The sequence below is a fragment of the Malaclemys terrapin genome, chromosome 23 (assembly GCF_027887155.1).
Source record: "Malaclemys terrapin pileata isolate rMalTer1 chromosome 23, rMalTer1.hap1, whole genome shotgun sequence".
NCBI lineage: Eukaryota > Metazoa > Chordata > Testudines > Emydidae > Malaclemys > Malaclemys terrapin.
Genome location: NC_071527.1, coordinates 17,224,645 through 17,293,352, shown reverse-complemented (window position 1 = coordinate 17,293,352; position 68,708 = coordinate 17,224,645). Strand labels below are relative to the sequence as shown.

The following is a 68,708-nucleotide window of genomic DNA, read 5'->3' as shown; positions in this document are numbered from 1 at the left end:
TGGTGGCCTGAGCGGAGTCTTTAAGAGGCCACCAGTGGCTCATCCACCGGCCTGTCCTTCTCTCTCGCCTTCTAGAGGGCGTCAGTGAGGCCCGAGCATCAGCAGTGTGGAGGGTCCAGATTCCCAACTTCCCCAAAGGCTGGCAGGATCCGCCCGTGCGAGAGCAGGGGAGGATCTGTGTGGGAAGCACGAAGGGTGGAGAAATTCAGGGCAACTCGGCAGCCGCCCCTTTGACCTTTTGCTCCTCGGTTGCTCAGCCAACCCTCCACCCCCCCGTTTGCCTTGCCGCAGCCAATTAAGCCAGGCCGGTGGGGCAAGACTAGATAATAACAACCTCCACACCGAGGCCATATCGATACGTACAGTGGCGTCGCTGTGTGGGTGGAGCTGTGTCGGTGCAGCACATCTGGTGCCGACGCTCTGTGCCGACAGGAGAGAGCATAAACCCATCTCTACAAGCGGCAGAAACGCCCCCTGCCGACAGAGCGCTGTTCCCACAAGTGGGGGTGGAATAGGCTGTAGTGTAGACATAGCTTCGGATTCCAGAGGGCGAAGGGGGTATAAAAGATAAAGGCCCTTCTGCTTCAGGGCTTGAGCCAATCACCGACTGACTGATCGGCCCAGCAAAGGATGTCCTCCTGGGGCAGGTTAGTCCATTGGCTACTGGCAGGATTACAAAGAGCCGAGCTCCGATTCTGGGTAAGTCACCTCGCTTTCCTGGGGGAAGTAACCCCCTCCGTGGACGCTGACACCCGCAGTCAAGCAGCTCTCACTAGCGAAGCCCAGAGGCTCACACTGCCTCTCCCAAGGAGGTCAGCTCTGTTCCAAACTTATCCAGACCCAGTGCTCCCCCACATCTTTCCTTGCTGGACCCCCCCCCTTCTACCCCAGTTTCCCCACCCCCCCGTCCCTCACCCCCCCCTTTTTTTTTTCAACTCCAGCTGTTTATTTTCTTTTGAGTTCCTTTTGGTAACACACAATATGCCTCATGCGCTGCAGGCCCTGCTGGTTTTCTCTCTTGCTTGCTGGCTTTTAACCCTTTCCTCTCTTTCTTTCCAAGTGTGAGCAATTTTTAGAAGTTTTCTGCTACTTTTTAAAAATCCCAAAACTTACAAAAACTCCATTTCTCATTTCTCTTCTCACTTTTTTCCCCCCTTCTTTCGTTTGGTTTCTCTTTTGGTTTCTTTTCTTCTCCTCCGTTGGTCTCTCGATCCCCCTCTTCCCGTCCTCCCTTCCGTGGCTGTTGCTTTTTCTTCTCTCCCTCCATTATTCCCCCCCTTCTTTGGTTCCTTCACCCTCCAATCCCCTGCCTTCTTTTCTTGTCCTCGTCTCTGTGTCACCTTCCCTGCCCCTCCCAACCCCCCTTCCCTTTCTGTCTCTTCTTGGTTAATTTTCCTTGTATATTTTCTTTTTGATTTCCTTTGTTTCAATTTTCGTGTAGGGTAGTAGTTCCGTAAGTGGCAGTCCAGTCCTTTCAACATCCGGCACCAGTACCCCAAGGCGAGGACGCCGCCAGCTCCCACAGACCCCTTCTACACCCCGGCCACACGTGTCCTATTCCCCTGTGGTCCGTAAGGTCATCAGTACAGGCCCCCAGCAGCAGCCGCATCACCCCAGCAGGATATCCACCCCCGCGCCGAGACGATACCCCTCGCTCCCCGCCGACCAACAGGCGGCGGAGCGGCCCGGCAGATCGCCCGCCATGGAGAGACATACGGTCCCGCCGCGGAACGATTCGCCCCGAGCCTACCGCCACGCCAGCAGCCGGTGGTCGGCACCCCACGTCTCCGAGCCGCATCCGGGACCCCGTCGTGGCGGTTATTACCGGAGTCCGGACTGCACCGCGCCCCCCACTGAGGACGCCTTCTCCTACGAGACCACACACATCAGCAGCTCAGGGCGTTCGCCCAGGACTTCCCGGGCGGGTGGTGGCTCTTCACCCTCCAGGCCTGGGCGGCGACTTCCTAACGGATATTACCACTCCCATGGAGCAGCCAAGCCACGCTCGCGCCAAGGACTGCATGAACCCTCTAGCGAAACTGACGAAGATGACTGCTGCTAACCTGGAAGCGGTTTGACACACACATGCACACTCGCAACACACACACACTGGACAGAGATGACATTACCAGATTGGGGGGGAGGCAAAGCACACGGAAATCACAACGATCTGCCCTATGGGGAGGTGTCTGGAGAGAGAATGCTCAAATTGCAGAGGGAAGTAACTTTGGTTGGAGGGGTTTTCTCGGGGTGGGGTGGGGGAGAGGGTTTTGGGGTGGGGGAGGATGAGGGGATCTAGGGACCAGAGCATGTTTATCTTTTACAGATCAAGTTGTGTGTGGTGGCTCGGGGGTGGGGGGTGTGGGGGGGAAAAAACCAACCAGTTCTTCAGAATCTAAAGAAGATTTAAAAATAAACCGGGGGAAGAGACTACAATCCATGCAAGATGCCCTCAGGTAGTCTCTCCCACATGCAGCATCTGTCTGTGGCCTTGAGACAGAAGACCGGTTTTCCTCGGGTGCTTGGCATGGCGGGGTGGGGAGGGGGGGAAGTGCTTGAATGTGACCCTCCACCCTCAACAAAGAAGTTTTAACAAAAATTCCACACCAGAAACAACAACAGCAACAAATCTCGACAAAAAAAAAAATCAGTAAAAAGGAGGGGGAAAAAAGACAGAAGTATTTTTTTCTGAACTTCTATTGATGAGTTTTATCATCTCAACTTACCTGGTTAACTTCAAAACAAGTAAAGTTTGTGGCCTGCCATTTTGAAGGACACGCACGTGCACAACCCCGACACACACACACACACACACAAAGGAGTGCTTGCTGGTTATACCAAACCTTAATTATTACTGCCTGCAGAGATAAATAAACAGAAAACCCCCCCACACACAAAAAAGAGAAATAAATAAATAAAAATAAACAGAAAGAAAAAAAGACAAAAATAATAATTGGGGTGGGGGGAGCATTTTTCTTCCAACATTTTGGTCCTGCTTGAAACCAACAAAACAAAAAAAACGAAAACATGTCAAAAGACAAAAAAAGTCCTTTGCTTCGTTTCCTTTTTCCTACTTTGTTTGAGAAAAAAAATTAAAAGAGAAAAACCCTGTGGGATTGGGACTGTGAAATATTGCATGAGAAAACTAAAAAAAAAAAAAAAGTTAAAAGAAACAAATGAGAAAAAAACACACACAAAAACCAGAAAAAAAAATTAAAAAAAGGAATTTTTGATTGAAATGTTCTTAGTGCTTGGTGTGAAATGCTCTGAGAGTTTGCTCTTTCCCTAGAAAATTCAGTGAAACAGCTCTTCCTCCCCCCGGCTGAAGGGTCCGACTGTGGGGGTGTCGCCTCCAGATTGTTCAGCCACATCTCAGCGTTCGATCTAACAAAAAGACTCTAGCTGTTGTAGTGAAGAAAATGTTTAAAATCTGACCCCTAGTGTGAGACTGAGTCTGCTGAGAGCCTGAACCAATGGCTCCGAGCTGGGAACTGTCCTGCTTATTTGACTCCGATACCAACAATGATACTGGAAATTTCAGTAGCGTTAACGCTTTCGCTGCCCATCAAATCCCTGAGTAAAGTTGCAGGAGAATCACGCTGGGACAATCGACACAATATCTTATTGGTATTGCAGGAGCCCAGTGGCCTGGGTGCTGTCCATGATTGGGTAGGTGTATTATGGTAGCACCTATGAGCCCCAGTCATGGCCCAGAATGCCAGTGTGCTCGGAGCTGTACAAACAGAACAAACAGTTCCTGGTTCCAGTCTTACCTAAGCTACTGTCACCTGCCTTGTGTGGCTTCTGGTTTGGGCGAGGCCTTCAGTGGTACCGTTGGGTTCCCCTTGCCGCATGCGGGGCTCGGCATCCTAAGGGTTGGGAACAGCTGTTTAAAGGACAACAGGAACGTTGTGCACAACGATGCTCTGAACGGAGCCCCCAAGGCCGGGCTTCTTACTGCACAGCAATAGCAAGGTGGACAGAAGCTTTTCAAGTACAACTAGCAGATGAGGGTCCTTGGCCTTGGTCCTCCTTTGGTTACTAACTAACCATCCGTCCATCCCTCCCTCTACCTCCATGGGGAGCTATCCACCCATCTCTGTCTATCCATCCCTACAGATCAATCCACCCATCTCTGTCTATCCATCCCTTTAGATCAATCCACCCATCTCTGTCTATCCATCCCCTACAGATCAATCCACCCATCTCTGTCTATCCATCACCTACAGATCTATCCACCCATCTCTGTCTATCCATCCCTACAGATCAATCCACCCATCTCTGTCTATCTATCACCTACAGATCAATCCACCCATCTCTGTCTATCCATCCCTACAGATCAATCCACCCATCTCTATCTCTCCATCACCTACAGATCAATCCACCCATCTCTATCTCTCCATCACCTACAGATCAATCCACCCATCTCTGTCTATCCATCGCTACAGATCAATCCACCCATCTCTGTCTATCCATCCCTACAGATCAATCCACCCATCTCTGTCTATCCATCGCTACAGATCAATCCACCCATCTCTATCTCTCCATCACCTACAGATCAATCCACCCATCTCTATCTCTCCATCACCTACAGATCAATCCACCCATCTCTGTCTATCCATCCCTACAGATCTATCCACCCATCTCTGTCTATCCATCCCCTACAGATATCTCCACCCATGTTTGGCTGTCCATCTCCTACAGATATCTCCGCCCATGTTTGGCTGTCCATCCCCTACAAATCTATCCACCCATTTCTATCTATCCATCCCCATACAGATCTATCCACCCATATCGATCTCTCCAGCCCCTAAAGCTCTGTCCACCCATCTCTATCTATCCATCCCCTACAGATCTCTCCACCCATCTCCATACATCGAGCCCCTTCAGTTCTATCTACCCATCTCTATCCATCCCCATACAGATCTATCCACACATCACCATTTATCCATCCCCATACAGGTCTCTCCAGCTATCACTATCTATCCATCCCCTACAGATCTCTCCACCCATCTCCATTAATCCCCTACAGATCTCTCCACCCATCTGTATCTATCCACCCCCTACAGATCTATCCACCCATCTCTGTCTATCCATCCCCTACACATCTCTCCACCCATCTCCATCTATCCATCCCTTACAGATCTCTCCACCAATATGCATATATCCATTCCCTACAAATCTATTAATCCATCTTCATCTATCCATCCCCATATTGACCTCTCGAACCATCTTGATCTATACATCCCCATACAGATCTCCCCAACAATCACCAGCTATCCATCCCCTACATATGCCTCCACCCATTTATATCTATTCATTCCCTACAGATCTCTCCACCCATCTCCATCTATCCAAACCCTACAGATCTCTCCACCCACCTCTGTCTACCCATCACAATACAGATCTAGCCACTCATCTCTATCTATAAATCCCCTACAGACCTCTTCAGACATCTCCATCTATACATACCCATACAGATCTATCTACCCATTTCTATCTATCGCCTGAGGATCGCTCCTCCAGTCTCCATGTATTCATCTCCATACAGATCTCTCCAACCATCTCTAGTAATCCCCTACTGATCTCTCCACCCATCTCCAGCTATACATCCCCATACAGATCTATCCAAACATCTCTATCTATTAATCCCCTACAGCTCTCTCCAACCATCTTTATCTATCCATCCCCTACAGCTCTATCCAACCATCTCCATCTACCCATCCCCTACAGATCTCATGACCCATCTCCATCAATCCATCCCCTACAGATCTCTCCATCCATCCCCATCAGATCTCTTGACCCATTCCATCTATCCATCCCCTACAGATCTCATGACCCATCTCTTTCTATCCCTCCCCTACACTTCTACCCACCCATCTCTATCTATCCATCCCCTACAGATCGCTTCACCCATCTCAATCTATTCATCCCCTGAGGATCTCTCCTCCCATCTCCATGTATCCATCCCCATACTGATCCCTCCAACCATCTCTATCTATTGATCCCCTACAGATCTTTCCCTCCATCTCTATATATTCATCCCCTACAGATCTCTCCACCCATCTCTATCTATCCATCATATACAGATCTATACACCCATATCTATCTCTCCATCACCTACAGATCTATCCATCCATCTCTATATAGCTATCCCCTTCAGATCTCTCCAGCCATCTCCATCCATCCATCCCCTTGAGATCTCTTCACCCATCTCCATCTATCCATCCCCTACAAATCTCTCCATCTATCTCGCCCCATACAGATCTCTCCACCCATCTCCATCCATCCATCCCCTACAGATCTATCCACCAATCTTTACCTATCCATTTCCTACATATCTGTTCACCCATCTCCATCCATCCATCCCTATTGAGATCTATCCACCCATCTCCATCTATCCATTCCCTGCAGATCTATCCACCGATCTCTATCTATTCATCACCTACAGAGCTCCCCTTCCATCTCTGTCTATTCATCCCCTATAGATCTATCCACTCATCTCCATCTATCCATCCCCATAGAGATCTATCCAACAATATCTATCTATCCATTCCCTACAGATCTATACACCCATCTCTACCTATCCATCCACTGCAGATCTGTCCAACCATGTCTGTTCTTCCATCCCCTACAGATCTCTCCATCCATCTCCATCTATCCATCCCCTACAGATCTCTCTGCCTATCTCCATCCATCCACCCCCTACAGACATGTTCACCCATTTCCATTTATCCATCCCCTACAGATCTCTCCACCCATCTCTTATTTATTCATCCCCATACAGATCTATATACCCATCTTTATTTGTCCATCCCAGACCCATATAGATCTATACATCTATCTCTATACAGCTCTATCCATCCCCTCCCCACTCAGATCTATCTGTTTAGGGCTCTCTATCGGTATCTGTCCATCCCTGTACGCACCTCTCTGGTGCTTAAGTCCCCAGTTTATCAAACCACTCAATCAGATGCTGAACTGCTTTGCCAAGGAGGACCTGACCCTGGGGGCCTCGATTTCTCTGGCTTTCGGAGTTCTGCCCTTGCTCCACCACATGTTCTCGGACTCTGTGCTGGACTTGCTGGTCGGGTTCTCTGGCTTGTGTTCTGCAGCACGTCAGACTGATCCCTTCGAGCTTTAATCTTTATGTGTTCGGCTGGTGTTAATCAGCTGTGACCCCATTTAAGTCAGTTCGCGTCAAATCTGGGGGAGGCGGCGCCCCTGAGATTCTGCCCTGGTGGTGGCAGGCCTGACGCTTGGAACAAAACAGCCTTATGAGTCACATCAGGACCTGGACCCTGACCGATCCACCGTGGCAACACCCCCTACGAAACTACGCCGAGTCCACTCAGTCCCGCCTCTCTGGATGGGGTTAAGGGAGGAAGCCCTACAAGGTCCCATCCTGGAGGGCAGCGAGGAGCGAGACAGCACCAACCCATCAGCCGGTGGAAATGGACGGAGCTCCACCGAAGAAGCCACTGGAGTTGACCGAATGATGCCCATTCCCACCAGTGGGTGGGCCCGCATAAGGGAGCACCGACCGGAGGCTGGGGTATAATTAAGACAGAGCATGAGGTGACCACCATTAATTTAATGTCTCCTGACGTGACGATCGCTGGAGAGCTGCTTAGTCCCCATTCACCTCCCTTCCCTGGCAGATCTAACTGCATCCGGTTTGCTTAACCCAAGGGGCAGTGTCCGGCAGTTCCCAGCATGCTAGGTTCTGCCTTGATCTAGCTCATTTGATTTAGTTGGGGATTGGTGCTGCGTGGAGCAGGGGGTTGGACTAGATACCTCCTGAGGTCCCTTCCACCCCTGAGATTCTAGGATTCTATGATTGACCCCTGCAGCCTGTAATCTCCAAGGCAGGTGGGTGTCCCCCCAAAACTACAGAGCCCAGCATGCCGTGTGGGGCGCACCCTTCATCTCAAGGTGCAGCATTACTCCAGGCTTCCATGCTAAGGCTAAGGGCAGCTGCAACCTACTCCGTGTTGTGCTGGATTTTCAACTAGGTGTCTCTGCTCTGAGCCATCGATGCTGGTGGCTGCGGGGCGGACGCCACAGGCAGGAGCTGCTCAGAGGAAGGCAGCCAGCCCACCAAGCCACATTCATTGGCGTAAAGCTGGACTCACCTCTGACTCTAGATCAGGACGCGTCTTTGGCCCAGAGACCTTAGTCCATACACTTAAAGAGCCACGCTCTGGTCTCTCTGACGGCGGGCTCACAGCACTGGCCCATGAACCTCAATGGATTTGCACCAGTTGACATGAGGGGAGAACCCGGCTCAGAGGCGTCGACGGCTCTGCTCCGGTGTAAGCGACCAGCTCCTGCTCATTGACCCCCGTAAACCAGCCTTGAAACCAGGGTCAAGTATCAGGAAGTGTTGGGGGGGGGGCTGCTGATTAGCTCCACGGATTTTATGCCACGCGTCTCACTGGCGATTTGGACGGACAAACTCCAAAGGACTCTGCAGACGTCGCACCAGAGCACTGAAGGGCGGGTTCGGCTGCATTGCAGGCGTGGCTGGGGCATGGGGACGAAGATCCAGCTGGTTATTTCGCTCAGGGCCATGTTATGTCGGCTCAGAATTACAAACCTTTCACAGCGCTCGGGAATCGACTGGACTCCAAGCCTGGGTCCAGCTCACTGTCACCCCAGGCGGGTCCCTTCGCCTCCATGAGAAACTGGTGCCACTTTCATGCTGCTGGCGTAAAACACAAAGCGGGGACGGGGTGGGAGCCCCATGATGAGCCGCTCCTGCCGCCACTGAAGGAAAGGGCCAATCTCCGGCTGCTTGACGCCAGCATGAGATGCGAGCGGAGCCGGGCAGCTAACCGTCAGCCCTGGGTGGCCAGGCCAGGCAGCGCCGAGCAGGGCCACGCAGGCGTCTGGGGCTCACCTCGACCAGCAAGCCAGGGCTAAAGCGGCAGCTTGCCTAATCCGCACTGGGGTCTAACATGGGTGTTGCTAATGGGTTAACATGGGGCTGGCTTTTCTGGCCCACACAGCCTGCCTGGTGTTTGGGGTAGAGCATCGGGGGTGGAGTCAGGACTCCTGGGGGGGGGGTCTCTCCCCAGCTCTGGGAGGGGAGTGGGGTCTAGTGGTTAGAGTGGACCTGGGGTGCCAGGAGCCAGGACTCCTGGGGTCTCTCCCCAGCTCTGGGAGGGGCAGGGGGGTTGCTGGAAGCCAGGACTCCTGGCAGCCTCACTGGCCAGCGTTAACCCTTCCCTTCCGGCCAACTTTTGAACGCTGCAGCTCAGTACGTGGGGGGCAGGGGCCCAGTTCCAGCACTGCCATGACAGCAGTTAGCCTGGACCCCCACATGCAGATTCTGGCCTCGTTTGACGTGGTGGCAGCACCTCCGGCGGAGCAGCGGGCTAGAGTTGTGTACTGAGGCCATGGCTGATGGAACGGCAGCGTCCCCACCCGCGTGTGAATCCCGGCGCTGCCTCGGGACCTGCTGTTCAACCTTCCTTTATTTGCAGACCCCCTACAAAATGTCAAATGGAGGTGGGACCCCGTGGAAATCTGGGTTTCACTAGGGTTGAAAACCACTGGCCAAGGTACGTTTACAGGCCCCACAGCCGGAGTGTCTGAGCACCTCACAGTCGTTACGCTATTTATCCTCACAACCCCGCCCCCACGTAAGGCAGGGCAGGGCTACTATCCCCACTGTACAGATGGGGACACTGAGGCACAGAGTGACTGGCCCGAGGTCACACAGGGAGTCTGTGGCAGAGCTGGGCATTGACTCCACGTTCCTTGCTAGTGACGCAACCACTGCGCCAGCCCCCCACCCCTTTCCTCAACTGCCAGTGGCACAGTGGGGCTGGCACGGCGCCCGCTGCAGGCCAGGTCCTTCAGCTGGTGTGCGGCCAGGGGGCACCCGGGGCTCTGGCGGAGCTGGTAGCCACGTCTCACGCTGACGGGCGAGTGGGAGGCAGACGGCACGGGGGGGGGGGGGTAGTTTGGGCCTAGCTAGGGCATGAGCCATGGGATAGGGATGGATGCCCCCTCCCCCAGGCCACTGACAGCTGAGGTCATGCCGGTCTAGTGCATAAGTGGGGGAGGGGACGAGAACCCAGGAGTCCTGAGATCCTGCTCGCACCACGAGACCCGCCCCCAGCGCTGGGAAGAGAACCCAGGCGTCCTGGCTCCGAGGTCATGTGGGGGGGGGGGGTTTGCTAGGCACATTACCGCCGCTAGGTGGCGCTGTCTGCCTAGGTTCGCTCCAGAGACCAGCGGCAGCTGCGGGCTCATCCGCCCCCCCCGACTCCCCCCGCCCACGGGGCTTGCGGGACTCAGGACAATGAACCCCCCCCGACCCCCCCGGAACTCAGCGTCACTTCCAGTGGAACCCGCCTCCTGCATCTGGAGCAGCCACAGAGCTGGGGGGGGGCAGGGCCGGGCTGGGGGGGCTGCGGGTCAGGAGTGAGGGGCACCGGCAGAGCTGGGGGGCAGGGCTGGGCTAGCAGGGGCTGCAGGTCGGGAGTGAGGGGCACCAGCAGAGCTGGGGGGGCAGGGCTGGGCTAGCAGGGGGCTGCGGGGCGGGAGTGAGGTGCCGTGCTGGGGCCATCACCGGGGACTCCCCTTTTTTATGGTGGCGCAGGAATGCTGTGCGTTTGCACCCAGCCTTTGGCCCTGGAGGGGCTCGAAGCACTTTTTTAAGGGGTGGGGGGCAGCTGAAGTAACGCACCAAAGGTTACACAGACAAGTAGTGTCAGAGTCAGGGACAGAACCCAGGCGTCCTGGCGCCGAGCCGCCCCCGGCCTCTAACCACTAGACCCCACTCTCCTCCCAGAGCCAGGGGTAGAAGAACCCAAGCGTCCTGGCCCCAGCCCTCCCCCTCCCCGTTCTCATCACAGCTCAGCCCCACCCCCGCCAACCGCCGGGGTTCACACTCAAAACCCCGGAAGGAGGAAGTGGAGTCGGCGTCTCAGCTTTTCCCCGGTACCCGCCCACACACGTCCTGAGTGGGGAAACCCCACCCAGATAGGGGTACAGCCTGGCCATTGTGTTACTAGGCGGAAGCAACAGCTCCCTGCCCCCCAGCCCAGCACTGGGGAACCCCCCCGGAGAAACCAGCCCCCTTGGCAGACACACCCTGGTAAGGCGGCATCAGGGGTAAACTCCCCCACGGTGACCTGGGTGTGAGGCGAGTTGGGGGCACAGTGGGTGTGTGTGGGTGTGTGTGTGTGTGTGTGGGGAGGCACATCAAAGCCAGGATCTGGGGGGGGCATGTAGAGTACCAAGCCCCCACACACACCAAAAGGGGCTCACAGCACAGCACCCATAGCACGGAGCCCCCCCCCCCCGGCCTTGGGGGGAGAACGCTGCCCCACGGCTGTCCTGGGGCCTGCTCCTGAGGTGCTGAGATCCCCGTGCAGAACTCGGGGGGGGGCACTGGAGGGGGGTGCCGTTAAGAGGGAGAGCACCACCACCACCGCAACACACACACCCACACCAGAGTCTGGGGGGGGCAGAGCCGAGGCTGTGTAGCTGGGCTGGCATGTGGGGGGCAGGGGGAGCGGGCAGGCACCAACCTGCCCCCCTCCCCCAGTCTCTCTCCATCTCAGCTCCCAGGTCCCCCATGCCCTGTGAGGCAGGGCCCAGCCGGCTCCACACTGACCTAGATTCGCCTCCTGCCACATGTCACTGCCTAGTGGTTGGAGCAGGGGACGCTGGGAGTCTGAGCGCCTGGGTTCTGGCCCCGCCGCTCGGCACTCCCCATTTCCACGGGGCCAGGACGCAGACCGGAGCGGCTGGTTCAGTCACTGCCAGTTTCAGCCTGGGGCCCCGGGGCGGCGTCGATCTGGGGCGCTTGGGAGTGTTGCCCCATTCCAGGGCGGGGAGTGCCCAGCCCCTGACCTCGCCAGCCCGCCCACACAGGGCCCAGCCGGTCACCACACAGCAACCCGGATCTGGAGCCCAGCACTGGACAGCGTGGGGGGGGGCTCTTTGGGGGAGGGGGGAGTCGGACCCGGAGCTTCGGGCTGGCGAGGTAAATAGCCCCACCCCCACCCGTAGCCAGAACCCAGGAGTTCTGACTCCCAGCCGACCCAGCCCCCTGCAGCTCTAACCCCTAGACCCCACTCCCCTCCCAGAGCCGGGAGAGAACCCAGGAGTCCTGGCTCCCATTCCCGCCCCCCCATCAGTTTAGCTCTACTAGAGGTTGGGGGGATCCTGCGTTTGGACTCTGTCGTGTCCCCCCAGGACTGTCCTGCTTTGGGCCAGGCCCCAGCTCGCTGGTCAATGACCCATGGAGCAAACCCCTCTGCAGCCGGCTCCAAAGGTCGCGGTGCTGGGCCAGGGCCCCATAGTCAGCCACCCGTGGGGCCGTGAGAGTGACTGGCCTAGGGAAGCCACAGGGTGGGGGTGTCATCAACAGACACTCCCCCCCCCCGCCTCCCCGGGCTGCCATGCTACTCTAACCACTAGACCCCACTCCCCTCCCAGAGCCGGGAGAGAACCCAGGAGTCCTGGCTCCCAGCCCCTTCCCCTGCTGTAACCACGAGCCCGCCTGTGTGCGCCAGCCGATAAGAGATGCCCTGGCAGCCCCCACAAGGGTGTGCCCCCTCTCTACCCCCACGCCCTCCCCCCACAGCTCTGCAATGGCTGGGCCCCTTCCCCTGAGGGAGCTGGAGAAAAGGGGTTAATACAGAGAGGGGCTCCCCCCCCCCCCCCCGCGCTTGGCGCCCTTCCTGTCTGTACAGGCTGCGCCTGGAGGGGTTGGCTGGGCCTCAAGAGGAAGAGGAAGCAGGCGGTGCCCGGGGGGGTGGGGGGCGGCGGCTGCCTCAGAGAGATTGGAGGCTCCCTTCCCCTTGCACCGTCCACTCCCCCCAAGGAGAGAACCCAGGAGTCCTGGCTCCTAACTGCCCCTCCAACCACTAGACCCCACTCCCCTCCCAGAGCCAGGCACAGAACCCAGGAGTCCTGGCTCCTAACTGCCCTCCCCCAACCACTAGACCCCACTCCCCTCCCAGAGCCAGGCACAGAACCCAGGAGTCCTGGCTCCTAACTGCCCCTCCAACCACTAGACCCCACTCCCCTCCCAGAGCCAGGCACAGAACCCAGGAGTCCTGGCTCCTAACTGCCCCTCCAACCACTAGACCCCACTCCCCTCCCAGAGCCAGGCATAGAATCCAGGAGTCCTGGTTCCCAGCCCCCCCCCCCAAAAATAGTACCTGCCTCCCCCCAAAGGGCCTCTGCCCTATATACCACTGTCCCACCTCCCCCCATGTGCCCCTGCCTGCCCCTCTATCCCCTACAGCATGTGCCCTCCATATGCTCCCCCCCCGCATAAAATACCCTTCAAACCTCTGCACTGTGAGACCCGCCTGGCGCCACCTTTGCCCCCCCCAGGAAATCCTTACAAAGCCCTTTAGGGCACATGCCTGTGGCCCCCGCGCCCCAGCCTGGCGCCGCACCCAGCGTTGGAGCCACCTCACCAGGGCGGGGGCCATGAGCGCCCGGGGGCGGCTCCCCATTTTCCCAGGCCACCTCCCTGAGTCGTAGGTGTGTGAGCCCATGTGCAGCCAGGCTGAGCTTGGGGGGGGGGGGCTGCATGGGGGCCAACCCCCCCTCTGTAATGCACCCCCCCCATGCCTCCCCCAGGAGAGAAGTCATCTCCCTGCCCCCCCCCCCCAGGGAAGAGAATCCCCCACATGGGAGAGGATCACACACACTCCGACCCCCAGGGTGGGCGGGGGGAGAGAGAGAGAGTGTGTGTGTGTGTGTGTGTGTGCGCGCGCCCACAAACACACACACATGTAGGCTTCGACAACCTCGAAAAACAATTTACACACCTCACCCCTGCTCCAGTCAGAGAGAGAACCCAGGAGTCCTGAGTCTCAGTCACCCTCCTGTTCCAAAGTCTAGCCCGCCCCACCCCCCGCCAGGCCCAGGGACAGAACCCAGGCGTCCTGACCCCCAGCCCCAAGTGGAAAGCTGCGTGAGCACGTGTAGGTAAATGCACAGGGCGTCTCAATCCAGGAGCTTTCGTCTCCTCCCTGGTCCCCTCCGCTCCCTCCCCACGTTCCTGGGGTGTGCGGGGCTCCCACGTTCCCTGCACACCTCAGAGCACGGGCAGGGTGGGGCCAGACAGACACTGCAGAGACCTAGGCTGGGCAATTACAGGGCGTGCCTCAGACCCACTTAGCACCACCGGGAACCGCCTCCCAGGTCTGGTGGTTAGAGCAGGGAGGCTGCGAGTCAGGACTCCTGGGATCCAGCCAAGCTCTAGGAGAGAAGTGAGTCTAGTAGTTGGAGTGGCTTGTGGGTAAGCCACTCTGGCCCTCTGTGCCTCAGTTTCCCCACATGTTGGAACAAAGATAGCCCTGCACAGGGGTGAGGAGAAGATAATTGTGCAAGTCCCATCCCATGGGAACTGCACTCTGGAGGTTGCACTTCAAGCCCTAAGGCTCTTTGACTGTAAACTCTTTTGCGTCTCTAACCCACTAGCCCTCACTTCCCTCCCAGAGCTGGGGATAGAACCCAGGAGTCCTGGCTCCCAGCTCCCCCTGCTCTAACCCACTAGCCCCCACTCCCCTCCCAGAGCTGGGGATAGAACCCAGGTGTCCTGACTCCCATTACACTCTAACCAATGCTCTAACCATTACACCCCACTGCCTCCCTGGGGGTCAGTTCCCTAGGGTCCTGCTAGTATTTGTACAGCGCTGCAGCCCAAGGCACTGCCGTAATAACCAGGATCCACAACTATCACCCTCTTGGCCCTGCCACTGGGCCCATGTGTGCTCCCTGCCCCCCACCCGGTCCGTGTGTGCTCCCTGCCCCCCCCCCCCCCCGGCTCATGGGCGCTCGAGGGTGCCCGGCCCCCGTGAGAACACCGGAACCTCGCCTGTGGCCTGGGAATCGGCAAAGCAGAACGAGCCCATCCGCCCCAGGCCAGCATCCTGTCTCTGATGGGCGGCTGCTAGGAAGGAAGTCATTCTCTAATACCACTGCACCGAGGGCAGGAGGGCTGGATTCTGCCCAAACCACCCCCTTGTCGGATCCTGCTGCAGCTGCATGGGGGGGAGGGAGGCTGGATTCTGCCAGACAGGCCCCCCACCCCCGCCACCAGCAGCCCACATCTCTATCCTGTCCCACGGCAGCTGCTTCCCCATCATCTCTCTACTTCCTGCCCAGTCCTCCTTTGCCTTCCTGCCACAAACCTCCTCTGAGTGCACCCCGGGAGCTTACCACTGCCTTTCCCATCATGCAGGGAGCTGCCGTCAGAAAAGGGGGGCAGGCTCGGCTGAGCTGGGGGGAGGTCACTCATCTGATCATAACACATGCACACAGAAGCTAGAAGAAACCCCCAAAATACTCTCGTTGGAAGGTTGTGACATCTCACAACTTTTATTCTTAGAATCCAGACCGAGAACACGCAAGGACCCAAAACCAGCGAGAGACAAATGCAGGCTGCTCCCTAAGGCAGAGAAATGCAATTTACCCCACCTTACTCGAACCTGGCTGCTCGGCCCAGATCACGCACTTCCCTGCAGAGCCCCTGCAACCAGGCCCAGGAAAACCCCAGCCAACATAAAGCAGCAGCTTACAAGTCCACCACCGTTTGCACTGCGCCACAGAAAGTGATTGTAAAACCACAGAATTTGGCTGCTTTCGACCCAGAGTCTTAAAAATCAGCCGTGAATTTCCAAGTAGGACAGCCAGCATCAACCCGCCACACACCAGATCTCACAGGAGCAGCTGGGAACAAAACTCAGATCCTCCTGCACCCAGGCCCCCTTCTTGCTTGAGCTTCAGGAGACTCCCCCTTCTGTGTTTGCACTATAGGGACTATGACACGCCAATGAGAAGTTCAGTGATGGGGCCTTTATTCCGTGGTAACTTTTAAAAAAAATACATAGTTAAGATGCTTGTTAAAGGGTGACAACACCCCCCACCCCCGGCATTTAATTTACTTGGACTTTACCTATGCAAAGAGAGGCAGGGCACAGCAGCCCAGCCCTACTCTGTCACATGCTTGCCATGTGACCTTGGGCAAGTCATTTAGCCTCTCCGTGCCTCAGTTTCCCACCTGTACACTGGGGATAGCCCTGCCCTGCCTCCTGCAAACCTGAGGTAGAAACTGACCTAGACATGCTTTACTCACTCTTCACTAGTGCAAACATGGCACCATCAGGCTCAAAGCACGTGGCGCTGGGGCATCCACACATCTAGGCAACTGATTGGAAATGCAGCCCAGCCTGGAAGTAGTGAGAAGGCTGGATGCCTGGGTTCTCTCCCCAACTCATCAGTGACCTGAGGCAAATCCCACCCCTGCTCAGTGCCTCAGTTTCCCCTCCTCCCACTCATCTATGCAAGCTCTTGGGCGCATGTGTTTGTACAGCACCCTGAACAACAGGGCCGCCGGGAATGGCTACAATAGAAACAGAGACTTACCACTAGCAGGTGCATTGTGGACCCGTCTGTACTAAACACCTTTGATTTGAACAGGTCTAGGAAGGTCAGAGGCTGCACGAGCTATGGAGACTCCCAGCATGGGGTGGAGCGTGGTGGGGAGGCTACCGTCGATGGGAACACACACCCCCCTTAGGGGGTGTCACAGATACACACCCCGCCTGTAAAAACCCTGCACCAGTATAAATAGGGCCCAGATGCATTAACTTGGATGGGGTCCCTTTACACAGGGCTTTTTGGGGGTGATGGGAATGAACCTGCCTGGCTCGGCGGGGTGGCCAATATGAGTAGCTGCAAAACGGAGGTTCGCCTTGCCGCAGTCTGGATCACGCAGAGCAGAATTCCTGAGGCCGAACGCACCCCGCACCCAGTTTTGACCACTGCCAAGGAACCGATCCGGTCCCCCGCAGCTGGGGCAAGCGGCTCCAGGAGACAAAGCGCAGAGTCCTCACCCCTTTCGCGCTGGGAAAATAATCAAAGAAACCCCAACAGGCCTGTTTCAATTACCAGCCAACAGTGCTTCCAGTCCAGGCGTCCAGCGTTACCCATTTGTGGCCCTGTCAGGGCTGGAACCCCAGGGCACAGGTTCCACTTTCAATGCCCGACCCGCAGCAATTGTGAACCTGTCTCCCGTCTAGCAAGGGCAGCGTGTCCCAATCCCCCATCACAGCTGCAGGACACCCGAGCCCCCACCCCCCCATTTCTATACAGCTGGATTATTTTGCAGGGGGATCATGGCTCCCATCTCCCAGGGACTGCACCTGCCTCCAGCGGATGTGCCGCTAACCCGCCTCTCTTGTGCTCTGCCAATAAAAGATCCATTTTATCTCGCTGTGATAATCCCCTCGCCACCCAGCTCACCCGTCTGCTTCCATGGAAGTCATGCCAGCTGTTTCCAGGGACACAGAACCAACCCCTCCCCCAACCTCAAGAGTTTTAACTTCCCCCCCCTCCTCGTTGGCAAGTGTCCCATGTTTACAGGGGAATATTTCTAACCAGTTACAGTTACTGGGCCATTTAAACCTCTCCTGTTGACACTCCCACAACCCAAGGGCACTGTTACACAACTTGACATTTCTGTCACCCTGCTGTGGGGTCACCCAACAGGCCAGGGGGGTGGGGAGGGGAGATCACAAAGGGATAGAGAGGCCAAGATGCAGCAGGAGGGAGTAGGGGGTGGATGCTGGCTGGACCAATGGAATCAGACTCCTTCCACGGGGGATCCTCCACTGTGTACAGCACCTGGGTCCTCCGGTCATGAACGGGATTCACGGGCAGCCTCATGCGAGCGGGGTCAGGAGCCCCTCTGGTTTCTGCTCAAGGCCTGACAGCCGCGGCAGCCGAGCCTGTCCAGCCGGGAACAGGCCAAACCCCAAAAGCCTGCCCCTAAATGTAGCCAGGCCTTAAAAAAACAAAACACCCATTTCCCAGACAAACGCAGAGTGCAACAACAGCACCAGTTTCACAAACGGTTTTTATTTAACAAAAAAAAAAAAAAAGAATTAACGACACCAGAGAGGAGGAAAGCCCAGTCCATGGCGTTTCCCCCCCCAAGACAATAAAAAAATGGAACTACAGATATAAATTACAAGCATTCAAGACACATGGGTAACACTGAAAAAGAAATCTCAACTGTGTAGGGTTTTTTCCTGGTTGTTTTAATCCATTCACTAGTTTCCTCTGCGGGCAACTAGCAAATTCAGGAAGCAAAGAATGATTTTTGTTCCTAGGTAGGCCGTGAAGCCATCATGACATTCACAAACACAGACTGATACGTCCCTCCTCTCCTTAGATTCGAAGAGAACTTGAGGGGCATCTGATTTGAAACAAGACAGTGGGATGTGTGAGGGGGGCAGATCTTAGACCCACTCGCCATGACAACAGGAAGAGATGGCTAATTCTCAGTGTTTTACAAGGGGATTTGAACATGTCATAATTTTCCTATTCCAGGGTGACGGTGGGTGACCAGGAATTCTCCCCTTCTCAAACACTCTTCTCTTTTGATCTTCAGCAATTCAGACCAAGAAGTTTAATAATCTTACACTGATTAGTTCAAAGAACTCAAACCTCGGAGTAAAAGAAACTTCCCTCCACCACCCCCAGACTGAAGAGGAAATAAAAACCCTCCAGAGTCTGACTTTCGTAGGGTTTTTTTTTTTTTAAACCTTTATTTAATTTTTTTTTTCTTTTAAGAGCCAGCAGCACAAGGCAGCCTCGTCTCAGTTCTCCTTTAGAGGGTTAAATGAGTCAGGCTGACACACACCCCACCCACACCTTGAAAAACCAGCTCCACACACACACACACACAAATCGACAGGCGGTCGGAGCAGGAAATTCCCTGCGGCCCTTCTAGACCCAGTGTGATGCAATGACTGGTCATATGAGTGGTGTGTCATAGCTGGTAGGCCTGGCTGGAAGGGGGGGAAGTTTCCTTAATGAATCCTGGTTTGAGAGCTTATCCTTGGTTAAAGAAAAAAGGCCTCTTGAAAACAAACCAAACAAAACTTTTTAAAAGTACCCCTGAGGAAAGAAATCGAGTAAGCAGGACACCCCTCTTCCACCATCACCCCACTTTCTGCGGGTGCTGGACAACCAAGCCTAGGAGGAGGGCTAGAGAAACCCAGCCCTCCCTCCCAACACAAAAGATCCCTTTCTCAGCCCTGGGGCTCTCTTGAAACCCCTTTAGCTCGCCAGGTCTGCCGCCCCCCCAGCAAACATGTTGCCATCACAAGGACACAGAACAACAAGGAGGAGGAGGCCAAAGTTTCAAGTTACAAAAAAAAAACCCACACCCAACCCCTCCCTCCCCCCCAGGGCTGGGGTTACGGAATAGCACCAGTGGATCCCAGGTCAGGATATAACATTTCTCTACACAAAAATAAACCATCTCTCGGTGAGGAGCAGGCAGGAAACCTCGGGCCGCTTTGCGAGTCTCTCTTCCCCATCCTGAAGTTGTGCCAAAGTGCCCCCCCCCGCTCCCCCCCCCCACACAAAGCGGCGGCGTCTCTCGGTCCCCGCTCCGGCAGATCCTTTTGTCTCGCCTCCCCCCTGGACCCAGCAGGGTGGGGAGGGGAAAGTCCGATCTTCCTTCCGCTGCCCTCTCGCTCCATGCCCGGCCTCCGTGTGTCTCTCTCCCGCCCCGGGAGGCACGGCCGGATCCCGCCCCCCCTCCGCCAGGGAGAGGGGGCTGCGCCCCCCAAAGCGACCCCCCCTCCTGCCCCATGGCTCCCGCCAGGAGCCGAGCGAGCCGCTGCGCGCCGCGGGGCCGGTCCCCCAGCCACGAGTCCCCCCGAGCGGCGGGGAAGGGGATTTAAAAGGCCACCACGGCTCGGACCAGTATGCTGAGTACCCCGTCCCCGGGCCGGCAGCCCGGCGTGGGCTCGGGGCCCTTGGGCGGGCCGCCCCGCAGCATCCCGGAGAAGCGGGTCTGCAGGACTTTGGCCAGGCTGGGGAAGGGGCCGTCCTGTCCCTGGGGCTGCCGCTCGCCCTCCTCCTCCTCCGCCTCCAACCGGGCTTTCTTGGTGGGCACCAGCCCGGCCTCGGCGGCCCCCGGCTTGTCCAAGCTGCTGCTCCGCCGTTTCCTGCTGGCTTTGGCCGGGGGTGGCAACGAACCCCCCCGCGCCGGCCGCCTACCGCCCCCGGGCGCTGGAGCCGCGTCCCCACTACTGTCCTGCGTCTCCATGGGCTCCGGATCGACTGCGCCCGGGGCGTTTCCACGGTCCGCGGGGGCTGCCCGCTCCTCCGGCGCCGGCGGGCCTGGGGAGGCAGCAGCGGCGGGCTGCAGTGGGGGCTGGCCGGCCCCTTCCTCCCCCAGGCAGGGCTGCGGCCCGAGCCGTCCCTCCTCGTCCTCCTCCAGCTTGGCCGAGAGATAGACCTCCCGGGCGCTCCGCATGACCAGCGAGAGCTGCAGGCTCCGGTGTAGCCGCAGGCCGCCGCGCTGCAGGCGGGAGTTGTACATCTTCCACACCGACAGGGTCATGATGCGCTGGGCTTCCTTCTGCACCTCCATCCCGGCGGGGGCGGCTGCCCGGCTCGCTCGTGCACGCACCGGGCTGTTTGCACGTGGCCGGAGCCCTTTGCACCGGCCGGAGAATGGGGGGAGGGGTGGGGGGGCTGCACCTGGGTCTTCCCACCCCCGCGCCGGCGGCAGCTGCTGCTCCGGCTTTTGTAGCTGCGTCTTTGTCCCGCCGCCGCCGCCGCCTCGGACCAGCCGCCCCGACTAAGCCCAGCCGCGCCCAGCTCGGCTGTTTTTATACCCCCGGTGATCTCAGCGCCCGGGCCGCCCCCGCCCACTCAGTCAGCCGCATCCGGCCTGTGCAACGCGCCGCCACCCCCAGCGGCTAGTGGGGGGAGGGGAGGGAAGGACGGAAATGCCGAGGCGTGGGGGAGGGGAGGAGGAGGAAGCCGCCAGCCGCAGCAAAGCGGCTAAAGGTGTGGGGGGGGGGCGGCCGATGCAAAAGGGACCCCCCCACACACACTCCCCGCACGGCCGCTTTTGCACCAGCAGCCAGACGCCCGGCGGTTTGTGCTTTATTATGCGCGTCCAACGGAGAGCTCGGGGCTTGTCTGCGCGCGCAGTGCAGCAGACGCCGCCGGGCCGGGGGTGAGTGCGGGTCCCGGGAGCCAACGCCAACGGGCTGTGCAGGAGGGCTGGGTGCGCGCGGTGCATTGAATGCAGCGGCTCATGCACGTGCACGCGCAGTGCGATAAACAATTGCAGCCACTGCACCGTGTGCAATAAAGCTCGCTGCCCAATAACGCCCTCACGTGAGCCCACAAGCACCATCGCTGTTATAAGTGCAAATGCAAAACCAGCCAGTGCAGCCCGTGAGTGTAACGTGCAAAAGCACCATCTCCGTTTAATGCGGTCTGCCAAATAAATCTGTCTCTGTGTGAGGCTGCAATCTCTGCTAGATAAAACGCACCTCGTGTACGTGGACTGCAACCTCCCGGGCAAATGCAAACATCGCTTTCTCTGTGTGTGTGTGTAAACAGCGCGACTGTGTTTAAATCCACTGACTGGAGTCACTGCGACATCTGCGTGCTGGCTGCCAAACGCCGGCCTGTCCCGTGCAATCGCTGTGTCTCGTGTCATGCCAATAAACAGCGTAGTACAGCAACCCCCAACTCGGAGCCAGAACGCGCCGTGAATGAAATCTCCCCCCCCGTTCGTGTGTGTGCCGGATGCACGCGGCTCCACTGCACAACTACAAGTGACACAAGCCACGCCACAATCTCCCGCCTGGGCACAAACGGCGCTGCTTGAACCCCGCCAGCCCGTGCAACGTTTTCCGAATTGTTTATAAGACACCCCCGCGGGGCGACGCAGGGGGGGGGGGCTCCACTCCCACGCGAACCCGCTTTCCCTCTTTTTATTGGGGTCCTAATCTCAGCGCTGCAGAGAGCCCAAAATTGCCCCCTCCCCCGCCCACCTATGTGGCCAGGGGGTCGTGCTGGGGCGCACGGATGGGGAGGGGGGTCAACCCCCCGTCCACACTCTGCCACCTGCCCGCCCGCAGCAACGCGCCCAGCCCCGGCCCCTTCCCCTCCCGCGAGCCCTGGAAGCGGAAGGAAGAGGAGGCGGAGGCTCCGCCCCACTTTTGAGGTCACCCCAGCCTGCCCCGGTTACCGTTTCCATGACTATCCCGGGGGCCCATGACGACAGGGGGCGGGGCCCGAACGCGGCGCGCACCAACGTTCCAAAAAGGGGCTACGTTTGCAGCCGCCTCGCTTCCTCTTTCCGTATAAGGGCAGAGGCTGGCAGGCCCCGTTGTGGCCTATGGGGAGCGTCCTTCCGGGATCCTACCGGGAAAAACCCATCGGCTCGCGCGGCAAATCCCTCCCCCGCAGCCCGTCTGTGTGCACAGCACGTGGGACTGCACCCATCCCCCCAGCCTGGCGCCCCCACCCACTCACCACCTGCCTGTCACCCCCCAATCGCCACCCACCACCTGTCTGTCACCCCCCAATCTCCTCCAGCCTGTCACCCCCCAGCCCCCCAATCTCCCCCCCCAGCCACCCATCATCGGCCTGTCACCCCCAATCTCCCCCCAGCCACCCACCACCTGCCTGTCACCCCCCCAATCGCCACCCAGCACCTGCCTGTCACCCCCCAATCTCCCCCAGCCTGTCACCCCACAGCCCCCCAATCTCCCCCCCCAGCCACCCATCATCGGCCTGTCACCCCCAGTCTCCCCCAGCCACCCACCACCTGCCTGTCACCCCCCCAATCGCCACCCAGCACCTGCCTGTCACCCCCCAATCTCCTCCAGCCTGTCACCCCACAGCCCCCCAATCTCCCCCCAAGCCACCCATCATCGGCCTGTCACCCCCAATCTCCCCCCAGTCACCCACCACCTGCCTGTCACCCCCACAGCCCCCCTAATCTCCCCCCAGCCACCCAGCACCTGCCTGTCACCCCCAATCTCCCCCAACCTGTCACCCCACAGCCCCCAATCTCCCCCTAGCCACCCACCACCTGCCTGTCACCCCCCAATCTCCTCCATCCTCTCACCCCACAGCCCCCCAATCTCCCCCGCAGCCACCCACCATCGGCCTGTCACCCCAATCTCCCCCAGCCACCCACCACCTGCCTGTCACCCCCACAGCCCCCCTAATCTCCCCCCAGCCACCCATCACCAGCCTGTCACCCCCACAGCTCCACTACAGGCCACAGCCCCCTACAATCTCCCCCAGGCAGCCACCACCTGCCTATCACCCCCACAATCTCCCCCCGAGCCAGCCACCACCTGCCTGTCACCCCGACAGCCCAACTACATGACAACCCCCCACAATCTGACTACACACAGCCAATCTTCCCCCACCACAATTCCCTCCATAATGACTACACAACCCATCTCCCCCACCCACACATAACTCCCGACACAACCCATCTACACAACACATCCACCCACAATATCCCCCCCACAATCCAACTAAATGATACAACCTCACTACACACATCCGGGCACAGTCTGACTGTACACAGCCTACTTCTCTCACCCACTCACAACTCCCCCACACTGTCCGACTACTCACAATCTGCCTCTACACCCCCCCCCCCCACAACCTCCCTCTACACATATCAGACAACTCTCCCCCAACTCGACTAAATACAACCTGACTACACACATCCCCTCATAATCAGATGGTACACAACCTACCTGTAAACACCTCACACACACTGCCTGTTCCCACAGATACAATCTGACTACACACCTACCCCACAACTCCCCCCACAATCTGACTACAACCAGATCCAGCCTGAGTGGACACAATCTACCTGTACACAGCTCAAACACACAGACAATCTGCCTGCATGCCACACAACTCCTGCACACAATCTGACAAGATGCAACCCCCCTCCCCACACACCCAGCTCACCCCCCCCACCCGCATGCACCCCCCACCCTGCTGTCCTCAAGTGCTCAGTGTCACCCCTCACAAGGCCTCCCAGCAGCAGCCCCCTGGGGGCCAGGATCCCATGGAGTCAGCTGCCAAGAGTCATGAGAAACCCCCTGGGGCCAGGAGGGGACAACCAGTAACCCCACAGCAGGGACTAGTCATACTGGCTGGACTGGAATTAAACACCCATGAGGAGGAGGAGCTGGGAGTGGAGTCTAGGGGCTGGCGGGGGGGGCTCGGAGTCAGGACGCCTGGGTTCTGTTCTCAGCTCTGGGAGGAGAGTGGGGTCGGGGTGTGTGTGCCAGGACTCCTGGGTTCTAGTCCTAGATGGGGAGGGCTGGACTCAGGACTCCTGGGTTCTAGTCCCAGCTTCGGCGCGGGAGCGGGATCTGGTGGGGGGGGGGATGGGAGACTCCGGACTCCTGGGTTCCATGTCTCTGCTCCCTGGCTCAGGGTGGAGCGGGTCAGGGCCGGGAATTCGGGGTCAGCTCAGCCTTGCCCCTCCCCCCGCCTCTTTCCTCCATGGAGGGCTGTGAATGGGGGGAGCCCCGCCCCCTCCCCCTCCGGGCAGGCCCGCCCCGCCCTCAGCAAAGGCGGCGGCCGGAGCTTCGGCGGGGCCGGGCCAGCGCCGGTCACATGGCGGGGAGCGGCGGCGGCGGCAGCCAGCGGAGCGGGGGGGCCGGGGCGGCAGCATGGCCCTAGAGGACCCGTTCTCTGCCGTGCGGGGGTGAGTCGGCCGCGGCCCGCGCAGATCGCCCCCCCCCCAGTAAAGTGGGGCTGAAAATAGCACCGGGACCCTGTGCAGAGAGCCCCGCTGGGGAGCCGCCCCCCCCCTCGAGAGATCCCCCCCCCTTCCGTCCCCCCGCCCCTGGAGCACCCCCCCCCCCACCACTGGAGCACCCCCCCCCCGGAAGAAGAGACATCCCCCTTCCCTTGGAGGAAGAGACCTCCCCCTTCCCTGGAGATCCGTTCCCATCCTCCTCTGGGGTGAGGTGTGAGGGCTGTTTATACCGGATTTCCTTGCTGGGTGCTGAGATGCAGCCACCTCTGGGGTGGGATGGGGGCTGAAGAGTAGCCAGACGGGGTTTGGCAGCACTGTGCCGTGTCCCTGGGGGGTCTCCTCACTAGCCCCTCACCCCCTTTCCCTTTGCCCCCCAGGGAGGTGCAGAAGGCGGTGAACACGGCCCGGGGGCTCTACGAGCGCTGGTGTGAGCTGCTGCGGGAGACGCATGTCGTCAGCACGGAGGAGTTCGACTGGACCACCAATGAGCTGCGCAACAGCCTGCGGAGCATCGAGTGGGACCTGGAGGATCTGGAGGAGACCATTGATATCCTTCGGGGGCCGGGTTCCCCTGCGGGAGCCCCCCATCCCGTGCCAGGCCTCTGCCCCGCTCCCCACGGCGCCCCCTGCTGGGAGTAGCCAGGAGACCCCCCCAGTGCCAGGCCTCTGCCCCGCTCCCCACGGCGCCCCCTGCTGGGAGTAACCGGGAGACCCCCCAGTGCCAGGCCTCTGCCCCGCTCCCCACGGCGCCCCCTGCTGGGAGTAGCGGGAGACCCCCCCCAGTGCCAGGCCTCTGCCCCGCTCCCCACGGCGCCCCCTGCTGGGAGTAGCCGGGAGACCCCCAGTGCCAGGCCTCTGCCCCGCTCCCCACGGCGCCCCCTGTTGGGAGTAGCGGGAGACCCCCCAGTGCCAGGCCTCTGCCCCGCTCCCCACGGCGCCCCCTGCTGGGAGTAGCCGGGATACCCCCCCATGCCAGGTCTCTGCCCCGCTCCCCATGACGCCCCTTGCTGGGAGTAGCCGGGAGACCTCCCCATGCCAGGTCTCTGCCCCACTCCCCACGACGCCCCCTGCTGGGAGTAGCCGGGCCCCCAGTGCCAGGTCTCTGCCCCGCTCCCCACGGCGCCCCCTGCTGGGAGTAGCCGGGCGCACCCCCTCCCGTGCCAGGCCTCTGCCCCGCTCCCCACGGCGCCCCCTGCTGGGAGAGTCCATGGGAATGAAGGGAAATCCAGAGAGCTGTTTGATATCTATGGGCTGACTGGGGCCTCGTCCACCCCACCCACTCTCCCCCCTCCTGTGCTCCCCACTCCTGCGCCCGGACTCTGTCTGTGCCCTGCACGCTGGGTCCTTAGCTCGGGTGCACGCATTGTGGAGGCGAACCCTCGCAAGTTCAGGATCGAAGCCAGCGAGCTGACGGAGAGACGGGCCTTCGTGAGGCAGATGCGGGACTCTGTCAAGGTGGGGAACCCCTGCCCCCCAATGCATCAGGGTCCCGTGTCCTGTGTGTGTCTCTGTCTGAGGCACAGGGCCGCCCCCTACTGGAGGAATCTGGGAACTCAGACCTTCTCTGAGTGTGTGGGGTTCTGCTGCCCTCTAGTGGGGCACAACAGCTAGTGCACTAGAGGGACCCCACTAGCTCAGGGAGGAGGAGAAACTGAGTCAGGGATCATGGTTTCCAGCAGGTTGTTTTGAAACTCTGTGTGTGTATTGGATAGAGCAAGGGACTGGGAGCCAGGACTCCTGGGTTCTCTCCCCAGCCCTGGGAGGGGAGTGGGGTCTAGTGGTTAGAGCAGGGGGCTAGGAGCCAGGACTCCTGGGTTCTATCCCCAGCTCTGGGAGGGGAGTGGGGTCTAAGGGTTAGAGCGGGGGGCTGGGAGTCAGGACTCCTGGGTTCTATCCCCAGCTCTGGGAAGGGAGGGGAGTCTAAGGATTAGAGCAGGGGGCTGGGAGCCAGGATTCCTGGGTTCTATCCCCAGCTCTGGGAGGGGAGTGGGGTCTAAGGGTTAGAGCGGGGGGCTGGGAGTCAGGACTCCTGGGTTCTATCCCCAGCTCTGGGAAGGGAGGGGAATCTAAGGATTAGAGCAGGGGGCTGGGAGCCAGGATTCCTGGGTTCTATCCCCAGCTCTGGGAGGGGAGTAGGGTCTAGTGGTTAAGGCAGGGGAAGTCCAGGTCACCTGGGGTTCTGTTCATGGCCTTTCTGGTTGACCATAGGGAAGTCCCTTCCCTTCCCCGTGCTCCCATTTCTGTCTGTGAAGCCGACGGAGAGGGGGTCCCCCACAGAAGTGCCCCGGGCTGCTGCTCTCCCAAGCCCCCCCCCCTTCCCGCAACAAACCCCTCTGCCTTCAGACCAATCTGCTTTTTAACCCCTTCCCTTCCCTCCATTGCAGGAGATGCGGGATCACATATCCAGCCCGTCAGCCCTGGCCTTCGCCGAGCGGAAAAACAGAGAGGTACCTGGTCCCGTCCTCCCTGAGCAGCAATGGGAGAGCTGGCGGGGGTGGGGAGCACCAGCCCGCAGCACCGCCCAGGCCCCGTAGAAAGCCCTATAGCCCATCCCATGTCCTGGTACGCCGTCCTCTCTGTCCCACAGCCGCTGATGGGGGAGACTGGAGTGGCAGCCGGGATCCTCCATCCAGGGACATAGCTGCCCATACTTCCTGGGCACTCTGCAAGGTGCCTGATCTCTCCCTCATGGGGGGCTGGTCCCCATGGTGCGTTTGGCCCCCGCCCCTCTGGTAATGAGGGTCTTGCTGTGTAGGGGATGGGCTGACAGCAGGGGGAGGAGGCAAATAGCATGGAGTTTGCGTGGCCATCCTCCAGATCGGAGCCGGTGCCCCCTAGAAGGGAAGGGCCCCATGTCCCATTCCCCACCCCCCCGAGCCAGCCAGTCCCCATCACCCCCCTCACCCCGAGTTACTTGCTACCCTCCCAGTGGTCAGCTGCCTGGATGGGTCCCCAACCAGGGCTCCGCTCTCTCCCCGCAGATGCTGATTGGCGGGGGGGCCAGCCAGAAGCCCCCCCCGGAGCAGTACGGCCAGCTGCGGGAGGAGCTGGTGTCAGCCAATTCCCGCTATATTGAGGAACAGCAACTGCACCAGCAGGTTGGGAGCCGTCAAAGGCCACGGGCAGGGGCTGGGGGGCAGGGATATGCCCTGCTGTGTCAGGGCCAGATGTAACTCCCCTAAAGCTGGGGGGTGGGGTGGGGGAATGATCTGGATTTAAACCAGAGGCTACATCTGGCTACATCTTGGACCAATGGGCCTGTCTAGGTCCGTATCCCGCCCAGATCCCTGCCCTCTGGATCAGACCCGGGCCCGTCGCCAGCAATGGCCGGCACCGGCTGCTCCAGAGTACGATTTCTCCCTTCCAGACCCCTGTAGTGATCAGCTCAGGGTGGCGGGGATTGGGGGCTGTGGCCTGACACCCATCCACCCTGTCCGAGAGCTGGATCTAAAATTATCCAAGCTGCCACCCCTATGCCCTCTGTGTTGGACCCCCCGCAGCAGGGAGTTCCACAGCTCCACAACCTGGGGATTAACCCTGCAGGCTGGCGGTTGCACACTTTGAGGGGGTGGCGGCAGTAATTCCTCCCTCCCACCATCTTAGTTCCCTTCTCCCACCACCATCCTGGTTCCGATCCAATCGCCCCCCCCACCCCCGTAACGGGACCCTGTCGCACCCCCCTGCACCGACCCACTGGCTTTTCCTGCCTCCCTTCCCCGGCAGCTGATCATAGACCAGCAGGACGAGCAGCTGGAGCTGGTGTCGGGGAGCATCCGGGTCTTGAAGCACATGTCGGGCCGGGTCGGGGACGAGCTGGACGAGCAGAGCTTGTGAGTGGGGTGGGGTGTGGGGAGACCTGCTCACAGGCTGGGAATGGGACAGGAGGCCTTTCTCCACTAGGGGGCGCCAGTCCCAGATCTGAAAATCCTTCCCATCTGGCCCCACGTGCGAGGTGAGTTTGGTGGGTCTCAGCCCAGTTCTTAGAGGGATGACAGGTGCCCGGAGGAGAAGCCCCACCAACCTGGGGGTGGTGGAGGGAGGGAATGGGACAAGCCCCCTCCTGACACCTTGGCGGGGGCTGAAAGCGGCAGTGACTAGATCCGGGCAGGCATGTTAGTGTGTGTGTGGGGGGGGAGGGGGGGTTTCCATGTCTCTCCCGGCTTGACCACAGCCCCCTTGGGTGGGTGCTGCACCCTGAGCTGACAGCTTGACCCTGGCTTGGCAGGATGCTGGAGGAATTTGCCCAGGAGATGGATAGCACCCAGTCCCACATGGATGGCATGCTGAAGAAGATGGCCAAGGTCTCCCACATGACCAGCGGTGAGGAAGGCGCCGGGCAGGGGGAGATTTTTCAAAGCACCTAGGAGACTTCAGAACCTGAGTCCCCTTCCTGTCTCTGGGAAGGGAGTGGGGGTCAGTGGTTAGATCAGGGAGGGGCCAGGAGTCAGGACTCCTGGCTTCTATCCCCAGCTTTGGGAGGGAAGTGGAGTCTAGTGGTTAGAGTCAAGGAGAGCAGAGAGTCAGGACTCCTGGTTTCTATTCATGGCCCTGTGTGACTTTTGGGGCAAGTCCTTTCCCCTGCCTCAGTTTCCCTTCTGTAAAACGGGGGATGAGGGGGGAAGCGGAGGTAGTGATCTTTACTCCTGGGGTATGTGTGCGGGTGGGAGGGAGGTTTCTTTAATGCACCCCAGGCAGCCTAGAGGTCCCTAGTGTCAGTGCTTAAGCCAACCCCCCATCTCAGAATCGCCCCTGCTACCCCCCCTTCCCCCCACTCACTGCATCTCCCCCTGTGCTTCCTCCTCCCAGACCGGCGCCAGTGGTGTGTGATCGGCATTCTGCTTGTTCTCCTCATCGTGGTGCTTATCCTCTTCTTCACTCTGTAATCGACTGGCCAGGACTGCGGGGGGGGCACCACTCTCCTGACCAGCACCCCCCTCTCCATGCACATGCCTCCATCATTGCTTGGCAAGCAGCCCAGGAGCTGCCCTGCTGGAGCACAGCCCACCCCAGTGCCTTTCTCTGACCCTTGGGGCTGGCACCTATGGTAAAGAAAAGGCACCTCCAGGTACCAGGGGAGATTCCTGCTGGGAATCTGATTCAGGTCTCCCCTCCTCCCCCCCCACCTCCAGCCTTTGCTTCCACATTGGGGGCTTGCAGTCGGGTACAGGGCTGGGGGTGTCCTCAGCCTGTAGGGGGCAGTAGTAACATGCTGGAATGGGGGGCACTTCTGATCTCTCCACAGATTTGGGAGGGAGGGGAAGCTAGTTCATTGGTACCTGCAAAGCCAGGAGGGGAAAGGAGAAGCAGCTTGCCCATCCCATGTTCCAGGACGGGACAGGGCAGCACAGCCTGTGCCCCCAGGGGGCGCTGTCTTATCATTCCAGCATCCTGCCGCCTGTTGCAAGCAGACCAATTCTTACCAGCAGGGGATGCAGACTCAGCTGGTAATACCCTCCCACGCTGGGCTGGCGCACTGGGTGCTCTGTGGGTTCAGGGGATGGTGACAGCTGCTTTTTAGGGCTCCCCCACCCTAAAGCCCAGCTGCACTTTGCCCGGCATGCGCTGGCTCCTCGCCCCTCCCCGGCAGGGCCGTCGCTCGTTTTTTTGTACGAAAAGCCAAAATAATTCCTCAGGCGGGTTTTCATGCGAAGGGCTTTCGGTTAAAGAAATTGGGGGTTGTGTTGCTGGATTTTTGCTGCCTTAGCGGGGAGGAAGAGACCTGATGGTTGGTTTGTTGTTGTTAATTATTTGTATTATGGTAGAGTCGGGAGGCCCCACGGTGCTTGGTGCTGTACAAACATAACCGGGATGGACCCTGCGGGTGCCTCTGTCGCAAGGAGAGACTGCAGTGCATGTTGGGAGATGTTGTCTGGCCAGGGAGCAGGGCCCATGGGGGAAATAGGGGCATGAGACACTCCTTTCTACAATTCCCATGATGCACTATGGCAGCTGGGAGAGAGTGCAGTGCATCATGGGAGATGTAGTCTGGGCAGGGAGCTTGGCCCACAGAGGAAAATGGGGGTGGGAGCGGCTCCTAGCTGCACAATGTGTTACGGGAGATGTAGTCCAGCCAGGGAGCAGGGCCTGTGGGAGGAAGTAGAGGCACAAAGGGCCTCCCAACTACAGCTCCCGTTTGACGTGGGCCTAGAGTCTCCGGCCTCGCCGGAACCTGAATTTCTAATGTAAAAAAAAATCAAATTAATATTTTTTTTTAAAAAACTTTAAACAAATGCACAATAAAGCAGCAAAACTGAGGACTTGAGCCCAATTTTTTTGTCCCTTTAAAGGCGCCTGGTTTTTGTCAGTGGCTCCGTGGGCTGAGATGGGGCCGGCCTTGGGAGCTTTTAGTGTTCAGTCCCCGGGGATCTTCGCCGTGCTCTGAAAAGTGACTTTTAAGACCAGCTCAGCGTGGGGTCAATGGGGGCCAGATCCCCACTGGATAGGGTGACCAGACAGCAAATGTGAAAAATCGGGATGGGGGTGGGGGTAATAGGAGCCTATATAAGAGAGACCCAAAAATCAGGACATCTGGTCCCCCTACCACTGGGGTCAGTGGGGCCAGATCCCCAGCTGGTGTGAAGCGGTGTTGTCCCATTGGGGTCACCGAGACTCCACTGACTTACACCTGCTGAGGCTGCGACAGCCCCCATTGTGCACGAACATCAGTGGCGTGGCGCTGCAGCGGGCGGTAATCCAAGTGGCTCCTTGGCCGTTACACCAGCTGAGAATCCGGCCCCTCTCGTGTCTGCTTTCCCAAGCGCTGCCCAGAAAGGGGCCGGGCCCCGAGAACGCAGCAATCCCGCCGGCCGCTCCCCTCGGGGGCTGGGTTTTGTCCCAAAGAGGCAGTGCCTCTGGCATAAGGGGACGCTATGTGGGGGCAGATCCCAGCGCTCGGAGTGGTGGTAACCTGCAGGGTTCTGGGTCTCTCCCGGGGGACCTGTCCCCGCCCCCAGCCACGCTCCTCTCCGCAGGCGGGAACGGGGCCCAGCTGATATAAGCAGAAATGCGAACGGTGTTGGCGTTGGAGCCATGAATGAATGGAGACAGCTGCTAACGAGGCCTGGGCGCCTGCCCCCCGTTATGAAGGCTGGATGAATTTACGTGACTCTGGGCAGCTGGAGGTGAACTTCTCACGGTGCTACACCTGGGGGGACGGGCCCGGGTGCTGCAACAATGAACGGGCACATGGGAGAGCCCCAGCAGGGGGCTCCCTCCGCTCTGTCTCCCCCTGCAGGGTGCAAAGGGAGCTGCAGTGGGCCTCTCCCGAGAGTTTCGAGCTCGTGCGTGACTAGCCAGAGGCGGCCGTGTAGACGGGCACTGCGCTGCTTCAGAGGGGCAGCGGGTGGTGCCTGGCCACCCCTGCAAGGATCCCTGCCTCTGCCTGTGCTGGGGTGTATGAACCCCACACTGGGCAACATGGGATCTGCTGGAGGAATGAAAAGGCTTTGGGTGGCAGCGCGGGAGGGGAGCAGAGCAGCGGGAAGCGTAAAGGCTCTGACACAGCTGCCCGAAGGGGCCCTGCCCGTTGGAAGGCTGGACCCACCCCAGACACAACCAGAGAGGGAAGGATCCCGTGGCCCTTGGTAACCCCCCCCCCTTACATATTGGGGTTTGGTTTTCCACACTTGGAAAGCCTTGGACTAAGCTGACTTTGTGGGGCGGGGGGAGAGGAAGAGGCCCAGGGAGAACAGGCTTAAGTAGCCTTGTTTGCCAGATTACTGATAGCCCAAAGTGCCCTGGGTGGGAGCCCGGTGGAGTGGAGTGGGTGGGCCCAGGCTCCCCACCCCACAACCCCCTTGGCAGTCAGAGGTGGTGGCCGTGACCACTAGACCCCGCTCCCCAACCAGACTCCAAGAGAGGACTATTACAGTTGGCTGGCACCTGCTCCCAGCTGGGAAGGGGGGGGGGCTGGGAAATCAGCCCCCAGCCCTGCCCCAAAGCCATGTGCTGCTTTTCCTGGGGTATCTGAGAAGCTAAAGAAATCGGTGACAATAACAGGGGGGTTTTATATGATCTCGTCACTGCTCTCTGTGTCACACCACGTTCTGCAGCATTTTAAAATTTCAATGGAAATTGGGTAACGGGGGAAGGGGGTGAGCGTGGGGGAAAATTCAGGGCCTAAGCCAGAGTTGATGAGTCTCCCTGAAATGATCTGTAATCTGCTAAAGGCTCCAGCTGAGTGGGTGGGTCTTGTCCCGCCAGGTGCTGCCCCCCTCCTCCCGAGCTGAGATCAGCGCCCCCGCTGAGACCAGGGCCCTCGTCCCACCAGGTGCTGCCACACACACCCCTCGCTGAGATCAGGGCCCCCGACTCTCTAGATGCTGCCCAGACCCCCCCGTTGAGATCAGGGCCCATGTCACACCTGATGCTGTGCAGACGTGGGCAGAGGGTCGCTTGGCTCTCCCAGCCTGCTGTCAATCTGGAGTCACTCCGTTACAGCCAGGGGCTTGGCGTGGGCTGTGCACCAGCTCGACCCCTGCCGTGCTTAACTGGCACGGTTGTCAGTGCCCCAGGACCCAACGCGGCCGGCTCTGCACAAACACAGGGGACGCAGCTGGCTGCCCTGATGTGCTAACTAGCCAAGCTAGCCCACGGGTGGGGACAGAGGGCTGGCCTCCAGGGGGGCACAGGTGCGCCCCCCACTGGAATCCTGTGGCCGCGACACCAGGAGTCTGGGGCTTGACGGGTGAACGGGGTGTGACGAAGTGGGACTGTTCTTAATGTTTTCTCTGAATACTATGTGGGTGCCTCAGTTTCTGGCCGACCCTTTGTCGCCTTTCCCCCTGCAAGGGGATGCTAAAGGTGTGGGAGAACAAAGAGATCAGGTGACCTCCTGGCCCGGGAAAGGAACAACGCAGAGGAGATAGGGCTGGAGGGGGTTTCAGTTTGGAGCTGGCTGAGGACGGGGAGTGAGGGCAGACGGGGGTGTCTGGCTCACTGGGCCCCAGAATGGACCCGGCTGAGGGGTCCCGTTCTCTGGACCTACAAGCTCTGTTTTAGACCATGTTCCAGTCATCTAATAAACCTGTTTTACTGGCTGGCCGAGAGTCACGTCTGACTGCGAAGTGGGGGTGCAGGACCCTCTGGCTTCCCCAGGACCCCGCCTGGGCGGACTCGCTGTGGGAAGCGCACGGAGGGGCATATGCTGAATGCTCCCAGGAGAGACCCAAGTGAGCTTCTTGCCCTGAAGACAGTCTGCTCCGAGGGAGAGGAGGCTCCCCAGAGTCCTGCCTGGCTTTGTGGGGAGCAGTTCCAGAGCATTGCCCGGGGACTCCGTGACAGGGGGGCAGACATGTGCCATGGGGAGGACTCAAGCTCTGGAAAGCCTGCCGGGCGTTCCAGCACTTACCCAGAAAGTTAGGGGTGATGTGAGAGCCTCATGCGCGCCCCCTGGTGGCATTACGTGGCTTGGCTGCGCTGCCTCTGGACTTGGCTTCACTCAGACCCGGGAACTGAGGACGAGATGCCGCCTTGGCGAGGGGGCTCATTGCTTAACTCCTGAAGAGTACAAAGAACCCCCCGAGTCCCTCACGCCCAGCCCTGGGGCTACTGCCGACGAGCGGCCCCCAGGCAGGAGAACCCTGCTCCGGGTGCAGGGATGGGGCAAAAGAAACTCCCTTTGTGCGCAGCCCGTTTCCCTGCCAGCTTGGCAAAGTGGACGGGCGCCTCCGCATAGAGCCGTACCCCACCACCAGCTGGTCTTTTAGCAGGGCTAAGTGCTTGCTCGTCAATGACCTGCCCAGACCGGCTCCCTCCCTTGGGAGCGGCTCTTCAAGGACGCATCAGGCCCTGCCTCCCCTTACAGGGGCCAGCCAGCCCAGGACACGTGACTCGACTTACCTGGGGAACCACTCTTGGCTAACAGCTGACTGATCAATCTAGCAGCCCAAGGGTCAGCCCAAGCCAAAGGCTGGAAGTTGAAGCTAGCCCAGTGCAGACTGGAAATCAGGTGTGACATTTTTAACCGGGAGGGGATTTAACCACTGGAGCAACTTACCCAGGGGCCTGGTCGAGTCTCCACCACTGACAATTTGTAAATCAAGATTGGATGTTTCCCTACAAGATCGTCTCATAGTTCAAACAGGAATTAATTCAGGGAAGTCCTCTGGACTCATGATCACAGAGCGTCCTTCTGACCTTCGAATCTGTAGCCCATGTTAGCGCCATGGTCTTACAACCTAAATAGGCAAAGGGAGTAGAACGATCCCCTATTTTAGATGGGGAAACTGAGGCACAGAATTGGCCATGACTTGGCCAAGGAACCGAACCCAGCTATCTCGTGTGCCTTAAACACCAGCCTCCAGCTGTTGGCAAATGCCTGGGGTGTGCGTGTGAAATCAGGATAGAAAATAACCAGCCGGGTGTGCAAATTTGTTACAAACCTTTTTTTTTTTTTATTAACATTTCTGAATTCCTCTTTTTTAAATCTTTACAGTAGTTAATGTGCAATTGTCGATACTCTCAGGTCACAGGAATGAGGGAGTCACAAAAATGTCTTGGCACTTATAACACAGAACAAATACTGGCATTATTGGGGGGGCGGGGGCAGGGTTAGAGTAACAGCAGGGGGCGCTGGAGAGCAAAGAGTGAGTTGCATTAACATTTTTTAAAGTTTTGTTTTGTTTTCCTCTTTGTAAGTATGTTATGACGGGGTGGCAGAGACGGGGGGTCGGGGGGGGGGGATGCTTGAGATTATAGTAGCTATTTGCATCAACTGAAAGCACTTGGAAGGCATCCATGCTGCACGGGCAGGCGCTTTGAACAATCAGGCGTTTAGTGCTTTTTAAAGAGTAAATTAGAGAGGTTTTTAATCCGTTTTTTTCCCTCAGTTCGTTTTGTTTTTTTAAAAGAAACGAAAACCAACGACAACGGGAACGAAAGGGAAACCGAACCAGCCAACCAAAAAGCTGGGGAAAAACCCAGGTGCCGCGTCCCAACTCAAACGCGTAAAGTGAAGTCCAGATTGGAAAGAAAACGCAAACAATCATGTGAATACATTTGCCAGCTTAGAAAAAAAATTCCCATTGCCGGAGTGGGGGCGGGCGGGAAGGGCTTCCCACTTGAACCTGGCGCGGGGCGGAGGGGCAGATTGTCAGGTTTCCAGCACAGTTAATTTGGGGTGAAAGGATGTGCAGGCTAACACACTGCAGCCTGGGTGGACGAGCATGTGGCTAACATCCCATTTCCAGGCACGGATCTATGGCATGGGCCCTCCCTTGGCTCCTGGGAGAGTCGAGAACACTGGGGTGCAGGGGCATCTGGGATTGCCGGCACGTTGCGTAAGGAGAGGTCTCCCGAGTTACAGTGTCAATGAGGCTGGAGCACCGGGAGCACGCTGGGGGGCGTGGCGTGGGGGGGGGGACACACGCCCATCTCAGTCCTCTCGGGGCTGGCAGGGAAGGAGGGGGACAAACAAACAAAAAAATTCTAGCTGCAGAAAGTGAGACCTACTCCCATCTCAGTTCCGGTGTCAATGCGGAGTCACTCCTCTGAGCTCCAGACAATCCGGAGTCACTCCATTACAACCAAAGCATCAGCGGCAGACATGCACTGGTGTAACCCAACTCTGCTAAAGGGGGCTGCGGCAAACCCATTCCCACTAGGCTCCCCACCCCAGAATCCCTTCCCCCTGCATTATAAACTAAACCCCAAGTCCTGAAAGGCATTCACATGCCTAACTCCCCTGGGAATTAAGCATTTAACTCCAGGATCTGGGACTGAAATCTCATTTCCCTTTTACAATATTAAATCAAAAGTCCAGTTACTGGGGGGGTGGGAAGGAGAGGGGAATAACCAGCAGAACCAGCCCCCACGCAGAACCAGCCCCAATGTCACCGCAGTCCTTATTGCGGAGCTACTTTCTCCCCCGACCCCAGAGCTTTCTGTCAGGCCAGCTGTTGGCCGCCCACATGCCTGGGAGGTTCTGGGTCTGATTCTCAAGTCCTCCCCCCCCCCCCCCCCCCCCCAGCAGCACAAAGGGATCTGAAAGTGCCTATGGGGTGCAGAGGGCCTGGGAATTCCACCCTGCCTAGGTGGTGGAAATAGGAGACAGATCAGACTAGTCTGTACCTCCCCAGGCCTGAAGCGGCAGTTAGAGCAGCCTCCAGGCTGCTCTAAGTGACACTGGAGGATGAGGCAAGGGAACGGAAAGGGGGCTTAGAGCTTGGGCCCCCTCCCACGCGGGGTTGAGTTTGAGCCACCGGAGAGGACGAGCCCAGGCTGCCCTGTAGGCCGAGGGGGCGGGGTTCTGATCTGGCGCTCAGGCATCGGCGAGAGGAGAACCGGGCCGATCCCCGCTCCTGCCGCATCCGCCCCATCGCTATTCCCTTCCCCATCAGCTCCTCCCCACAGCCCCTCGCTTGTTACAGCTTTAATCTCTAGGTTCCCACCAACACAAGTTAAAACCCAGAGGGGAGATCACTTCAAAAGACACCCCCCCCCCACGCCATACTGATGCAGACAGCAACAGCGCCACCAGGTAGCCCATCTGGGGAAGAGCAGCATTCAAACCCCTCTCTCTGGCTCGGGCTGGGCCAAATCAATCGATGGGCTCAGAGGTGAGTCTGGCCCCAGTGTCTGAGCCAGGGCGGTCGAGCTGGAGTGAAAGGGCTAAAGGGACATTTTTTGGGAAGGGTCCGAGGTCGGGCGCGGGAAGGACCCCAACCCTCCTTTGCGAAGCAGAGGCTTGTTCAACTCATCCCACGGGAGGGCGCTGACACCTGCCACCCCCACACTGGGCGCCAATGGGAAAAGCTGTGCGCTGATGCTCCAGGCAGACAGTCCCCAAACTACAGAGATACCGGCCACCCTTCCGAATCTCCCCTCCGCGCCTGAAGCCCTGGGGCTGAGATCCCCCCAGACGGCAGGGATCCCTGCTGTGACCTAGTGCAAGAACACAGACCGGGGAGATCCCAGAAGCAACCCCCACCCCAGGGGATCTCCCTGCCAGTCGCCAGATCCGGCTGATTTTCCCTGACACTCGCCACACTATGTGCCCTGCCGCGTCCTCACCGCAAACGCTGTCAGCTTGTGCTGCCCGCATCCTCTGTGGGTCACCAGGCTGGGCCATATTCCCTCCAGTTCAGTGTGTGTATATGGGGAAACTGAGGCACGGGACCGAAGGGACTCCTCCCTGTCCCAGAGCTGGGAAGAAAACCCAGGAGTCCTGGTGTGACGGCTACACTGCCAGAGCTAAAAGCAGGAGCTGCTACAGCGTGTGGGGACCAGGCACAGAGAGGGGGCTGCGGAGGGCACGTAACGCACGCTGATCCGCAGCTTTCGCTGGCCCCCAGTCCCTATCCGCCCTGCTCCGTTCCCGTGACAGCTCCCATTCTGCCTGGGTAGAGCAGATCCAACCACAGGACCGACCCCAGGGGCCTGCGCGGGGCGATCCTAAAAGTGCCCCAAGAAAGTGACAGAGCCTCACATTTCTAGCAGACCCCACTGGCCTATTGCCAAAGGCGCTGGCAGAACAGGACCGTCCACTGGTAGCTGCATAATTCTGGTCCCTAAGTCAGGGAAGTCGGATCCTGCCCCACTTCCTGTTCAGCGGGGGGTGGGGGTGGGGTGGGGAGGGGAGATTTATATCCTGGGCCAAGGAATCTGTCCCAGTCAGCGTAAATGAACGAAATATTACAAATTAACAGCAGCCAGCCAGCCAGACAGCGCGACGCAGCGGGTAAGGCACTTGGCAAAGTCAGGAGAGCTGGGTTCTGAGCGGGAGTGTGGTCAAATGGTTAGCGCTGCGGGAAGAGAGAGCTAGGATTCCTGGGTTCTCTCCCCAGCTCTGGGAGAGGAGTGGGGTCTAGTGGTTAGAGCGGGGGGGGCTGGGAGCCAGGACTCCTGGGTTCTATCCCTGACTCTGGGAGAGGAGTGGGGTCTAGTGGTTAGAGCAGGGAGGGGCTGGGAGCCAGGACTCCTGGGTTCTATCCCTGGCTCTGGGAGGGAAGTGGGGGGTCTAGTGGGTTAGAGTAGGGGGGTCTGGGAGTCAGGACTCCTGGGTTCTATCCCTGGCTCTGAGAGGGGAGTGGGGTCTAGTGGGTTAGAGTAGGGGGGTCTGGGAGTCAGGACTCCTGGGTTCTATCCCTGGCTCAGGGAGGGAAGTGGGGTCTAGTGGGTTAGAGTAGGGGGGTCTGGGAGTCAGGACTCCTGGGCTCCCCCCTGAGCCCCTCAATCCTCACCCTCAGGGCCTCTTTGTAAGGACTAGGGTATGTGCTTCAGATCAGCATCAGCGAGGGGCAGGTGACGAGCGAGCTCTCAGCCTCAGGTGCTGCATCTATCTAACAACCGGACAGGAAATTCCTTCCTCGAGGCGAGAGTCACAAGACACCACTTTGATCCCCCTCCAAGCCCGGCCGCCATCTCAGGTGACACCCTGGGACCCCAAACCGGAGACCCCCAAGAGCTCCCAGAGCGGCCACTACCATACTCCATGCTCTGCAGACACACACCGAGGGGGGGCTGTGACACACATCTGCCCCCCCCCCCCCCCCCTGCCCGGGCAACCCACACCCTCTGATAGAGGAGAGAGACTGGGCAGCTGTGGGTGAAGCCAGCTATTTCCCATCACCTGGAGCCTGCCCCCTGCTGGACAAAGGCTGCAAGGACTGTCAAACAACATAGGCCAAGCTAAAAAGGTTTCAGTTTAAAAAAAGAGAGTCATTCTCACACTTGTTTAGAGGGCTTTTTTACCCCAGCTCTAGGCTCTGTATTTTCTAGACTATTTTAATTGCTCTGGGAAATAGGATTTTTGTGGGTCTGGTTTCACTATGTGAATCTCATCACCTCCCTCCCCTGCCTGGAGGGGAACTCAAAGTGAAACTGTAAAAGTGACCACGAAGCGAATGAACCAGCACGATTCTCCTGGGACACGGCAGGCTGGGGCTATCGTGGGCAGAGGAGGAAGATCTGAGTTCTGATCTTTAGGACAAGACACAAGGGGCTTACATTGCAGTAAGGGCTCAGAGGTTGGACGTTAGGAAATACGTCCTGACTGTCAGGGTGGTTAAGCACTGGAATAAATGACCAAGGGATGTTGTGGAATCTCCATCATTGGAGATTTCTGAAAGCAGGTTAGACCTACACCAGTCAGGGATGATCTAGATAACACTTAGTCCTGCCTGAGTGCAGGGGACTGGACTAGATGCCTCTCGAGGTCCCTTCCAGTCCTGTGATTCTATGGATGGGACAGACACTGTAAAATCCCCTCCAGTCTCCGAATCCCCGGTGGTTATAAGTAAAACAGCTGAAGACTTTGTAAAAATATGTTATAAGAAATCTATCCCCACCCCAGATTTAACTGTTATCACTTGCAATTTCACGGCGGGATTAGAACTCAGATCCTCCTGCTCTACACAGGAGAACCCCCCAGCCCTCTGCGCTACGAAAGAACCACGCTTCTATTTCGCAGTGTCGGGCTCTTGTCCCACAGGTGAGCAGTTCAGATTTCAGCCCGCAGGGCGGCGCGGGGCTCCCAGCCATGAGCACGTTACAATTGGGGGCGGCCGCTTCCTGGCGAGCATTACAGAATGTGCCTCTAACTACAGAAGTAACCCCACTGGATTCAGTGCCCAGAGCGGGGCGTACAGGCCTAACAATGCTTTGACAGTATCCTTTCTGAAAGTGAAATAAAGTCGTTACAGTGTCATTGGGAAGCCCCCCATCCCCCGCTTCATAATTATTATGTTTAAATCGGGAGAGGGGGGATAGTGAAATCAGTAAAAATATGCACCAAAAAAATAATGTTTCATACACCACCACATTTAAAAAACACACGTTAAAACAAGGAGCAATTAAAAAAAAGGTTATTTCAAATAACTAACAAACATCACACGCTCGTCTTTGATTTCTAGTCAGTTACCATGATCCCAAAGTCTTTGCTTTTCATTTCTTTAAGAGCCAAACTAACCAATGACGCTGATCTAGAGACAAGGTTAACCACGCAAGCCACCAGTAGCCAGACCAACGGGCCCCTGACCTCGAAATCTTTCCAAACAAATTGTGATAAAATAGGGTTGGGAGGAAAACGAGGGGAGGGGATAATGAGTGACATTTGGTCCAAATTTCAAATTTTGTCCCAATGGGATGTTTTGTCCCAGTGCGAAGCATTTCGCTGGGCTCTTTACAGCTGATCAAAATCCCAGAAAGAAACATTTGAAGAGAGAAAAAAAAATCAAAACCTTTTCCTCCAACATTTGGAATTTTGCCAGGGAGCCGGTGAAGTTTCTGAATTGTAGACAAATCTTAACCAATCCCACGACCTAGGGCCCGATCCAGCAAAGCACTTAAGCACACACTTAACTTTAAGCATGTGCGTCGTCCCACTGATTTCATCAGAACTTCTGGCGTGCTTAAAGTTAAGCAGGCTCCATGGGGCTTCCCTGGCTCAGGTCCCAGCGCTCAGCATCTCACAGGAGCGGGCCCCGAGTCATCCTAGGATCATGCACGAGGGGGCGGAGTCTGCTTTTCCACTGACAAGTTGGCACACCCGGCAGAAGGCTGTTCTTAACAGCACAACGGCCTGACCCTCAGCTCGTGTGAACTGGCAGACGCCAACGGAGCTGCAGCCAATTCATACCAGCTAAGGATCTGGCCCCATTGACTTTAGTGGAGCCATGCAGATTTACATCCCCTGGGGATCTGCCCCACTAGGCGGAATTCACACCGGCACGTGTCTTTTTTGTCACGTTAAATTCTAGTTCAAGCGTGTAAGTGACGCATAGATCTAGAGTCAGCCTGCTGAACGGGGGTGAATTTTACATATTCTGATTGATTGGAAAAAAAATTTTAAAGGATTATACTTTGATATTACGTTCTTAAAGTGTTAAAAATACACACACTAGAAACATTTATGTGGGAGGGCGTCTCAAACCCACCACAGCTGGTGGCTTAAAAATTATTAATTAAGAGGATTTATGCTCTTACAATTTTTGGAAGCACAATTTTTGCGGGCAGCTGTTTTCCAGACACACAAGGCTAGTTCATTTCTTCCCCCCACACACACACTTCTCTTTTCACTAAAAAGAAGATCAAATGGTCAGACATTCCAGGCGGAAAAGTTTTTACTAAAAAAAAAATCTAAACAAAAAACCAACAACCTCACCCTTTCTTTCTGCTGCAGCCGTGTGCGTGAGAGAGAGGGGAATGTATTTGCAGTCAAAAGAAACCGTGACTAATAAAGATTGTAAGCAGCTTTGAGATCTATTGATGAAAACCACTATATTAATAATATCACCCCATGGGAAGATCTGGGTAATTACAAGTCTGATACAAAATGCAGCTGTAACAGCGTGTGATCATCACACCATCGCGGAGTGGGCAGAACGGTTTTACAGCCACTCACACGTCGCATGGGGATATTCAGCAAAGCCGTTTAATAGGGAATAAAGGACGCAGAACGATAGAAATGTGGGGCTGGAAGGAACCTCGAGAGGTCGCCATGTCCAGCTCCCTGCGCTGAAACTGGGCCAAGTAAACCCGGACCATCCCCGACAGCTAATCATCCAGCCTGTCCTTAAAACCCAGCCACGATGGAGATTCCACCACCTCCCTTCCACGCCCCCTCTAGTTGCAAAGCTTTTCCTAATATCTGACCTAAATCTCCCTTGCTGCAGATTAAACCCGTTACTTCTTGTCCTGTCTCCGGTGGACAGGGAGAACGACGGATTCCTGTCCCCTTTATAACGGCCCTTAACATAGCTGAAGATTTATCGGATCCCCCTTCAGTCTGCCTTTCTCACGGCTAACCAGGCTCAGGGTTTTTAACCTCTCCTCATCGGCCAGGTGTTCGAAACCTTTGATCCCTTTCGGCGTTCTCCTCTGGCCTCTCTCCAGTTTATCCACCTTTTTCCTGAAGTGCAGCACCCAGAACTGGGCACAGGACTCCAGCTGAGACCCTGCCAGTGCTGAGGAGCGACAGGGACCTCCCACACCTGACCCACCGCCCTCCTGTTAATACACCCCAGAACGAGGCGAGTCTTTTTAGCAACTGCTTCGCTTTGGGGGCTCACATTCACCTATAACCCCCAGATCCTTCTCAGCCGTCCGACCTCCTGCCCAGCTACTGTGCATTTGATTTTTCCTTCTCCGGTGAAATACTTTGCCCTTGTCTTTACTGAATTTCATCTCTCTCCAATTTGTCCAAGTCGTTTTGAATTCGAGCCCTGTCCTCCAAAGTGCCCGCAACCCCCCTCCCTCCCCTCCCGGCTTGGACATCCGCACATGCCAGAAGCGCGGGCCCCACTCCATCATCCAAGTCATTAATGAAAATATTGACTAGGACCAGACCCAGGTCCGACCCCTGTGGGACGCCGCAAGAGACATCCTCCCAGTTCTACAGCTATAACTCCTCTTTGAGTCTTCCCGCCACCCATCTGATACTAATTTCATCTAGATCACACTTCCCTCGTTTGCTGATGAGGTCATGCATCAAAAGCCCACCTAAAATCAAGATCTATCATGTCTACTGCTTCCCCCCACCCGCGAGGCCAGTAACCCTGTCAAAGAAGGAAATTAGCTTGGTTTGGCGTGATTTGTTCTTGACCAATCCATGCCGGCTAATTCCTTGTCACCCCATTGTCCTCTAGGGGCTTATAAATTGCTGGTTTAATCATCTGTTCCACTGCCTTTCCAGATATCAAAGTCAGGCTGACTGCTCTGTGATTCCCAGGGGCCTCTTTGCTCCCCTTTTAAAGATCGGCACTATGTTTGCCCTTCCCTGGTCCTCCGGGATTGCTTAAGTCCTAATAACCCTGCCTGGGGTAACCCATATCAAGGGCTCGTCTATGCTAGCGACGTGGAGATGCGGCTTGTACCGACAAAGGAAGTTCTATTCCAGCACAGCGTTGTCTCCCCGAACGCCATCAACTATGTATCTCCACCGGGTGTTGTGGTGGGACAGCTATGCCGGGAGGAGGTTGTGATTATGTCACACGCCCAGACAACACAGCTATGCCGGCAAAACTTTGTAGCTAGACGAAGCCCTACACACAGATGTTGCACCGGTTTCAGGTCAATCGGTTTAATTGTGTGTGGACACTCTTATATGGGTTTCAAACCGGTTTAGCTTGCACCTGTAATTTTAGAGGCAGGAGCCAGGTTTAAAGTCGTATAGGAACGTCCACACACACAAATGTTGCATCTAGTTTAACTACATCAGTGTGAAAATCACCCCCTTTGATCCAGTAATATACGTGTCGGTGTAGGGTAGGCTCAAGAGAAGGGGAGCGCTTTGCTCGTCTTCACGGCAGATTTAACTCAGGTTCAGGACCTGGTTTCCCCCATCACACGCTTCACATTCAGACACCGCTACCCGAGCCACACGGGGCGGACGCTGAGTTAGCAATCCGAGGGACGAGCTAACTGCAGTCACAACAATCAATAGATGATGGTCCTCCAATCCCTTCCCACAAGCCCCCTCGGCGGCCAATGCTGTGTCTACTCTAGCCATCTGACCACAGACCCAGCTGTGATCTGCCTGCACATGCCTCTCCTTAACGTCCTCAGGTTCACACCACCGCAGCGTCAGGTGGCTCAGGCCAACGCTTGCAGCACGGAATGGCCAGGGTTTGAACCCTCCAATCGGGCGGAGCATGGTGAGTGTGAACTCCCCCAGGGACAAGCCAACAACCGTTTTGATTTTCTATCTTTCTACTAATCCCCTCTCCCCATCCGCCGTCACGCACACAAAACGATCCGACTTGCTACAGCAACTAGAGAGACCGTCCGCATGGCGTTACGCCTCCATCCTTAACCTCCGGCAGCTGATCACCCCAGTCTGATCCCGTTGGGGTACATGGCTACACAAGGGGGGTGGGAGAGGGGGTCAGACCCCAACAAAGTTACTATTCACAGCCCCCCAACTCCTGAAATGTAGATTTTTTTTACATTACATTTTAAATGTTTTTTTTTTTAAACTTTCCCTGTCCCCATAACCTAATTATGGGGAAAGTTTTATCAGCTCCAAGGAGTACCGACTCCTGGGATAGGGCACTGACTTAAAAAGAAAACAGAAGGTTGCAAAAAAAAAAAAAAAAAATCTAAGAGGGATAACGATGTTTTCATGTTGGCATTTTAATTTCCAATTTGGAGGTGTGGTTGTTTTTTCTTTTAATTTAAAAATGTTCACAGATGCAACAACCACAACAATAGTAATAATACTTAGCAGCTTTTCCAAGGTAAGAATCATTATCCCCATTTTGCAGATGGGGAAACTGAGGCACAGAGAGGGGTAAGTCGGTAGCAGAGCTGGGAACAGAACCCAGGAGTCCCTGACTGCAAAGCAACACAGAAGTGAAACTGACTAGAAAGGGAATGTGAAATTAACCAATGTCATTTCAAGAAAACATACAGCATCAATTCCAGGAATGGAAACAGGGCCTAGTGCTTAAGAAGCAGCATGTGAACAGGTCAATGAACACACACACACACACACACGCTTACAGATGAATCCTGTCTGTGTTTGCAGGATCGGGGTCTACACGTTTAAAATCACAACTTGGGATCCTGCCATTAATCAGAAAGGATTCAAATAGATTACTCTTTTTCTTTTGCCTCGACAATGCCCCTTGCTATTTAAAAAACAAACACGACCTTGCATATCGCATTCAGGGTCTCATCTATGCTGGATTTTGGTTTTACATCAGCGTAGCTATAGTGACGTCAGTGTCAACCCTCCGCGCCCGCGCGCTCCTCCCCGCCCCCCCAAAAAAATCAGAAAAAAAGTTGCATCAGGTTGAACAAAACCTGTTCACCCTGAAGCAGAACGTTTTGTTTTGGAGCATTTTTTTAAATGGTATTGCTAAAATAAAATTGAAGGTCATTTCTAAACCACACGTTATGTTGAAACATTGAAATCATTTGAAAATGTCAAAACAAAACGTTTCGGGGGACGGGTTGGGCCAAAACAATTGGGTGAAACTGCCCCGGTTCGGCGGCGAATCTGCCTTTTTCAGCCAAAAGAAATGTCAGCCAACACTTTTCACCCAGCTCTGCCGCTGATCTCGAATTTCAAGTGAGCGTAACCCGACCCCCCTTGGCTGGGGACTGAATCTCAGACTTGTGGCAAAAAAAGCCCAAACTGCGACCGGGTGAGCTGAAAGATGTGGCCCATTAGAGGATTCAAACCTTTACATGCAGCCTGGCCACTTGAGGGAGACAAAGCAACAGGAAATTGGGTTGGCTCTGGGCAGGGTTCAAATCCCCATAGAGGTCACTTGTGAGTCGCTGCACTCGGATCTGACACTACGCGGCGGGAAGGGGAAAAAAGAAAAAATCCAGTGTAGACACAATGTGAAAAGACATCACAGCCAGAAGCGTTGCTCTGTTACTTGCTTTAAAAAAAAAAAAAAAAGCCCCCATTCAGAGACGCACACGTTAAGCCCCATCCTTTATCTCCACCCTCATCACTGCAACACGCGGATGGATGAAAGAAAACGGGACTTTGGCACTTAAGATGAATAAGGTCAAAGGCCCATTTTGACTGAATTCAAGAGGCGCTTCAAGTTAAGCGCATGCTTACATGCTGTCTTGAACAGATGCTTTTTAGAAATCAGGGTCTTAATTTGGATTTTTATTTTCCTGTAAAAATCATCAGGGCACACTTTGTACGAAGGCTCCATTCGTAAGCGGTTTGCACGGGGTTAATGACGGCTTGAATGCATGGTTAATCCGTTCTCAGGGATGGTTATCGAATCCAATGGGAAGCTTAGATCCAGCTGCAACACATCCTCTGCTCCTGTCTTTGATATGCTTGAGATATGATCCATCATTTATTGCCCCTTTGCAAACCACCTATAAACAGAACCTGCATATAGAGCGTAATCAATTATTTACAGATCTATTTCAAGAGAGCTCATTAAAAGCACGGATCCTGCACAACGCGAAGGGGAGGAAAGGGGGGGGGATTTCCCCGATTTGACTCACAAGGCTACCCACAAAAACATCCGCCCGCCCGGGAAGAACAGCGTGAGATCAAAACTGCCCACACCGCCGACCCCTCTCTCATTACCCACACTGCATTAGGAACCGAGGATGATTTTGGTTTTTTAAAGAGACGGTGCAACTTTTTTTTCCCCCTGGCAAACCGAAAACAAAAACAAAAAACAGATTAAACTCAAATCAACGTGGGACGCTAAAAATAATCAACTTAAGAAATTAAAATAAAATAAATCAGTGAATGGAAAGGGCTAAAGGGAGGAAGCGGTTTTTACTGGAGGCTCTCGGCCGAGGTCCCTGCATCCCCGTCGTGACTGCCTGTCTCAAAGTTGTGCTCCACTCCCATGATGTCCGGCTCCATCTTCCCAGTGTCGTTGATGAACGTGGTGTAGGTGTCCCCTTCTGCCATCAGCAGCTTCAGTTTGGGGATCCAGCTCTTACGGACCACGCGCCGGGCATTCGTGCACATGTCGGCGGCGATGGCATTCATCTCGCTCTCTTTGAAGTTGGGGGCGAAGTTCTGGCAGTAGACTGGGGAGCGGGGCGGAAAAAGAAACCGCTTATTAGTCAGGCAACCAAGCTAACACCCCCCTGGAAAGTTGTGAGACCCCCGCCCAGTGCCAGATCCACAGAGGACAGGAGCCTGTCGGAGCCCAGCGTAACACTAGGATGTTTCCCCCCAGCCCAACAAAAAATGCAGCTTCCGCAACACCAAAGTTGTTTTGCAAATTCACGTCCGTTTCGCCTAATTGTTCATTTAGGGCAAAAAGCCTAACAAAAAATTATACAAAAAAATAACTGATTTTTCGGTTTGAAGCGACTTTTCGTTTCAATGCATCTGAAGAAGTGAGGTTTTTACCCATGAAAGCTTATGCCCAAATAAATCTGTTAGTCTTTAAGGTGCCACCGGTCTCCTTGTTTTTGAGGAGACAGACTAACAGGGCTACCCCCCGTTACTTTTCGTTGCAATGTTTCCTTCCGAGTTCAAAGAGTGTTTTGAAATGGTCAAACCAAAAGATCCCGGTTTTCAACAAAACAAAATGTTTCGTTCCACCCCATCGTTCCAATCTTTTCATTCGCCAACAATTTCAGAAGTTTTCGTTTTCGCTCCCACCAGGAACTAACATTTTTGTTCCACCCAAACTATTCATGGTTTATTTTTACTTTTTGATTCACCAAAACGTTCAACCCTGCCCCCCTACTTCCCAACTTTTCTAAATTGTCAACAAACGAAAAAAATCTGTTCTTTGCCCTGCTGGTTAGGAACCAACTATTGGAAACCAACCGACAACAAACAAAAATCCTGTTTTCCAGAGTGATTAAAATAGTCTAAAAACAGCCAATATTAGATGTGGGGTAAAAACGGTGGGAATTATTATTATTTTAAAAAACAAGAAGCTTTTTAAGCTTGGGCCTACATTTATTGACTGTCCCTCTGCAGCCTCTGACCAGCAGGGGGCGTGATCTCAGTGATGGGAAATTCCTGTCTCTGCCTTTAGATCCCCATTCTCTACCCCCCCACACACACATATAATGAGTGTAATTCTCCCTCTGTGCATCTGGGGTCCTCCTCTGTGCTGTTCTGCAAAGGAGAGTCTGGCCCTTTAACAGGGGGCGGGGCCAGGATTAGGCCACCCCTTCCCCAGATGGCGCATACAAGGGTCATGTGACGGGGAGCATGTGACTCAGAACTAGGGTGACCAGACAGCAAGTGTGAAAAATTGGGACAGGGGGTGAGGGGTAATAGACGCCAATATAAGAAAGAACCCTGAGTATCGGGACTGTCCCTAGAAAACCGGGACATCTGGTCACCCACTCAGAACAGAAACCCCCCCTGCAATGCCCAGAACCAGAACCAATGCTCAGAACAGGCCTTGGCATCACAGCCGCCTTCTGTGCCCGCTGGTCTCTGGATGCCCAGGCCAGGATCTCCTTAATGAGCCTGATGCAAAGGGCATGAAGCTCAATGGGGAAGATGCAACGGGCTTCGGGTCAGGCCCCATAGCGTCACTGGGACTCTGAACAGCCCACCTGGATGGGAGGCAGTACCATCTGCTGGGAGACAGGCTTTCGGAGCCCCGCACATCCCCCATGGGGCCTGAAGGATGCTGCCTTGTGGAGCCCCTGCCCCACATACTCACACTTCACGGCATGCAGGACCCTGCTGTCCAGCGGCTTCCGGCTGGGGTCGTTGGTGGACGAGCGGATGCCGGTGCCGCAGCTGTTTGCCAGAGTGTTCCTAGCGAGGGGAAAGCATTGAGAATGAGAACCAAAGACCTTCTCGCCGCTGCCCTGCTCTGACCCCTAGACCCCCATCCCCTACTCAAATGCGGGCAAAGAACCCGGGAGTCTTCACTCCCAGTGCCCCCCGCTCTACCCCCGCCAGTCCCTTACCATAGGTCGGGGGGAACCCAGTTCTGATTCCTGGCCCCTTGTGCTCTAACCATTAGACCCCACTCCCTTCCCGGAGCTGGGGCTAGAACCCCGGAGTCCTGGCTCCCAGCCCCCCTGCTCTAACCCTCCAGCCCCCACATCCCTCCCAGAGCCAGAGAGAGAACCCAGGAGTCCTGGCTCCCAGTGCTGCATCAGGCCTGGCAGGACAGGGAAGGGGACAGGAAAAGGGAGCCGCAGCCCCACCCCCACAGTACAGAAAGCCAAAATTCACCGATCGAAAAAGGAGGCCAGAAGCCGCCTCAGAAGCACTTTGTGCCGCGTCCCCGCGCTGACATGGCAGTTCATCAGCTGCGCCCGGGTGATGTACACGTTCGTGCCTAGGCGGGGTGGGAAAAAAAACCCATTAGGACCCAGACGTGTCCCTCTGACTCCCCACAAGCGGGCGCGACTAGGGAACAGCCTCCATTCCTGCCTCGCTGCCGAGCCCACAGAATGGAGCCGGAGCAGAACTCGCCGTGGGATGGGAGCCTCGATCCCCGACCTGGTGGCGACAGCCAGCGGCTTCTGCCTGGCGATGGGAGGTCCTGGCTTCGGGGCAACACGGGATGGGGGACGGGGCTGTAATGCAGCATACGCTAGGGCACGGGAGGTTAACGACGACGATTGGGGCCCGCTGCTGAGCTCAGCACCCCATGGACCTCCCCACCATAACGAAATTCGGGGTCCTCTGCTGTATCGCATGCCCCATGGGCCCCCTCCTCCAACCAAGATCAGGGTCCCCTGCTGTGCTGCTCACCCCACAGACCCCACCCCCAGCCGAGATTGGGATCACCTATTGTGCCAAGCACCACACAAGCACCCCCCAGCCAAGATTGGGGTCCCCCCATCATTAGGGCTCTATCAAATTCACCGTCAATTTTGGTCAATTTCACAGCCACAGGATTTTTAAAACTGTAAATTTCACGGTTTCAGTGAAATTTCAGGGGGTTGTAACCCTGGGGGCCATGGGCTGGGGGGAGGGGGGGGGGTCGCAAGGCTATTGTAGGGCAAGTCGCAGTATTGCCACCCTCACTTCTGCGCTGCTGACGGCGGCGCTGCCTTCCGAGCTGGGGGGCCGAAGAGCAGCAGCTGCTGGCCAGGCTCTGAAGGCATCACGGCCGCCAGGAACAGCACAGACGTGAGGGTGGCATGGGGCGGGGGGGGGAGGTTCCTCACTTGTGGGGGGGAGGGCAAGGCCGGCCTATACCATGGTTGAGGGGGTGACCAGTCCAAGGCCCCTTTGACCTCTGAACGCCGGGACACAGGGCCCAGAGGCAGGGAAAGCCAGGGTTGGGATCCTGGCCAGGCTGGCGAGGGACCTTCCTCTTCCCCTGCAGGGGCTGCTTCCGGGGTCGGCTCAGATCCACCTCCAGGAACCTTCCCCGGTGGCACGAAGCTCCGCGGCTGCTGGCAGGGAGCCCAGCTCTGAAGGCAGCACAGATGTAAAGGTGGCAATATCGCTCCCCCCTACAATAGCCTTGTGACCCCCCGCAACCGCAGTTTGGGCTGGGACCCCTCGTTTGAGAAACGCTGGTCTCCCCTGTGAAATCTGGTCTTCTGTGTACTTCTACCCTACGCTATATGGATTTCACGGGGAGACCAGATTCCACAGCCCGTGACGCGTTTTTCACAGCGGTGAATTTCTTAGGGCCCTACCCATCATTCAGGGCACGGCACAGTCCCTCTCCCCAGATTGAGACTGGAGCCCTCTCTCATGCGGGATGCTGCATAGACAGCTCCCGCCCCTGAGCGAGTCCCCAGCAGTCCAGGCCCTGCATAGACCCAGGGTGGGATGGGAAATTGAGGTACAGGATGGGGGGAACTTGCCCGAGGTCACCCAGTAAGGCAGTGGCAGAGCTGGGAACAGAACCCAGGTCTGGCGAGTGCCAGCCCGTTGGGCCTCACTGCCTCTCCTGTCACTGGCTCCCAATGGCCAGTGCCCAGGAACACGTGCTCAGCTCCCGGTAAGGGAAGAACCCCACTGAGTTTGAGTTTGGATCAAGCCCTACGATAGTGGCAACACATTCACCTGCTGCAACTCAATTAGCCCCCCTGCCCCCAAACCCAGACTGGTCTCTGCCTCCTCCCCCCAGGTCTGCCCACCCCCCACCTCCCCGCACCTGTCACGAGCTCCAGCTTCTCAGCAGGGTCGCCCTCGTCGTACAGCTTGGGGTGACACCGGTTCCCGATCTGGTTGATGAGCTCGGCCGGCAGCGACGCTAAGTCCTGCCGCACCCGGATCCGGTTGCGAGACTCAGAGGCCACCTGGTCGGGCAGGGCTTCCACCTTCTCTGCGGCTGCTGCTGCTGCGGGCCGGGGGGAGTTGAGGGTGAACACACAGAACACAGCTCCTAGGCCTAAATGTTCAGGCTAGTGGGGTGGGGGTGGCCTGGGAGCCAGGACTCCTGGGTTCTTTACCTGGCTCTGGGAGGGGAGGGGAGTCTAGTGGTTAGAGCAGGGGGGACTGGGAGTCCGGACTCCTGGGTTCTACTCCCAGGTTTGCCACAGACTCACTACAGCGACCAGGACCCGTGATTCTTTGTGTCGGTTTCCCTTTCCGGGAGCCGACGGTAATTTTTAACCCCCGCAGACCGGATCTGGAGCGCGAGGGGTTTGTCTCTCCAGCTGGAGAAGAGCGAACTCTCCCCTGTTACAAGGGGGACCACCGGCCCAGCTCCCCTCCCCCGCCATGGGTCCGTGTGAATTTAAACGCCCCCTTGCAGACGGGCTTCTCTAGCCGCTGAGTGACCCTCAGCCCCACCGCTGAGCCCTGCTTTGACAGCAACCTGGGTGTGCCCGGCCCACTGGGAACTGGGCTGAGACCCAGCGAAACTCAGCTGAGCCTTTATCCAAGGAGAAGCCTGGAACAGCTGGAGAAACCCCAGAAAAACCAGCATCTCCAGGCCTTGCCCAGGTCGTTGATTTAAGGTTTCTACGCCCAGATGTTGCCGCTCACATCCTTGTCTTACCCCCGCCGCTGGGATATCTGGGTGCCTCACAATCTTTAATGCATTTCTCCTCACTGCACTCTGGGGAGGCAGGGCAGGGATCCCCAGTGTACAGGTGGGAAACTGAGGCACAGAGACACCAAGCAACATGCCCACAGTCACACCGGGAACTTGTGGCAGAGCTGGGAATTGAACCTGGGTCTTCAGGGCACTGGGCCACCCTTCCTCTCTTGAGTTCTCTAAGCTCTTCCAGGCCAGACTCTCCAGCTAGCGTGGCTGGATTCACCTCGCAATGCAAACAAGTCATCGTCCTCGCCCGCCCATAACCCTGACATCGAATGTATCACACCCAGCAGCAGAGCAAAAGCCCCGCCCCTTCCCTCAGCCACGCCCCAAAGGGGTGGGGCAATAAGTCCCTCCCCTTCCCCCAGCCACTGCTCTAGGGAGAGAGAAGCAGTATAAGCTCCGCCCCTTCCCATCTCCCTGTGCCATGCTCCCAAGGGAGCAGAGCACTAGCGCTCCTCCCCTTTCCCAAGCCCCTCCCCCTGAGGGGCGGAGCATTAAGGGCCCCTCCCCATTCGGCCATGCTCACCTGTCTGCCCTACATTCATCATGCTGTACATCGTGTACATGTTGCAGATCTGCCGATACTGCTCATCGGAGCCTTCCTCGGCCGCGTCCTCCTCTTCATCCTCCTCGTTGTGATAGGAGCTTGGGCTGTCGCTCGTGTAGGCGCTGGACGTGCCGGGGCTGGTCTGGTCGGACGTGCTGGGCCCGCTAACCACGCCGGACCCGCCGCCTCCTCCTGCTTGCGCCCCCTGCTGCTGCTGCTGCCGGTTGCCTCCTAGGTCCTGCGTGGAGAACTTGGCCATTTTGCGGCTCCCGTTGTTGCCTCCTCCTCCCCCACCTCCGCCGCCTCCTCCCTCCTTCTGGCCGTTGTCCCAGAGCCGCTTGACCACGAAAGTGCACTGGACGGAGTCCGACTCCTGCTGCTCTGTCTTGACGCGGGACACCAGGGGCAAGGGGGTGTTACAGGAGGGCCAGGTGGAGGTCTGGGCCACGGGGCTCTGGGGCTCGGAGGAAGGGGTCTCCTCGGCGTGCAGGCCCTGGGAGTCGCAGCTGGGGGAGCTGACCTTCAGGAAGAACTCAGTCCCTTTCTCCATGATCTCCTGGATCTGGAGGAAGCCGGCCGTGTACATCAGCAGGAACTGGTCTCCCACGTTCATGCTCAGCCGGCCCGTGTAGCAGAAGCTGAGAATCTGCTGGAAGGACTGGGGCTGCACCGCCGCCGGCAGCTCCACCACCGCGCTCTTGCTGTTGTTGAAAAGGTCCCGGAAGTAGGAGCTGCTGGCCGCCAGGACGGCCCGGTGAGCCTTGAAGGCGTGGCCTTTCACCACCACCGAGACGTCGCAGTACAACCCCTGCAGGCGCTGCTCGTTCAGGCACTCCAGGATGCTGTTGCCGAAGTTGGGGATCTCCATCTGCAGCGTCTGCGCCATAGTCGTCTCCTCCTGGCTTGGGGTGGGGGTGGGGAGGCGGCGGGGGGTCTGCTGGAGACAGGGAGGAGGAGAAAGCCACGGGGAGGGGAGAGGAGGAGACGGACGGATGGATGGATGGATACACGTGATGGGTGGGCATGCCCCATGATGGATGGACGGGTGGGGATGGATGCACATGGACCACAATCAGATACACCAGTGGAGATGCAGGGGGATGGACAGATAGGTACGGATGACAGCAGACGGAGATGGACAGGTGGGTGGATATGACAACAGAGACAGACAGACGGGGTAGGTGGATGCAGACATGGAGAGAGAGGTAGAAAAGGAGAGGGAAGACGAGAAGACAAGGGGAAGGCAAACAGGAAGAGCGAGAGGCGTGGATGAGGGAAGAGAACCAGAGGTGGGGGGAGACAGGCAAGACACGGAAGCAGGGGGTGGGGGTCATGATAAAAGGGGGGGGGGGGGAGAATAAAAAGGAAAGTGCATTAGCTATTTGCCTGGCTGTGGCGGAGCGTCCCAGTCCCGTCAGGCAGGTTCACATTAAGATCTTTAGGCTGCCGCTGTGTGGGGCCCGCGTTGTATTTAAACCCTGGGGAATGAACCCGCAGTGGGGTCCAGCAGAAGGGGTTGAACCTAACGCCTCTGGATCCCACAGCCGGAGTCCCACCTGAGCTAAAAAAGAAGCCCATTCGCTCAGAGGCAACCGCAGGCTGATAAACCCCGATCCGTGTCCGTAGGATACTTTCATAGACCCCACGGCCAGAAGGGACCGTCGTGATCTGTAGAACCCAGGCCACAGAACGGCCCCGAACGAATTCCTAGAGCAGAGCCATTCGAAACACACCCAGCGACGGAGAAGCTGTCTGTAAGTTGTTCCACTGGTTACTCTCCGTCTGAGTTTGTCTAGCTTCAACTTCCAGCCAGAGGATCGTGTTCGAACCTCCTCGGCTAGACAGAAGAGCCCGTTACTCCCCAGGTAGATCAAGTCACCCCTTAACCTTCTCTTGAATAAGCTAAATGGAGCCTGGAGCCTATCATCACGGGGCAGGTTTTCTATTCCTTTAGATCATTCTTGTGGCTCTTCTCTGACCCCTCTTCAATTTATCAACATCCTTCTTGAATCGTGGGCACTGGATTCCAGCCGTGCTTGCCCCAGTGCCGAATGTAGAGGGAAAATCTCCTCTCTGCTCCTACTCCACGTTCCCGTTTATACGTCCCCGGATCCCACTAGCTGTTTTGGCCTCAGCGTCGCGCTGCTCAGCTGATTATCCACCACAACCAAATCTTTTTCAGAGTCCCCGCTTCCCAGGAGAGAGCCCCCCGGCCTGGAAGCACGGCCGACGCTCTCCGTTCCGAGCCGGACCCATTTACTGTTAGCTGTAAGCAGTGTTCGCTTGCGTCAGTGACCCGTCATCGTCATTGTTTGCCCCTCTTCCAATCGGTGACAACTGCAATGCCTCACCCCTCCCAAACCGTGCCTGGAGGTAGGGCGGTGCTATTCACCCCATTGTACAGATGGGAAAACTGAGCCACAAAGAAGCCCAAGGTCACATGGGGAGTCTGTGGTACAGCAGGGAACTAAACCCGGTCTACCAAGTCCCAGGCTGGTGTCCTACCCCCTGGAAATCCTGACACATCCGGGGGACCAAACCTGAGACCCCTGGATCTTAAAGCATGAGTTTGGCTACCTTTGCTAGAAGACTCGGCTCTGTCCACCAAGGCTAGTCCAATCTTTAAGTAGCCCAGTCACCACTCCAAGGGGACAGAGCACCACACCTCGTGGGTGTGGTGTGCACGTCCAATCCCTCTTTGACTCTTGCCAAGTTTTTGGCCTCCACGCCGTCCCGTAGCAGTGAGTTCCACAGGTTAATGATATGTTGGAGGGACAAGTATGTCCTTTGATCCATTCTGTAATGGTTACAAAGACACAGCGCGCCCGTGAGCACCCACGAGCTCTTAGCCACGCAGCCATCTTTTCTCCAAACCCTTGCTAACAAGGCAGGAAATCAGAGCCACTTTCATGCTCCCAGCCCATCACGGAGACTTGCCAAGCCTATCAAATCGCTATGGAACGAAGCTGGGAGGAGGGTTAATTTATTCGTGATTAGCAGAACAATTCGCTAGACTTATTTTTTTTTAAGCTAATTGATTTTTTAAAAAATCCCAAGAGAACAGGAGAGACTCCACCTGCCTCTGACTCACAGGGGCCCCCAGCCTGGGGCTGGATCGGAGCCAGCACCCCCCAGAGAGGAAAGAGGCCATGTCCCAGTTCCTGGCCCCCTGAACGAACCGCTCCCCTAACCTGGGGCTGGATGAAAGCTGGCGCCCCATAAAGGGGAAAGGCCCTGAATCCCATTCCCTCCTGCCCCCGAGCCAGCCGGTCCTCTAACCGGGGCTGGATCAGAGTCAACCCCCCTAGAAGGGAACAGCCCCATACTCCTTTCCCTAACCGGCCCCCGTGTGCCGGATGTCTTTGATGGGCGTGGGGGAGGCGAGATGCAGTGAGCAGCACGGGCAAATCCTGCACCATTTCGAGCTGTGGCCGACACTGTAACCAGGATAAAAACCCATTGAGCGAGCGGGCGGGAGTAAACACTGGCTGAACCAACTAGCCACGCAGGGATGCAAAGCAGGAGCGCGGAAAGGTAACCAAGCGAACAGAGTATTGACTTATCCACCACGTGATGCGCCTGTCTCCACAGACACTGCCGCTGGGAGCCGGGGCCTGATCCGAGTACCCCACCGGCATCTCCCCAACCCCGGAGCGGGGAGAAAGCCAAGGCCCCCTGTGGCTCGGTCGTCTCATCAGCCCAAGCCCCGATGAGCCGCCTTCTCTCCAGCCCTAGATGTAGCCATTTCAAGAAAGCCCAGCCACTGTGGGTATTCCTAGTGGGTGTGGGGCGTCCCACTCCCAATTTTACACTGGAGGGGGGGGTGGAAGGCCAAGGTACAAGCATTTGCCTAATGCTGCACAGTGGTGGTGCTGTAGAGAGAACCCAGGAGCCCTGGATTCTAACTCCGCTCTAATCACTAGGCACCACTCCCCTCCTACAGCTGGGGATAGAATCCAGGAATTCTAGCTTCTAGCTCCCACCCCCTGCTCCAACCTCTAGACACTACTCCCCTCTTAGAGCTGGGCACAGAACCCAGGAGTCCTGGCTTCCTGCCCCCACTGCTCCAACCACTAGACACTACTCCTCTCAGAGCTGGGCACAGAACCCAGGAGTCCTGGCTTCCCGCCCCTCCTCCCCCATTCTAACAGAACAGAATCCTCCACCCCCTTTCAAGCTCACTCTCCCTCTGACTTTTCTAAAAAGCCTTTGAAATATTGGGATGCTCACGTCTCTTCTTTCTAACAGGGGCAGACCAGGAGTGGGCGCTCGCTGAGACGCCTCAGTGCCAGGGAGAAGCCAGGTGCTGAACCTTTGAACAGACAGCCTTGTCCGCACAGCTGTCTGGTCAGGGTGAGCACCCATAAGTGGCTGCCATGGATGGAATTCCACCGCGGCAGCACTTTGTAATAAAGGCAAAACTCCAAGCCCGAGCTCTCGTCCGGCACGCCTCACGAACAGATCTCAAAGGAGGTCATTGTCATCCTTATTTTACTGATGGAGAAACCGAGGCACGGAGTGGGGTAAGTGACTCACCCAAGGGCCCCCAGCAGGCCAGTGGCAGAGCTGGGAATAGAACCCAGGTATCCCGAGACCACTAGGCCGCACCGTGCTAGGCGCTGTACAAATGCAGAACAAGATGACAGTCCCACTCTCAAGCAGCTCATGCCTCGTCAGAAACTTATTCATTCTCTGCTCCTCCCAGGACCGGAATTCCTAATGCAAACCTTTCTGGGCAAAGGCACCATCATAACAAAAACAAGGGCAAGTTTTTCCTCCGCCTTCTTCTGCAGGCTACTTATAAGATTCCTTCTGAAAAAAGAGAAGCGAAAGGAAGGTCTTGTGGTGAAGATAACGGACCGGGACTCGGGGGCCTGGGCTCCGTTCCTGGCATCGCTCAGCCTTGTCTACTTGGAAAAGTCAAACTGGTTTAACTCACGTTTGTTTGTTTTAAAGACCCGGGTAACCGCTGCATGGATGATCTGATTTCGGCCGAGTTTAAACCGGTCTCTAATCGATTTGAACCAACCCCAGAGAAGCTGCTTTTACACCGAAACCAGAGTGCCCCTTGGCACCGCTTTCACCCCCAATTGGTTTACGTTCACACCTTCGCTTCAAAACCAGAGCAACTTTTTCATGCAGACAAGTCACATCACGGTTCTGGGCTGCCGCCCCCTCAGTGATAAACCAGGGGGACCGATCCTGCCCTTGTCCCCTTATTTATAGGGCAGCGGGTTTAAGACCCGAGGGACCATTAGATCCTCTACCCTGAACTACTGTAAGCCAAGTCCTTCAGTTTCACCCATTTACCCGTGTGCTGAGCCCAGCAGCTGGTCTTTGGCTACAGCCGAGAGACACCAGGATGCAGATTCCACCTCCTGGAGGTTCGTTCCAACGGTGAATCCCCCTGAGCGTTAAAAACTGCGGCCTTCTTTCCAATCTGAATCTGTCTGGCTAGACAGAAAGCTCACTGGGGCAGGGCCAGTCCCTCACCCTGTGCATGTGCGGCGCCTGGCATGATGGGGCCCAGATCTCGGCTGGAGCGAGGTCTGTGCAGTGCCTGGCATGATGCGGCCATCCAATCTCTGCTGGGGGGTCTATGCAAGATGCAGCATGAAGGGACCCCCAATCTCAGCCGGAGGAGGGTCTGTGCAGGCCCAGATCACTGCGGCGGGTGGGGGTCTGTGCAGGGCCCAGCATAAGAGAGCCCCCAATCTCGGTTGGAGGCGGGGGGGTCTGTGCAGGGCCCAGTATGAGAGAGCCCCCAATCTCGGTTGGAGGCGGGGGGGGTCTGTGCAGGGCCCAGTATGAGAGAGCCCCCCAATCTCGGGTGGAGGCGGAGGGGGGGGGGGTCTGTGCAGGGCCCAGTATGAGAGAGCCCCCAATCTTGGTTGGAGGCGGGGGGTTCTGTGCAGGGCCCAGTATGAGAGAGCCCACAATCTCGGGTGGAGGTGGGGGGAGGTCTGTGCAGGGCCCAGTACGAGAGAGCCCCCAATCTTGGGTGCAGGCGGGGGGGTCTGTGCAGGGCCCAGTACGAGAGAGCCCCCAATCTCGGGTAGAGGCGGGGGGGTCTGTGCAGGGCCCAGTATGAGAGATCCCCCAATCTCGGTTGGAGGCGGGGGGGGGGGGTCTGTGCAGGGCCCAGTATGAGAGAGCCCCCAATCTCGGTTGGAGGCGGGGGGGTCTGTGCAGGGCCCAGTACGAGAGAGCCCCCAATCTTGGTTGGAGGCGGGGGGTTCTGTGCAGGGCCCAGTATGAGAGAGCCCACAATCTCGGGTGGAGGTGGGGGGAGGTCTGTGCAGGGCCCAGTACGAGAGAGCCCCCAATTTCGGGTGCAGGCGGGGGGGTCTGTGCAGGGCCCAGTACGAGAGAGCCCCCAATCTCGGGTAGAGGCGGGGGGGTCTGTGCAGGGCCCAGTATGAGAGAGCCCCCAATCTCGGTTGGAGGCGGGGGGGGGGGTCTGTGCAGGGCCCAGTATGAGAGAGCCCCCAATCTCGGGTGGAGGCGTGCACAACACAACCAGGCCCCAATTTCGCTCAGCACAAGCATCCTACAGAGACACGGTGATCTTTAGGTGAAATCCAAGCCCAGGGCAAGTTACCCTACAGCCCAATCTTTACTAAGCAACCCAGCAAAAAACTACGACCGAGGTCTTCTCAGCCCTGTTCCCCCGACCATCATCTTACCCATCGGCCAGCCCCCACCGATCAGAGCCGGCTGATCCTCCACCCTGATCCCACATACACAACTCCAGCTCCAAGCCACACCAGCGCTTCGCTTTGGAGACCTCTGCTGAGTCTGGCTTGGCCCAGCTCTCACCCATCCCACAGGTAGTTTGGGCTGGATCATGTCTCTGTAGCCCCAGAGCAGGCCTAGCCACCTAACTCGCCCCTCTGTCTCAGGGACTCTGGGGGGAAGGGAATTCACTTGTAGTCCCTTCACTCCCACCGACTGCAGCAGCCAAGGAAGGAACAAGGCTGAGACCCGACAACTCGTTCCATCTAAGGGGCCACCTGCCTGATCGGGGTGGCGTTCAGCCTCCTCCAGTCCAGGGAAGAGTAATACCTCCGGCCCAACTAGCCCCCCACGGTCCCAACCTCTCTCTCCACCCACGCCTGCTTGCTCGCCACCTGGTTCAGACACCGGATACCCGCCAAGGTTCCCAAATCGCAGGAGGAAGGGGTAGCGTAACCGTCAGATCAGAGGGAGCCTTTCACATCAAGCTCAGGGACACTGACAGACGGGCTGGGGGAGCGGAGACAGTGGCTCCCTTGAGACAACTCCCCTGCACTCGCTATTGATTCGCATTGGAGGCCATGACCCGCGCCCCTGACCAAAGAGTTTTTAGTCTCAAGACACTAAGCAAAGAGACTTTGGCATGCTACCATCTCTGCCTCTACCGGGAGGGAGAGGGATGCCACAGCCTCTTTAGTGGGGGTTCCCCTCTGCCAACCCCACTCCAAGAGAGGGGAACCCCCTGATGGGCAGAGCCCCAGATTCCTGGGGAAACTGAGGCATGGGGCGATGCGGGAACAGACCCAAAGTCTTGCCCCAGGGCAGTGGGCTCCCCCACAAGGCTGCCTCTGTGCCTTGGGTGAGGCTGCGTTTTTAAAGTCACAGCAGCCCAGAAGGGTCACTCCTTTTGCCCGCGATCCACCAGAGAAACCGACTGCCGTGACCTATTTGCAAGTGAGGGAGAGGAGGGCTGCAGATGAGCCGGCTTTCCCAGCAGCTGGCACCGATCAGAATGAGACAGCGTCAGGTTAGAGCATTCAACAGAACCTCAGATCCTGCAGAAAAGGAAATCAGTTTAAAGGTGCAGTTCTACTGCACGTGCAGCAGGGTCCAGCCGGGTCTCGGGACACCTGTGTTCCGTTCTCCACCACAAGACCTGGAGTAAGACACCCTCTGGCCTCAGTTTCCCCTTCTACCACTTGTTCACTTAGATTGTAAGTTTGTTGGGACAGCGTCGTGCTCTTCTAATGTGCAGCGCCTGGTAAAACGGGTGCCTGATCTCACCTGCGGCCTCTAGGTGCTACCCTCATCTGCCTAATAAGGGTCGAATTCTGCATTACTAGGGTCAATGGTGCACTCTCCTTTACTTTTGACATTTATCTCAGCAGGACAGGGAGAAAGTTCTTTGTCAGTTTCGTCTTCCCTGGTCTTCTGAAATCAACGACATTTGTGATTCCCTTGTTTTGTTTTTTTTAAGGTTAATTTTTAAAACCCATTTAAATCAAACGTTTTTCTGCCCATAGTAAGTTCTGTAAAACTGTTACAAAACCTGAATTCTGGGCCTGTTGTAAACAGCGACAGACTCCAGAAGCTCTGCCTCTATAATTTAACAGAGCGATGGTTAAGGGGTGACTTGATCACAGTCTTTAAGTACCTACCTGGGGAACAAAACATTGATCATAGAAGGCTCTTCAGACTAGCAGACAAAGGTCAAATAAGAGCTAGTGGCTGGAAGTTGAAGCTAGACAAATAAGACACAACATTTTAAGAGGCACAACTTACTAAGGGCTTCCGTGGATTCTCCATCACTGGCCATTTTTAAATCAAGTTTGGATGTTTTCCCAAGAAATCTGCTCTACTTCAAACCGGAATTAATTCAGGGAAATCCCAGAGCCTGTGTTATTAAACAGGAGATCACACTAACTGATCGCAGTGGTCCCTTCTGGTTTTATAATCTATGAAGAAAATGTAATGATTTGACTCTCAATAATCAACACTTGATGCTTATTTCTTCCAAGGGTTTGACAGGACTCTGCACATGATCATTAACCAGCCTCCATGTGCACCCCACACTCCTTCACCCAAGGCTGAGTCAGTATCATTATCCCCATTTTACTGATGGGGAAATTGAGGCACAGAAAGGCGAGGCGACTTGCCAGAGGTCACCCAGGCAATCAATGGCAGAGCTTGGAATCTAGAAGCGCTGGTTTCCAGCGTCTCCAGCTCTCACTTCCAGACCACAATCTGTGCCAAAGACAGGAATAAGAACCCAGGAAGTCCTGGTTTCTACCTTCCTATCCTAACAACTAGATTCCAGAGACTAGACCCCACCCTGCACCCATCTGGGAAGAGAACCCAAGAGTCCTGATTTTCAGTCCTCCATCCTGACACCGATTTATAGGTACCCTCATACTATGGCATACAACATGAGGGTATCGCCAACCTCACCACTGCCTAATGAGAACAGTTGCCCCCGGTTTGAGATTCAGGAATTTCGGTGGGAGTCAGGACTCCTGGGTTCTATTCCCAACTCTGCCACTGACCTGCTGGGTGACTTCAGGCAAATCCTTCCCCTGTTCTGTGATTCCATGTCCCCTCCCACCAGTGCCTGTGCAGCGCTCTGGCTAGGGTGACCAGACAGCAAGTGTGAAAAATCGGGAGGGGGGGGGGGGTAATAGGCACCTATATAAGACAAAGCCCCAAATATCGGGACTGTCCCTATAAAATGGGGACATCTGGTCACCCTAGCTCCGGCGCAGTGTGGCCCACTCATCTCAGCTGGGGCCTTTAGGTGCTCTTGCAATACAAGTTACTATCATCCAGCGGGAGAAAAAAGAACAGCGTTACCTGATCTGCACCCCATAATAGCCCTCATGGTTTTTCTGGGGGCCTCCAAGATACCAGATTGGGGCACATTGTGAAGCATGTTTTAAACAGGCCACAAGAATAAGGCCTGCCTCTCGCTTCCCTAGGCTGTTTTCAGACCTACCCACGCAGCCACCCACTGCTGCATATTTAATATCAAGTATCCAACTCCGGCTCTGTCAGAAGCATCGGAGGAATAAGTTGCCCGTCAGCTGGGATCCTCCCCACCCGATCCAGCACCTTCTCCTGCCACTCTCATGGATCAGCCTCCTTCGCTGCCCGGGGACCCAGAAAGCTGCATGCCCGGCTCCCGCTGGGATCACAACCCCTACAGTTCTGTTCAGGCTTAACTCAGCGTCCCCAGGAAGGCACCGTAACTCATTGACCTCTGTCCTAGGATCCCAATCACCCTCCCATCCAGAGCCAGGGGCAGACCCCAGGAATCATGGCTCCCAGTCCCTTCCTACTGATGTAGCCACTACACCCCTGTCCCGGAGCTGGGAGTAAACCCATGTGTCCTGACTCCCAGCTGCCCTGCTCCGGCCACTAGACTCCACCCCAAGCAACACTGAGACACAGGGATCAGGCACCGGACTGGGGATCAGGAGACCGGAGTTCCAGTCCCAGCCCTGTGCCTCAGTTTCCCCTCCCACGCAATACTTGGGGCAGCGACTCTCTCGCACCCTGTATCTGTGTAGCACCCCGTATTATCTATTCTAGATACTTCTATGGCCTCCCATTACCATAGTATCGGGGCATCTCACAATCCTTACTATATTTATCCTCACCCCTGTGAAGCAGGGCAGGGCTATTATTTCCCATTTTACAAATGGGGAAACTGAGGCACAGAGCGAGTATGGGATTTGGGGGTCTCTCAGGGAGTGGGCGGCAGAGGAGGGAACTGAATCCAGCTCTCCCCAGTCCTAGGCAAGGGGCCTAACCTCTAAGGGGCTGGGGTCTGGGTACCTCGGGGGTAGCCCAGATATATAATCCGGCTCGGATTATACACAGTTGTAGCTAAGTGGAGGCTGCTCCTGCCGGGATGGTGGACTGAGTTACACACACCCCAGAAAAGGCCCACGGATGAGGTTCAAGCTTAAAAAACAGGATTTATGCACAAGACCCACAACCCTTCCCCCCAAATCCCTAAAGAACCAACCCCCAACCTGCAACTCCATCAAACATGTCTTGAAAAAAATATACAATCCCCAAATAGAACCAGCAACCCAAACGAAACCATACACCCAAATATATCTGTAATCCCAGCCTGACCATTGCAACCCAAACCAATGGAATAAAAGTGAAATACAACCCAGACAGAACAATACACTTATTATCTATACACACACACACACAAAACCTGAGACTTGCAACCCAAAGAAAATGCAACACAACATGTGTGTTATTATGCACACACTGTACGTAAACCAGAACCCTGCGACCCAAACACACAGCAAAAGGGGGGAAAAATGAAATGAAATGCAACCCAAACCAGACAGCTCGACCTGCCCCCGCCCCCTCCAAACCCGTCAATAAATTCAAATGTAAACAATTTTTTGCAACACACACGAATTGTAAAGCTTTCTTGGTGAAGTGAAGAAATCTTGTTACACCCTCCAGTCAACCCACTCTGGGGTTGCTCCGGTTGCACAAGCCACCGAGTTTTTCCAGGGAAAACTTCCTGGTTTTTTGTTTGGTTGGGTCTTTTTTTTTTTTTTTTTTTACTGGGGGGAGGGGAGAGATCACCCCTTTATCCCTCCCCCCCTTTGCCAAACACCACGAGCTCCCAGCACATGGCAAGGAGAAGGGCAGTCCAGTTCCCCCCTCCCCCAAATTCCCAAGTAGCTGAAGTTTACTTTAGGCTGATGGCTTTCGGCCCTTCCCTTGTGGCTGGGCGCAAGCAGCAAGATAACAAACCAAAAGCCCATTCAGGCCCAGGGGGCTGCCAGGGTGGGAAGACCCCAACTACAGCTAGGAGAGGACCCCCATCCTGGGGGGCAGCCCCCCCCCAAGGACTGCAATAGAAGAGTTTCTCCACCCAGGAGCCTGATCCATTGGGGGATTCACCCCCTCACCTCGATCCAGAAGGGGGTGCATAAGGGGAGGCCTCACCAGGGTTTATTGTGGGGGAAGGTGATTCTCTTCCCATGGGGCGGGGGAGATTGGGACGGTCTAGGAGGAAAGCGAGGGGCAGCTAGAGAACTCCCCATGGGGCAGAAAGTCTCCTGAAGGCGCTGTGGGGTGGGCAGGGGCTGGGATGGCTCAGATCAGGGAGGCCTCTTGGGGAGAGGCGGGATCTGGAGAAAGGCCTAGCCCCCCCCCCCCCCAACCACCCAGGGAAGGGGTGCAGGCTGCTTTTACTGGGGAGGCGCCCCCACTCCAGGGCGGGCAAGGGGGAGAAGGCCTAGTGGGGAAGAGAAGAAATTTCCCCTTCTCCACCCATGGGGGTTGCAGTGGGGGTCAGACGGGGGCACTGCAGCAGAGGGGGGCATAGCAAGTCCCCTTGGCATCAGGGGCGTTAGATGAGGGACTGCAGCAGAGGGGGGCAGAGCAGGTTCCCCCAGGATCGGGGGGTTATAGTAGGAGAGTCAGATGGGGGGACTGCAGCAGAGGGAGGCAGAGCAGGTCCCCCCAGGATCAGGGGGTGCAGTGGGGGTCAGGTGGGGGGTGCAGCACAGGTGGGGCAGAGCAGGTTCCCGCAGGATCAGAGGGTGTGGGGGGGCAGCAGAGGGCGGCAGATCAGGATCAGAGGAACGGGGGGGGTCAGTTGGGGGTGCAGCAGAGGGGGGCAGGGCAGGTCCCCCAGGATCAGGGGGTGCAGTGGGGGTCAGGCTGGGGGGGCAGAGCAGGTCCCCCCAGGATCAGGGGGTGCAGTGGGGGTCAGGCTGGGGGGGCAGAGCAGGTCCCCCCAGGATCAGAGGGCGCGGGGGGGTGCACCAGAGGGGAGCAGAACAGGTCCCCCCCCAGATCAGGGAGCGCGGGGGGGGGTGGAGCAGAGCGGGGCAGGGCAGGTCTCCCCCGGATCAGGGGGTGCAGTGGGGGGTCAGGTCGGGGGTCAGGGCAGGTCCCCCCAGATCAGGGGGTGCAGTGGGGGTCAGGCTGGGGGGGCAGAGCAGGTCCCCCCAGGATCAGGGGGTGCAGTGGGGGTCAGGCTGGGGGGGCAAAGCAGGTCCCCCCAGGATCAGGGGGTGCAGCAGAGGAGGGCAGGGCAGGTCCCCCCAGATCTGGGGGTGCAGTGGGGGGTCAGGCTGGGGGGGCAGGGGAGGTCCCCCCAGATCAGGCAGTGCAGTGGGGGTGCAGCAGAGGGGGGCAGGGCAGGCCCCCCCAGGATCAGGGGGTGCAGTGGGGGGGTCAGGCTGGGGGGGCAGGGCAGGTCCCTCCCGGATCAGGGGGTGCAGTGGGGGTGCAGCAGAGGGGAGCAGAGCAGGTCCCCCCCGGATCAGGGGGTGCGGTGGGGGGTCACGCTGGGGGGGCAGGGCAGTTCCCCCCGATCTGGGGGTGCAGTGGGGGGTCAGGCTGGGGGGGCAGGGCAGGTCCCCCCCTGATCAGGGGGTGCAGTGGGGGTACAGCAGAGGGGAGCAGGGCAGGTCCCCCCGGATCAGGGGGTGCAGTGGGGGTGCAGCAGAGAGGGGCAGGGCAGGTCCCCCCAGGATATGGGGGTGCAGCAGAGGGGGCAGGGCAGGTCCCCCCGGATCAGGGGGTGCAGTGGGGGTGCAGCAGAGAGGGGCAGGGCAGGTCCCCCCAGATCAGGGGGTGCAGTGGGGGGTCAGGCTGGGGGGGCAGGGCAGGTCCCCCCAAGATCAGGGGGTGCAGTAGGGGTGCAGCAGAGGGGGGCAGGGCAGGTCCCCCCGGATCAGGGGGTGCAGCGGGGGGTCAGGCTGGGGGGCAGGGCAGGTCCCCCCCGGATCTGGGAGTGCAGCGGGGGGTCAGGCTGGGGGGGCAGGGCAGGTCCCCCCCGGATCTGGGGGTGCAGTGGGGGGTCAGGCTGGGGGGGCAGGGCAGGTCCCCCCCGGATCAGGGGGTGCAGCGGGGGGTGCAGCAGAGGGGGGCAGGGCAGGTCCCCCCCTGGATCTGGAGGTGCAGCGGGGGGTCAGGCAGGGGGGCAGGGCAGGTCCCCCCCATGATCAGGGAGTGCAGTGGGGGGTGCAGCAGAGGGGAGCAGGGCAGGTCCCCCCGGATCTGGGGGTGCAGTGGGGGGTCAGGCTGGGGGGCAGGGCAGGTCCCCCCCGGATCAGGGGGTGCAGTGGGGGGGCAGGCTGGGGGGGCAGGGCAGATCCCCCCCGGATCAGGGGGTGCAGTGGGGGTGCAGCAGAGGGGGGCAGGGCAGGTCCCCCCAAGATCAGGGTGTGCAGTGGGGGGTCAGGCGGGGGGGCAGGACAGGTCCCCCCCAGATCAGGGGGTGCAGTGGGGGGGTCAGGCTGGGGGGCAGGGCAGGTCCCCCCAGGATCAGGGGGTGCAGTGGGGCTGCAGCAGAGGGGGGCAGAGCAGGTCCCCCCCAGATTAGGGGGTGCAGTGGGGGTGCAGCAGAGGGGGGCAGGGCAGGTCCCCCCCGGATCAGGGGGTGCAGCGGGGGGTGCAGCAGAGGGGGGCAGGGCAGGTCCCCCCCGGATCAGGGGGTGCAGCGGGGGGTGCAGCAGAGGGGGGCAGGGCAGGTCCCCCCCGGATCAGGGGGTGCAGTGGGGGGTCAGGCTGGGGGGGCAGGGCAGGTCCCCCCCGGATCAGGGGGTGCAGCAGAGGGGGGCAGGGCAGGTCCCCCCCAGGATCAGGGGGTGCAGCGGGGGGTGCAGCAGAGGGGGGCAGGGCAGGTCCCCCCCGGATCAGGGGGTGCAGCGGGGGGTCAGGCTGGGGGGGCAGGGCAGGTCCCCCCCGGATCAGGGGGTGCAGCGGGGGGTGCAGCAGAGGGGGGCAGGGCAGGTCCCCCCAGGATCAGGGGGTGCAGTGGGGGGGCAGGCTGGGGGGGCAGGGCAGGTCCCCCCCGGATCAGGGGGTGCAGCGGGGGGTGCAGCAGAGGGGGGCAGGGCAGGTCCCCCCAGGATCAGGGGGTGCAGTGGGGGTGCAGCAGAGGGGGGCAGGGCAGGTCCCCCCCGGATCAGGGGGTGCAGCGGGGGTGCAGCAGAGGGGGGCAGGGCAGGTCCCCCCCAGGATCAGGGGGTGCAGCGGGGGTGCAGCAGAGGGGGGCAGGGCAGGTCCCCCCTGGATCAGGGGGTGCAGCGGGGGTGCAGCAGAGGGGGGCAGGGCAGGTCCCCCCCGGATCAGGGGGTGCAGCGGGGGGTGCAGCAGAGGGGGGCAGGGCAGGTCCCCCCCAGGATCAGGGGGTGCAGCGGGGGTGCAGCAGAGGGGGGCAGGGCAGGTCCCCCCCGGATCAGGGGGTGCAGCGGGGGGTGCAGCAGAGGGGGGCAGGGCAGGTCCCCCCCGGATCAGGGGGTGCAGCGGGGGGTGCAGCAGAGGGGGACAGGGCAGGTCCCCCCCGGATCAGGGGGTGCAGCGGGGGGTGCAGCAGAGGGGGGCAGGGCAGGTCCCCCCGGGATCAGGGGGTGCAGTGGGGGGGCAGGCTGGGGGGCAGGGCAGGTCCCCCCCAGGATCAGGGGGTGCAGCGGGGGTGCAGCAGAGGGGGACAGGGCAGGTCCCCCCCGGATCAGGGGGTGCAGCGGGGGGTGCAGCAGAGGGGGGCAGGGCAGGTCCCCCCCGGATCAGGGGGTGCAGCGGGGGTGCAGCAGAGGGGGGCAGGGCAGGTCCCCCCCGGATCAGGGGGTGCAGCGGGGGGCCCCGCCCGGGGCGCAGGCCGGCTCCCACCTGTGCACAGGGGCGGTCTCCGCGCAGGGCTCAGCTCGCCCTCGCCTCGCAGCCGCAGCAGCCATTCATTGCCCGCCCAGGCCGGCTCAGCCGAGGGCCGAGCGCTCCGATGCGGCAGCGGCCGCCGCCAGCCGGGCCTCCCCTTGCATCAGGCGCACACACGCCCAGGCGCGGCTAGCTGAGCCCTGAGCGGGCTGCTCCCTGCTGGGCCCAGGGGCGCCTGGCCCCCTCCCCCATCGCCTGGGCTGGCAGGAAAATGCCTGTGGGTGAACTTGCCAGCCAGGCTTTGGGCTTCTCCCTGGGGAGGGGGTGCAGAGAGCGAGAGAGATGGGGGTGCGTAGGGATAGATAGATAAGAATCATAGAATCACATGGATCCATTATATATACAGGCTGAATAATAGAATCACAGAATTGTATTATTCTATGTAACTTCTCTGCAGTAAACTTTTTACAATATACCACATTCAGTATCCTAGTGCTAAACATATAGACATTGTATATAAAGTCATCATAGGATTATCTTACGATTACATAATTCTAATACAGCAACACTATACGGATAAAGTTCAGAGCAGAAAAATCGTGTGTATATATAGATAAGAGCAATAGAATCATGATTCTATTATACATATATAATTTCTCTGCACTAAACTTATGCATGTACTTCTCTTTGTTAAACTTTTTCCTTCCCTTTATATATATCAGTGGAAACTGATATATATGTATATATATAACATTTAGTATCCTAGCATTAAACATATATATATATTATA

The 68,708-nt window shown here is 57.5% G+C and overlaps 4 protein-coding genes across 9 annotated transcripts in view; 2 read left to right on the top strand and 2 right to left on the bottom strand.

The window, feature by feature from the left end:
- The window catches only part of CACNA1A (calcium voltage-gated channel subunit alpha1 A), a 173,760-nt gene extending 171,528 nt beyond the window's left edge, over positions 1 to 2,232 (top strand). For both annotated transcript variants that reach the window (XM_054013050.1, XM_054013049.1), the window contains one exon: positions 1,442 to 2,232. In XM_054013050.1, coding sequence (XP_053869025.1) covers positions 1,442 to 2,062 — 621 coding nt within the window. In that variant the 3' untranslated portion in view covers positions 2,063 to 2,232. The remainder of the gene's footprint in view (positions 1 to 1,441) is intronic.
- Positions 2,233 to 17,884: 15,652 nt separating this feature from the next.
- On the bottom strand, positions 17,885 to 20,661 carry IER2 (immediate early response 2). The gene has a single exon (XM_054012415.1). It carries the CDS (start codon positions 20,435 to 20,437, stop codon positions 19,739 to 19,741), a length of 699 nt encoding a protein of 232 aa, XP_053868390.1. The 5' UTR covers positions 20,438 to 20,661; the 3' UTR covers positions 17,885 to 19,738.
- Positions 20,662 to 24,432: 3,771 nt separating this feature from the next.
- STX10 (syntaxin 10) lies at positions 24,433 to 36,573 on the top strand. 2 transcript variants are annotated; one of them, XM_054012522.1, is made up of 8 exons: positions 24,433 to 24,559; positions 24,991 to 25,160; positions 25,974 to 26,068; positions 26,998 to 27,060; positions 27,595 to 27,711; positions 28,337 to 28,443; positions 28,839 to 28,933; positions 35,464 to 36,573. In XM_054012522.1, the coding sequence occupies exons 1-8, from the start codon at positions 24,525 to 24,527 to the stop codon at positions 35,724 to 35,726; spliced, it is 945 nt and encodes a 314-aa protein (XP_053868497.1). In that variant the 5' UTR covers positions 24,433 to 24,524; the 3' UTR covers positions 35,727 to 36,573. The 2 variants fall into 2 exon arrangements, with proteins under 2 accessions (XP_053868497.1, XP_053868496.1); XM_054012521.1 differs by lacking the exon at positions 35,464 to 36,573 and adding an exon at positions 29,420 to 30,867 and having other exon boundaries at positions 24,444 to 24,559.
- Positions 36,574 to 45,035: 8,462 nt separating this feature from the next.
- Positions 45,036 to 68,008, bottom strand: NACC1 (nucleus accumbens associated 1). Of its 4 annotated transcripts, none has more exons than XM_054012517.1 (7): positions 67,934 to 68,008; positions 52,520 to 53,477; positions 51,100 to 51,285; positions 49,212 to 49,317; positions 48,688 to 48,785; positions 46,822 to 47,077; positions 45,036 to 46,415 (listed from the first exon to the last, which is right to left on the bottom strand). In XM_054012517.1, exons 2-7 carry the CDS (start codon positions 53,424 to 53,426, stop codon positions 46,403 to 46,405), a joined length of 1,566 nt encoding a protein of 521 aa, XP_053868492.1. In that variant the 5' UTR covers positions 53,427 to 53,477; positions 67,934 to 68,008; the 3' UTR covers positions 45,036 to 46,402. The 4 variants fall into 4 exon arrangements, with proteins under 4 accessions (XP_053868492.1, XP_053868494.1, XP_053868493.1 ...); XM_054012519.1 differs by having other exon boundaries at positions 51,100 to 51,282; XM_054012518.1 differs by having other exon boundaries at positions 52,520 to 53,474; positions 67,934 to 67,991.
- Between the last annotated feature and the right edge of the window lie 700 nt (positions 68,009 to 68,708).

What these genes read in the sequence shown, in the direction of transcription:
- IER2 (XM_054012415.1), bottom strand. Translation starts at nt 20,437, where the DNA reads ATGGAGGTGCAGAAGGAAGCCCAGCGCATCATGACCCTGTCGGTGTGG.
- STX10 (XM_054012522.1), top strand. Translation starts at nt 24,525, where the DNA reads ATGGCCCTAGAGGACCCGTTCTCTGCCGTGCGGGG. An exon ending in AGATGCGGGACTCTGTCAAG is followed by an intron (nt 26,069 to 26,997) that starts GTGGGGAACCCC and finishes CCTCCATTGCAG; the next exon opens with GAGATGCGGGATCACATATC. An exon ending in GGTCTCCCACATGACCAGCG is followed by an intron (nt 28,934 to 35,463) that starts GTGAGGAAGGCG and finishes TTTTTTTAAAAG; the next exon opens with AAACGAAAACCAACGACAAC.
- NACC1 (XM_054012517.1), bottom strand. Translation starts at nt 53,426, where the DNA reads ATGGCGCAGACGCTGCAGATGGAGATCCCCAACTTCGGCAACAGCATC. An exon ending in GATGAATGTAGGGCAGACAG is followed by an intron (nt 51,286 to 52,519) that starts GTGAGCATGGCC and finishes CCCGGCCCGCAG; the next exon opens with CAGCAGCAGCCGCAGAGAAG. An exon ending in CTGGCCTCCTTTTTCGATCG is followed by an intron (nt 48,786 to 49,211) that starts GTGAATTTTGGC and finishes TCCCCTCGCTAG; the next exon opens with GAACACTCTGGCAAACAGCT.